The 61,400-nt window shown below is 47.3% G+C and overlaps 4 protein-coding genes, 1 long non-coding RNA gene and 1 pseudogene across 5 annotated transcripts; 1 reads left to right on the top strand and 5 right to left on the bottom strand.

The window, feature by feature from the left end:
• The first annotated feature begins 7,946 nt into the window (after positions 1 to 7,946).
• LOC100836873 lies at positions 7,947 to 11,281 on the top strand (annotated as a pseudogene).
• Positions 11,282 to 14,118: 2,837 nt separating this feature from the next.
• Positions 14,119 to 15,635, bottom strand: LOC112271415. The gene is made up of 3 exons (XR_002964332.1): positions 15,462 to 15,635; positions 14,638 to 15,366; positions 14,119 to 14,546 (listed from the first exon to the last, which is right to left on the bottom strand). It is a non-coding gene; the product is annotated as an uncharacterized LOC112271415 (long non-coding RNA).
• A 2,035-nt stretch (positions 15,636 to 17,670) lies between these two features.
• Positions 17,671 to 32,765, bottom strand: LOC100836562 (probable polygalacturonase). The gene is made up of 6 exons (XM_024461348.1): positions 32,706 to 32,765; positions 32,305 to 32,386; positions 21,457 to 21,566; positions 21,250 to 21,370; positions 20,261 to 20,435; positions 17,671 to 18,421 (listed from the first exon to the last, which is right to left on the bottom strand). The coding sequence occupies exons 1-6, from the start codon at positions 32,763 to 32,765 to the stop codon at positions 18,307 to 18,309; spliced, it is 663 nt and encodes a 220-aa protein (XP_024317116.1). The 3' UTR covers positions 17,671 to 18,306.
• Positions 32,766 to 38,686: 5,921 nt separating this feature from the next.
• Positions 38,687 to 40,665, bottom strand: LOC104583990 (neurofilament light polypeptide-like). The gene is made up of 5 exons (XM_010238050.1): positions 40,501 to 40,665; positions 39,888 to 39,990; positions 39,755 to 39,808; positions 39,395 to 39,682; positions 38,687 to 39,297 (listed from the first exon to the last, which is right to left on the bottom strand). The coding sequence occupies exons 1-5, from the start codon at positions 40,663 to 40,665 to the stop codon at positions 38,687 to 38,689; spliced, it is 1,221 nt and encodes a 406-aa protein (XP_010236352.1).
• Positions 40,666 to 40,797: 132 nt separating this feature from the next.
• LOC104583989 (predicted GPI-anchored protein 58) lies at positions 40,798 to 41,653 on the bottom strand. Its single transcript, XM_010238049.1, has 3 exons — positions 41,515 to 41,653; positions 41,263 to 41,425; positions 40,798 to 41,182 (listed from the first exon to the last, which is right to left on the bottom strand). The coding sequence occupies exons 1-3, from the start codon at positions 41,651 to 41,653 to the stop codon at positions 40,798 to 40,800; spliced, it is 687 nt and encodes a 228-aa protein (XP_010236351.1).
• Positions 41,654 to 46,973: 5,320 nt separating this feature from the next.
• Positions 46,974 to 50,688, bottom strand: LOC100842766 (abscisic acid receptor PYL8). Its single transcript, XM_003572060.4, has 3 exons — positions 50,232 to 50,688; positions 48,827 to 49,042; positions 46,974 to 47,655 (listed from the first exon to the last, which is right to left on the bottom strand). The coding sequence occupies exons 1-3, from the start codon at positions 50,430 to 50,432 to the stop codon at positions 47,440 to 47,442; spliced, it is 633 nt and encodes a 210-aa protein (XP_003572108.1). The 5' UTR covers positions 50,433 to 50,688; the 3' UTR covers positions 46,974 to 47,439.
• Between the last annotated feature and the right edge of the window lie 10,712 nt (positions 50,689 to 61,400).

Genomic DNA, 61,400 nt, shown 5'->3' with positions numbered 1-61,400 from the left:
CCCGAGCTTCCCCACCATGTCGGAGAAGAACGGGATCAGCGTGCTGACGTCCATGACGTCCACCTGCGCGGCCTGCAGCTCGAATCGCGGTAGCAGGTCGCGCACCGTCTGGGCGATCTCGAGCAGCTTTTGGGTCTCCCTCCGGTGCTGCTCCGCCAGCGTGGCGTGTTTGCCGTGCGCCAGTGCCACGACGTGCTTGGACTTGCGGAGGAGGTCCGCCTGCCGCGCGATCTCCGCGGCCTTGGCCACGTTGTCCTCGCCCGCCTTGACGAGCTCCTCCCAGACAGCGGCCAACTCGGACTCGAGTTGGGCGTTCTTCTCCTTGGCGGAGTTGAGCTCCTTCTCCCGCTGTACTGACGCCGCTGCCGCGTCCTCCGCAGCCTTGGCTTGCTCCTCCAGCTTGGTGCGCAGCCCCTGGAGATGGGAGAGGTAGCTACAGACCAGCTCGCTCTTCTTGTTGAGGCGAGCCTGGGCCGCAGTGAAAGGGCATTTCGATCCCTAAGTGTTTTGGTGTTAATGACAACATGACTCGTGGACTAACCGTGTGCTCGAGTGTTTCAGATTTGAGATCATATGGCACAAGACGGTTCGTTGCCCTCAAAAAGGAAAAAAGTGTAGTGGTGTTCAGCGGCTTTTTATTTATATTGATTCGTAGGAACTCCGTACTATTAAGAGGGAGTCCACATGGGAAGGTAATGGGTGAATCAACTTCACGTACACAAACTACCATATTTGCACCCACATAAAGCCTACCCGTGCGAGAAAGAGCCACCCAAAGTCTAACTGTGTTGCCAGGTCTGTTCCAGGCCCAGAACTTCCGGTCTACCTCCGGTAGGGCGGAACTTCCACCCGACGTCCGGCCTACCTCCGTGATGTTATTGGAATTCATTTGTGTTTGGCGGAGGTTGGACCGGAACAAGGGCGGAAGTTCTGGGGTATCAAAACTTCCGGTGTATGACCGGAACTTCTTCCCCTAGCTGATTTCGGGACCCCCATAAATAGTCATCCCCTACCTCGGGATGAACTTATCCGAAACCCAACTCTCTCCACACCATTTCTAAAGCTTCAAAGTGCTATATCTCCCTCTATAGAGCTCCCCCCTTGTTAATTCTTTGAGGATTGGAGGATGAGATCTAGATCTAGGATTTCACCAAAGTAAAAAGTTGATTCCACTTGTTCCTTTGTGGATTTTGTTACTCTTGGTATTTTGGGATCCCTAGCCGGAAGGTGTCTCCTCAAGGCCACTAATCTTGTGAGGTGGTGCTTGTGGATTCGGGAAGGAGCCTCCAATTAAGTTGTGGAGACGTGCCCTTCTCCTCGGATTGGGAGCTTCCAATTAAGTTATGGAGACATGCCATTCTCCTCGGGTTGGGAGCTACCAATTAAGTTGTGGAGAGATCCCCGGTCAAGTTTGTAAGGGTTGGCACTCGCCCTCAAGGAAGCCACTTAGTGAAACTCATCTCACCTTTGTGGTGTTGTGAGAGCTCATCCCACCTTTGTGGTGTGGTGAGTTGGAGAATAGAGTGAGCCTTTGTGGCACCTCTACCTTTGTGGTAGAGCACTCCTCCAAACGGAGACGTACACCGACCCCAATAGGTGGAACTCCGCTGAAATCTTCGTCTCCCCGTGTGGTATCATTCTTGCCCTTTACTTACTCGCAAAGCTTAATTGTTTATCTCGTACTTCGGCTATCAAGCAAGTTTCAATTGATTATCTATTGCTTGTGCTCGTGCTTCGGCTATTGCATCATACTAGGGGTGTTCATCATTTAGACGTTTTAGTGAACCCATGTATTGATGCTTGTATCCTTAAAAGTGAAAAGAAAAAGTGAAATTGTTAGTCGCCTATTCAACCCCCCCCCTCTAGTCGACCATACCGATCTTTTACGCAGCGGGCCGCAGCGAGCACCTCCTCGTGCTCCTTCCTGGCCTTCTCCTGCGCCGCGGCCAGCAAGTCTAAGGCTTGCTAGTGCTCGGCGCGCTGGGCCTCCAGTTGCCGGTGGAGCTCTGCCTCGGGAACGACTAGCGTTGCGGCTTCATCCCTGGCCTGCCGGGCCAAGCGCGCCTCCTCCCGCAACCGGGAGAGCTCCTGCCGCTCCCTCTCGACGGCCTGCCGTACCTCGCCAAGCTGGCCCTTCGTGAGCTCGTGGCGCTCTCTCACCTGGTTGAAGGAGGTGACGAAAGCCAACTGCTGCTCCTTGATCGCGTCAAGGAACCGGTGCCCCTGGTCGTAGATGCTTGGGTCCCAGGTGATTGGGTCCCAAGTCAGCCCGGCGAGGATGCCGAAGTCCGGGCCGGAGGTAGCAGCGGACGATGACGAGGCCCCCACCACCACTGTCTGGCCGGGAGGGGTGTCGTCCACTTGCGGCGGAGCCTCCTGTTGCTCCCCTGCCGCAGTCTCCCCCACGCCCGCGCCCATGGGCTGCGGGAGTGGTTGAGTTGCCACGCCCACGGCAGGAGGTGCCTCCTGCTGGGTGACCGCGGGATCCGCGTCCCCGGCCTGCTGAGCTCCGCCTCGGTGGCGACGGTGGGCACCGCCACCGTTGTGTCCGCCGCGGAGGAGCTAGGCGCGGGAGCCTCTTCCGGCTCCTCCCTCGTCCCCGCGTCCTCGACGTCGGAGCCGAGGTCGACCACCACGCCGCCCACTCCCGTTGTGCGCACAGTTGGGACTGCGATAAAGAATGAAATTAGAATCTAGGAATAAAATGAGTTGCTCGGCGATGAATGCTAGGAAGCTCTGAATGAGTACCTTACGGGGCCGCCGAGCTTGCGGGAGGAGCCTCCTCCTCCTCCGTCCTAACCTCCGTTGCCGGGCTGCCCGCCGCGGGCAGGGCTTCGCCTGCTAGTCAAGAAGGCAGCATGGTTGCGGATCAGCAGGCAGGAGAAGCATATGTGATGGGGTCAAGGGAGGGGTCAGTACTTGTTACCGGCTCCTCCTCCACTAGGACTGAGTCAGCGGCGCGCGCAGTGGCGGCGCAGCCGGCCCCCGCGCTGGCCGGGGTGGTGCTGGTGCTGGCCCGGGTGCGCGTGCTCTTGCTTGACGCGGCGGGCGACGAGTCGGCTCTCCCCCTCTTGCTGGCTCCCGACGGGGTGCCGTCCTTCGGGGGGTTGAGCTTGAACTCGAAGCCCCGAAAGAGCCCCCGCTTAGGCGGGGCCGTGGGTGCCCGTGGGGTGCCACGCCCCCGATTGCCGTGGAATTCGCCATGGTGCTGTCGGTCGCCGCGGAGGTGGCCGCCGCCGCGGGTGCCCTTGATCTTCGGACGATCAGGGGCGCGTCGTCCTCTTCCTCTGCTACGGGGAGGACCGCTTGGGTCCCGGCAACCTGGCCCGCCTCGTCGCCGAAGGACTCGAGGTCGGGCCAGCTAAGATCCGACTCTCCCCCACTCTCCACGAGCGCCTGCTTCCCACGAGTTGCGGGTGGAGGGGGACGCGGAGCCCGAGCAGGGGAGTCGGACATCAGCCCCCACTTGTCGCAGGGCGGGTAGGAGCTGATGATCTTGTGCAGCCACGGGACGCCGGCAGGGAGGGAGGGAGCCCCTGGCGGCAGCTCCGTGACGGGGGCGTCCTCGCCGGTGATCCCCTTCACCCATGCCTGGATGGCTTCCAGGGCCACGCCCCCGTGCTGGAGGCGGGTGGTGTCCCCGAACCCCGTGTACATCCACGCGGGGCGGGAGCGCTGCTGCAGCGGCGCTATGCGCCGGCCGATGTAGGTGCACGCCACGTCGAGGTCGGTGAGCCCAGCTAGCCGCAGGGCCTTGATCCGCTCGACGATGGGAAGGAGTTCGGCGTTGCGGCTGTAGCGGTTCCGCCAAGTGTCGTTGGGCACCGGCAGCTCGGTGGGCGTGAAGATGAACTCCTCTGGCTCCTCCACGCGGACCCAGCACCAGTCCGCGCGCCACTCCTTCTCGATCTTCTTCTCCGACTGGACGATGAACTCCGATTTCATCCGGTCGCGGGCACGGAACACCACCCCCGACGACATCGCCCCCGCCTGCTCGACGCGCGGGTAGAAGTAGTGCCGCAATAATGCCACTGACGGCATCACTCCGACGAATCCCTCGCATAGGAATTGGAAGACAGCGAGGAGGAAGAGGGAGGTGGGGTGGAGCTGCGCCACCCGGAGCTGGTACGCCTCCATGAGCGCGTGGAGGAACAGAGAGTATGGAGGCACCAACCCGGCGAGCATGAAACGCGCGAACACCCGGAAGTCGTTTTCCTGGTGGTCGGCGCCGGCGGGGAAGATGAGGGTCTCCCCGTACTCATTGAACCGCGAGGCGACGGCGTGCCGGACCTTGTCCAGCGCCTCGCCGTTGTAGCCGGGCCGGAAGAAGGCGCACGTGGCCCTCAGCTCTCTCCTCTTCTGGTCCTTCTCCGAGGCGGTCTTCTGGGGAGCCGCCTCGCTCTTGCTGGCCGCGGGCTTCTTGGAGCCTTTCCCTTTCTCGGGAGCGGGGGACGCCATGAGGAATGCGGGCGGAAGCTGGCCGGAGTCAGGGGTGCGAGGAAGATTGGAGATGAAGGGGAAAAGCTGAGGGGCTAAGTGTTTACTCCCCAACACAGCGGCGGGGTCTTATAGCACCCCGGCGCTAAGCAACGGTCGCATCCACACCCTACGGGTGCACTGGGATAACTAGACTTCAAGAGGGTAGTGCGGAGCATGGCCTTAACCACCCGCGTTTAAGGGGGAGGTTACGGCGAAAATCTCCCGCCCACCACTCCGCCTGTAACGGCAGAGTCCTTGAAGCGGTGGATAGACGGGGCCCCGAAACGGCTCGAGAGCCACGCGTCGGTTAAGGGCGTAGCCCAGCAACCGACCAGGGAATCCACCCGGGAGCAGGCGTTGCCGGTCCACGCCCGGGGGCTACTGTCGCACCAGTGGCACCCGGAGTACCACCGCTGCATGACGCGTGGGCCACCTCGCTTGCTTCCCCGAAGGACCGCACCCCGGGCAGCACTGCACAAGCTGCCCGTCAAGTCTCCAGCCCCGAAAGACTAGCGGGGCTGCGGGGATTGCCCTGGAGGGCAGTAAGGGAATTCCCGCCTGGGCGCTTCCCAGGAGGTTCCTTGCCAGGAGGGGGGTTCCCGGGCGCAGGCGCCCGTTACAGGAGCGGGACCGAGCGGGCAGGGCAGCGACGCCACGTGGCCGCTCGGCGGGCTCCGTGTGCGCAGGGTTCGTCAGGACGAAGAGTGGAGCACACGCGAGCATTTAATGCACCGACAGAAAGGGGATTCCCCGTCCAGTCAGGCTATAGTGACAGGCCGGGTGAAATTTTTAGGCGCCTAGGCCCCTAGTTGCAGGGCTACTCACCCTGCATGCAAGCCAGCGCACTGAGGGGGAGCTGCCCTGGCTCTCTGCTCGCCATTTGTCATCCATGCACCGTGGCACATGTGGTATCCCCTTCGGTAGAAAAGGAGGACCCCCGGCAACGGTCAAAGGGTTCGGATCCATACTAGCTCTAGCCAAGAATAGCAAGTAGCACTTAGCTAAAAAGAGAGCACCCGAGGACTCCCCCCGGCAACTTGCAAGCCCTTGTTCGCTGGTTAATAACAAACTCAGAAGCAGGACGTAGGGTTTTACACCTCAAGGTGGCCCGAACTTGGGTAAAAACGTTCCCGTGTTCATTGTGCTCCTACGCCTTGCATTGGCCTCGCCGGCGATCGCCGGAGCGATCGCCGTCGCCCACTGCCGAACCAAAAAGGGGGTGCCTGCGCATCCCCGGTGTCTGAGACCGTGCTACGACATCTAGTCTGCGCAGGCTTGTTGTTAACAACAAGGGACTTCTTCCCTTTGTTCTTTCCGTTGCCGCGAAAGTTCCTCTGTACCATATTGGCGTTAAACGGAAAATCAACAGTCTTCTCAGTGGTGTCCTTAGCCCGAGCTTTCTCTTCAACATCAAGGGACGCTATCAGTTGTTCAACTGATATCTCCTGTCTCTTGTGTTTCAGAGACGTGACGAAGCTCCTCCATGCAGGAGGTAACTTTGCAATAATGCACCCAGCCACGTACTTGTCGGGCAATTCACACTTGAGAAGCTTGAGCTCTCTCACAATGATCTGTATCTCATGCGCCTGTTCAACTACAGAACGGTTATCCACCATCTTGTAGTCGTTCAGCGACTCCATGGTATACAGTTCACTGCCTGCATCGGTTGCACCGAATTTAGCATCCAGTGCATCCCACAGCTCCTTCCCGTCTTCTATGTGCATATACACATCACAGAGACAATCAGAAAGAACACTCAGAATGCATCCTCTAAAAGCAACATTGGCATCCTGGAAATTTTTTTGATCTTCCTCAGATAAATCTCCCTCTGGTTTGCCGTCTGTCACCCAGAATACTTTCAGAGTCTGCAGCCAGAGCATGGCCTTTAACTGCCATCTCTTGAAGTACATCCCGGAAAATTTATCCGGCTTCAATGCATCAGCTAAACCCATAGTTAAAGCAGGAAATTGCCTACAATAAGGTTTTTGGATTGTTGGAAAATTAATCAATTTCGAGAATAATAATTTAATGAATAATTCTAGAATATAGATCATGACGACAGTAGCAACTAGCAGATGCATCTCGAAAATACTAGAAGTATTAAACAGCCCAACGAACAGCAATATGAACTCGCAGATCATAACTAAACAACAGATCGAATCACAATGTACGTACTGTTGCGGTGGAGAGGAAGCCGTTGCTGTTACGTTTGCTTGACGAAGTTGTTGACGAAGAAGACGGCGGCGCGTCGCGCACCTGTCGAACCGAGAAGGCAGACGACCCGTGGTTGCAGGGAAGCGAGCAGTCACACGGAGCTCTTCCCAAAAACCTTATTCGCCCTCTCCCGTACAGGATCGCAAAGGCGAAAGGTTCCGGAGACCTGCCCTCCCGATCGTTGGTGCACGCCAGCGCTCGGGATGGAGTAGACTACGACGACGGCGCAAAAGCGAGAGACAGGCGAAACCCTAGCGCGGTTGTGTTACGTACCGATCGGAGGGACGGGCTGCTGTTTATATAGTCACGCAGGTATAGGTCGGTTCGGTTTTAGGAAACCTGAACCGACTCCACAAAATCTGCACGCGTCCGTAACAGATTTAAGAGGCCCGGCACCGGCCCGGCACGGCTCGAACTCGAAATCGATCCACGAAACGCGGCGCGCGCACGCGTCGTGACGAGGCGAGAGGAGGAGGAGGAGGATGAGGAGCGCGCGTGGGGATTTCTCTTGCTCATTTGCTCAATATGTGAGAAATAACATCTCTTATACGTTGGTCTCACTCGCTCTAAATTAGTAAGGTGGAATTATTCTCTTTCCACTCCCCTCATCCCATTTCATGAATGGGTCTTTGAGATTTTTCAGAATTTATTAAAATGGGCTTGGGCTGATCAGGCCCACAACTCAAATTCTAATAACATATTTCAGCAAATTTGAGACAAGAATTTAAAATCGGAGGTAGTAGCTAGCTCACGTGCGGTGCAGAGGAGGAGGACGTGCTGGCCGCGGTCGCCGTGGACGCGCGCGCCCAGGGCGCTCAGGAGCTCTCGGATGATCTCGCCGTGCGCCGGCCGACCGTTTTGGCGAGGCAGAGGCTGACGGGGCCGGGATCGACCCGTGCACACGGGAAACGCCTACGAGATGGTGATTGACCGGATGAAAAAGGAGAGGAAAAACGACAGGGGATCGTCAAATAGACTAAACTACCGTTTATAATTGAAGGGGCAAGTCAAGTGTTAATCTCCACCGTCCAATTTCCTGGGGGGGTGTGCTGAAGCAAACCTCAAAGTCAAATCGCCAGAATGCACTAACCTGTCATGGACTCGTGGCCCCCAAAACGAAAAAGCTGTAACTTATCGTTGTAGCCGATGTAGACTAAACGTGCAATTTTCTCCTCTAATAGCGATAACATTGAATGACGATCCCTTTAAGTAGTTAAACACCCTTAAAAAAACATAAAGTAGTGAAACACAGTATGAAGACCACAATACACATCCCACAAACCCATCCATATCGATTGGTATGTTCACTAGAGTCATGAAAGTTTAAATTGTAACCCTGGCCTCAACTGAGCTTTGTAAATACTCTGTCTATAAAAATCAACGAGGCTTTTGCATTTTCTCAAGAAGAAAGAAAAGGTTGTCTCCAATAATTGGAGTTGGCTTTGAGATCAAAGTCCACCATGTTTGCACTTGCAGTCTTCCTTCTCCTGCTCACCAAAATCACAGCGTACAAACCTGATACATGGCGACATGAAGGAGGCTGCATCTCCAGGGAGAGGGAAGCCTTGCTGTCCATCAAAGCAGGCATCACGGACGATTTCGACAGTCTCCTCTCTTCATGGCAAGGGCAGGACTGCTGCCAATGGATCGGCATCAAGTGCAGCAACAGAACTGGCCATGTCATCAAGCTTGACCTCCATGCATGGCAGACTTCCCTAATAGGTGAGGTAAGTACTTCTGTGAAAGCCCTAGAGCATCTGCAACACCTAGATCTTAGTGGAAACGACTTTCTTGCGGGGCCTCGAGGCCGCCTACCAGAGTTCCTAGGGTCTTTTCATAACCTGCGTACCTCAACCTCTCTGGTCTCAACTGTTCTGGCCCAGTGCCCCATCAGCTTGGTAATCTATCGAGGTTACTATATCTCGGTCTGGGATCTGGTTATAATCAGTTGTACTTGGCAGATCTTTCATGGCTACGACGGCTCTCTTTGCTCAAACATCTTGATATGAGTAATGTGAACCTCAGCACCGTAACAGGTTGGGTGGGTACAGTAAACTTGCTTTCGACTATTGAAGTCCTTAGGCTATCTGCATGTTGGCTCCCTAGAGATGATAACACAGTCCACTCTGCCCCCTACTCCAACCTCACTAGGCTCAAGATCCTCGACCTCTCTTTCAATTCCCTTGAAACATCTGATGCTTTGAGCTTGGTTTCGGGTGTAACCAGCCTGAAGTATCTCAATCTTGATTTTAACTTTATCAGTGGTCCTCTTCCTGCTGAATTGGGAAACTTGAGTTCACTTGAAGTCCTTCAGCTGAGTAGCAACTCTGTAACAGGAATGGTACCAGGTGCACTGATGAATCTTTGCAATCTGAAAATATTTGAACTGGAATGGAATTTTGTCGAAGGGGACATGACTGAATTCCTTGAGAGATTACCAAAATGTGCATGGAGTAACTTTCAAGTACTGAACCTGGGTCATAATAACATAACTGGCTCCCTGCCAGACTGGGTGAGCCGCATGGTTAGCTTGAGCAGTCTCGATCTCAGTTTCAACAGGCTTACAGGAGCTCTGACCACTGGGATAGGTACTCTGTCTAATTTGACTTACCTAAACCTATGCTACAATCAGATGGATGGGCTCATCACTGAAGAACTCTTTTCCAAGCTTTCAGATTTACAGGAGTTGCACTTATCTGCAAATTCATTTACCATGAAGTGGAACTCTGACTGGGTTCCTCCATTCAGATTGCAGATATTAGGGTTGAAATCATGCCATCTTGGGCCAGGATTCCCTCAGTGGCTCAAATGGCAGAAGAATACTCCTCCCTTTTTATGTCCAATACCAGCATAGCTGATACCATGCCTGATTGGTTTTGGGATGTTTTCTCAAGGGCTGATCTTTTGGATATCTCAAGTAATAACATCAGTGGCACATTACCAGCTACTCTTGGACAAATAGAAGCATATTTCTTAGACTTAAGCTCAAATCAATTCACTGGCTCAGTACAGCAGATACCTTCGCAAATACAAACTCTGGATCTATCGAGGAACTCTCTGTCAGGGCCTTCACCATCATTGAATGTCAAATATCCAATGCTTGTAAATGGTCTGATTTTTTTTTACAACTATTTCACCGGTGTTATCCCACCATCAATATGCCAAATGAAGCTTTTGACATTATTTGATATCGCAAACAACTTGATAACAGGTGAGCTCCCACGATGTTCAGAATATATGGCATCAAGATCAACCATGGGCTCACCTGGTACGGCGTCTCCAGTTACTGATTCTAGCTCTGATACGCCAATGCCCATGTCAATTCGAACTCTGAGGCTCGACAATAATAGCCTCTCCAGCGAATTCCCTTCGTTCTTACAGAATTGCCCAGAACTAACTTTCATTGATCTTGGGCAGAATAAGTTTTTTGGAAGCATACCAGCATGGATTGGAGAGAAATTAGCACAACTGGCAATACTGCGGCTCAGGTCCAACATGTTTTCTGGATACATACCTATGCAGCTCAGAGGACTTGGTCATCTACAATATTTGGACCTAGCACGCAACAACTTCTCAGGAACAATACCTCATTCCCTGCTTAGAATGTATGGCGTGTACTATACCACAGAAACAGCATTTCAGTATTTACAAGACAGCCCTTACGGTGACCCTGAAGAAGTATCTGACAGCCTAGGGCCTAATTCATATGTGAGCATATCTGCAGTCACAAAAGGGCAAGCGTGATTACATTGGTCAATTCATCTACATGGTGAATCTAGATTTGTCCTGCAATCATTTAACTGGAGATATCCCCAACAACATAGGTCCTAAGACAGGTCCAGTGAACATGAATTTGTCGAGGAACCATTTGACTGGAAAAATCCCAGAGAAAATTGGTTCTATGCAATCATTGGAATCACTTGACCTCTCAGACAACAAGCTTTATGGTGAAATCCCTTCAAGTCTATCTAATCTAACATCACTAAGTTATCTGAACTTGTCATACAACAACTTATCAGGGAGAATACCATCTGGGCACCAGCTCGATACACTCAGCCCAACTGATCCAGCATCTATGTACATTGGCAACATTGGTCTCTGCGGCCCACCTCTTCAGAAGAACTGCTCAGGAATGGTACAGTACAAAGCCACTCTTCAGTAAGCAAGGAAGGGTCAGCGATAATGACATTCTATTTTGGACTAAGTATTGGTTTTGTGGTTGGCCTCTGGGTGGTGTTCTGCTCCCTTTTGTTCAAGAAAACATGGAGGACGTCTTATTTCCTACTCTTTGATGAGCTATATGATAAACTCTATGTGCTTGTGGTTGTAAATTGGACAACAACTATGACGAAGAAAACCACCACAGATTAAGCAAGTTTAGCTGCAACGGTGCTACTAGTAATTTATTAGAAGCAGGCAGTATTTGGGTTGTAATCTAAATATGTTAACACTGGACTGTATTAAGTTAAACCTGCGAATAATGCCTGTTCTCTAAACTAGTAATGTACTAGTCGTCAAGCCGTGTGCCTGCACAGGTTGCATGTCATTTGGAACATAGCCTAATTCAACAATATTTATTGTGCTTCAATACTTCTATGGATGAGACATACAGAATAATTTTAGCAAGTGCTGCTTAAAGAAACAATTGAGGATAACCATCAGTCTAAATATCATTGTTTTGAATATAAATAATTTGTGAAGACCATAACAGCACACGGGTCACTTAGCTAGTGTTGCATAAATTGGAGGACTAAGATAATTAAGATGGGTGGATTAGTGGTGGCTCGAACCGAGACTCAAATTAGTATTATCTATAAAGATTACAATTAATCTATCGGGAGAACGTTCCGTACTTGGGTTAACCCTGAACGCCGCATGACCATCGCTGTATCTACACAATTTCCCGATCCACGCACTTTCCCCTGCTCTCTTCCACCTCTGTCCCACACCGAGCTCTGTCTCCATCTTGCTCTCTCGTCCCCAGCCGGACTGAAGAACTGCCTCGTCCCTAGGCCCGGCGGAGGCTTCTACTCCGTGGTCACGCATGCAGATATTGAGGGCGGAGGCCGCCGCTGCAGGTAGTGGATGCAGTGCGGCTCGCCGGTGCAAGTACGGACGCCATGCGCATGGATAGATCGAGGGCGGAGGATGCTGCGTGGCTCGATGACGCCAGGACGTCCGCCTGCAGCAGCATCTCGCCGGCGTTAGGGAGGACGTTGTCCGCATGTCGAGGGCGGAGGCTGCTGTTGCAGACAGAGGACGACGCCAGGACAGACGCAATGATGGCAGAGCAGGCTCTGCTTCTCTTCTTCTTCAAGGGGCACGCGGACGGCAAAACCAATGGAATCGCAGGTAGGCTCCGTGGTTGTGCGTGTTAACGGCGGCAACCACCTCTGCCCGGATGTCTAGTGCCTCTACGGCGTTTATTGCTGCCTTCAATTCCTCCCCTCTGGAGCAAGGTCATCACCTGCTCCATCAAACACCACGAGAGCATCTTCATTGCCGAAGCTTCCTCTCTCTGCTGCTCCCCATGTTGGGCAGGTGGTGCGGTGCTTGGTGAGTTCTTAACTTTGATCCACACGGGTTAGCAAGGACTTTATCATCTTCGGCTGTTCATATTGATGCTACCATGGATATATGCAAATTGTTTTGCCAGAACTAGGTGTTGATAGTTATGCTACCTCAGAGGCATGCTAATTATTTTGCTAGATCCATAGGAATTGTACATACATGCTACCATGTTTGGATTAATTCTTGTAGTATTAATCCAACACAAGACCATGACCTACTTGACTATTTGTATTCGATGTTATGCTTGATACTATATACATGTTAATCTTGTAATCTTTTGTGTACTATAGAACAAATTTTAAACCTTATGCCATTTTCAGTTTTTTAGCATTGTTATTGCCAGTTAAATGCTTCTTATTTCTGTTGGTCATTGATGTAGTTACCCAACTATTTGTCTCAAAGGTAACCACCATGTCACTAATATAGTTAGTCAATTCCATTGGTTAGAGTCATGACACTTATGTAGTTATCTAGTTGTATCCTTAGAGTAACCATTATGTAGAGTGGATGGTAACTCAACAGGCAGTAGGGTGTAACTTAATAGACAGAAGGGCGGTGACTTTGTCCTATGTATATTGGTGACTTTATGCCATTTAGGGAGGTGGCTTTTATACTTTAGAGTGGATGGTAACTTAATACACAGAAGGGTGATAACCTTGCCCTCTGTATATTGGTGACTTTATGCCATTTAGGACGGTGACTTTTTATATTGTCGAGTGGGTGGTAACTTAATAGCTAGCAAAGTGGTAACTTAATATACAGAAGGATGTTAACTTTGCCCTCTGTATATTGGTGAATTTGTGCCATTTAGGGCGGTGACTTTTTATACTTTAGAGCGGATGATAACTCAATAGGTACCAGGGTGTTAACTTAATAGATAGAAGGGCGGTAATTTTGCTCTCAGTATGTTTGTGACTTTGTGCCATTTAGGGCAGTGAATTTTTATACTTTGGATTGGATGGTAACTCAACAGGTGACAGGGTGGTAACTTAATAGACAGAAAGGTGATAACTTTACCCTCTGTTTCTTGGTGATTTTGTGCCATTGAAGGTGGTGATTTTTTATACTGTAGTGGCTGGTAACTCAATAGACAGCAGGATGGTAACTTTTCCCTCGGTATCTTGGTGAATTTAATTTGCCCAATAAAGGATGAAGCAAGATGATGTTGAGTCTCACCGAAACATAGATGTAGTTACCCAGTTGTTGAGGCTATACTTATCATCGTGGCAACACTTTAGTTATCCAACTGTTTGGGTCCCGGCATCGATGCGCCGTGGCTTGGTAACTTTATGCGCCGTGGATTGGTAACTTTATGCGTCGTGGGTTGGTAAGTTCATACATTACATGTTGGTAGCTTTTGTGCCATGCAGGTTTGTACCTGTAGGGGTGATAGTTCTCTCTCCTCGCATTGAATGCAACTTTTGTGCACTATTTGGGGTTGCTAACAATACACGCCGTTTGCGTAAGTTCATTCGTTGTATGTTGATAGCTTATGTACCATACAGGTTTGTATCCTCTAGGGTGGTAATTTCTCACTTCTCATCGAATGCAACTTCTGTGCACTGTGTGCGTTGGTAACTATATGCATCATGTGTTGATAAGTTTATGCATTGTTTGCTTGTAATTTTTGTGGCCATGTAGCTTTGTACTCGGTATTAGTAGTAGTTCTTCCCTCCTCATCTCATTGAATGCAACTTCTTTGTTGTGCACGGGTTCGGTAACTTTATGCGGATCGGTAACTTTACGCTTCGTTTGCTGCCAACTATTTTGCACTACGTGTTGGTAAATCCATGCATTGTACGTTGGCTACTTTTGTATCATGTAGTTTTTCCCTGCATTGTGTGTTGGTAAGGGTGGAGTACATGAATTATGTGCAAAATATATGTTGACAGGAGAAAGAGGTACATGGATGACTATATATAAGCGTATTTTTCCCCTTAGAGCATACAGGGTGGTAACTTTTTGTGCTAGATACGAGGGTTTTTTTCTTGTCTAGCTAGGTAAATTCGGCCAGGTTTTTTGTTTTGGAAAGAGGTGGCTTCCATGGGGCATCGATGGTATCTTGAGAACGAGCCAACAAGTAGCAGTGGAGGTAGGAAGAAGCAGAGGTAAAAGCGTTTTGGGCTTGAGCCGAATCAAGCAGATCACGTGGGCCGACTCAAGCGGAGGGACGAAGTTCCAGGCCAGCTCCGCTGGCACGCTCGCTCGATCCCGCTCCGCTCCGTCTCGCGCTTCGCTCGCGTGCTCCCGCTCGCTAGGAGAACGTCCGGTACCTGAGTTAGCTGCATAACGGTTGCCAAATAGTCAAGTCCTAAAGATTAGAACTGCATATTTGCGATCTGCCAAGAAGAGTGCCACAAGCTGCCTACTTACTCCTGCGCCTGTAGAGAGAAGACTAGACGAGGATACGAAGGTAGCGTCGAGAACTCGGGATCACGAAATTGGCCGGAAAAGGAACAGCGGCAGACGGCAGATATCACGACACGCCAATGAAAGGAATAACGACACGTGGATGCAGGGATAGGGCTCCAATTCTCCCACCCTTAGTTTGTACTGGATAAGGGATAAAGTATTTATAAAGTATTATCCCATTTAAATTCAGAAATACTCTCTCAGTTCTTAAATTTAAAAGGCAGTAGCTCTGTTGTAAGTAACTTGTAAAAAATTGCAGTTTATAGCAAAGTCATTCAACATTTATGACTCTAGATTAGTTTAATAAACCTATCATGAAATTATTTTATAGATTGCTTGTTTGATATTTTAGATGTTGATACATTTTTATAAATCTGGTCAAACTTGACTTCTTATATTTTAATAACCGGAACCGAAACCGGATTAGCCAAAACTGAATTAACCATTACAAATTTTGATGGCTAAGCGTGATTAACGAATTTAATTTGGTGGATTCGGTTATTAATTTGGTGGATTTGTATAAGAATCTATACAAATTCACGTCACTTATTTTGAGACGGAGGGAGTAATAAAGTTCAGGTTTCGGCAAGAGATGTAACCGATGAGTCTGATTCAGATTAGGCACCAGATTTGGAGCATGACAGTTGACACCTCCATTTGAGCGAGCATCACGGAGAACCGAAGAAAATCCTGGGAGGGCAAAACATCAAACATGTTGTAGGCGAGAGAAACATAAGCTCGGGATAAGAAATGAAAGGGCAAAAGGAGCAAGAGAGGTCACCTACCAGAGAGAAGGCGGCCGGTGGTAGAGAGGGTGACTCGAGCAGGTGGTACAGACAGGGGTTTAAACGATGAAGAAGGTGACGGCTCAGTTCACCCGAGCAGTTTCTCGGTGCTACATTTACAGAGCAATCATGGTCGATAAATGCTTGGATACGTAGGACCGTTTCTGGAGCATTGGTGGCTGCATGTGTGACCGGGAGAGGATCGGTCGCGGTGGCGGAGTAGCTGTTGCGGACGAACAGGCAGAAGAAACGGCAAGCGCACCGTCGCTTAGGAAGGGCAGGCGGCGCGAGGCAGTTGCAGGGCCGCAGGGGGTGGCGCACAGGGTGGGGCAAAGTCCTGGGATCGAGTCATGCGTAGAGGACGGGAAGGATTGGCAATCACCCTGTGCGTTCGGTTTTCGGTTCGTTTCGTTTCGGTTTATACAGTTTTTCGGTTAATACGGTTTGTATATTCGGTTTAATACGGTTACGTATAAAAATACGGTTCGGTTTCGGTTATAACCCAATTAACCAAAGTTGACGCGATTTTTTGAGCGACACATAAATTTTTATACACATGTTTCCTTCCTAAACAAAAAAAATTGAACTGTCTCAGTGCCTAGCTGGCCCAATTTGCTTTTGATATTGCTCTAGACTAGAGAGGCTTGTTCAGAGGCCCATATTAGGTACAGACCACTGGGGTAATGCTTCAAATCTATTAGCTAGCGCACCGTATCATTATATGGATTCTGTTTTTTTCGTTTAACCAAAACCGTTCGGTTTCTAGCCGAAATAACCGAATCCGCTTTCTTGGAACCGGAACCAAAACTGAAAACCGGAATTTTTTTTCCGGTTTTCGATTTCCGGTTCGGTTTTGCACACCCTGAATTGGCAGCCAAGCAGGAAAGACGAAGCAGCGCAGGCCAGAAGGATCGGGATGAGATCGACCCATCGAGGCAGACTGCTCGTGGGCTTGCCCAACTATGGGCGGACTGCTCGTGGCCTGAAAACTCGGCCCAGTTATGGGCGCTGGTGAATGGGAATATCGTGGGAACAGGACGTCGGGGGAACGAACAATGCGCGTTGGTAAAAAAGAGGACGTGGCAGCGTGAGAATCCAGTAACATCAGGTCGTGAGGGCTGCTACTCAGTAAAATCAACGTGAGTATAGAAGATTAGGACCGGACTGCAAGGCGCACGTGAACATGGTAGCTTAACCGGTGGCGTGGTACATATCTTTCCTCTTCTAAAAAATCCAATTGGTGACGGCAGAGCATCCTTTTGTTGTAAAAAAAATCTTCTCACCTCTTTCTAATGTCAAAAGAAAACTTCTCTTTTTTCCAATGCAAACAGTGAAACCTATTTGTTCCGTTATCAGTCGACAACGGAACCCGGCCATATTTCGGTCGAACGGGGAAAAACAAAAATTAAACCTACTGCAAAAGGCTGGCATGTGGAGGATAATGTTTGTCACTAAAATTGGAATTAAATAGACAGCGCCACTAAAATGTAATAGTGATTTTAGTCTAACAGTGAGTAGTCTAATTTGTTTTATCCATAGTAACGCATGGGTATTTAGCTAGTGTATGGTAAATTCACGAGATTCTTTTGGTTTATTTTTTTTATTTTTTTATTGTCTAAACCATGCATGTAATTGGCGATTCATTTTCACCATTAGCTAATCGTGCCGTGATCTACAAAACTAGATCACATGTTGATATGTTTTGACGATTTTTTTGTCATATGTTACTAGGATACACTTGTGTACCATATTATGACCACGTAGTTACCATGTTAGTATCACTTGGTTACAAGGTTACTATGACTTGGTTATCATTTTGCTAAGCATCACATACGCCTATATAAAGACTTAGACCATTGCACTTAATTTCATTATCTGATGACATTTCTTACTTGTTTAAACACTTCAATACTCATTCTGAGCTTGCATAACAATGCAATATCTAAATTAGTACATTTTAATTGTTGGCCATATATTATCAATGGATCAATCATTAATGTGATAACCCTTCACAACTAATATAGCTACCATGATAGATAACTGGTGGCATTGAAAAAACCCGTCAAAACTTAGTAAAATGTGGTACTCGTCGAGACAAATTTAACCATGAAAACGGATCCTTAATCGGATTAATAATTTGAGAGAGAAATCATTTTGATATTTTCAAATTTGGCATATGCAAGCACGTGTGTTACATCTGAGGCACAAGTAGACAGTAATACGTATTCTCTCTGTTTCATAACTCTTGTCAAAATATACATATATTTAGACGCATTTTAAAAATAGATACATTTATTTTTGACAGTAATTCTTGTCGAAATGTTACTCACTTCCTTTCATTAGGAAAATGAAAAGGAGGGAGTAACATTTAATCTCGATTAACCTTGGCCGCCACCGCCACCGGAGCCGCCGCCCACAGCTCCACCACCCGATCCAACTCCACTGCCTCCTCCGCTTCCGGCACCGCCATTAGAGCCCCCAAACCCTCCTCCACCGCCCACTGCATTACCAGCACGTCCAACGCCACTGCCACCGCCTTCGCTGCTTCCCCCACTTCCCCCTCCTCCCCCACCCCCACCCCCAGTGCTCACGCTCACCCCACCACGACCAACATGAAACCCAACACCCCCTCCGCCGCCAGCCCCGGCACGCACACCGCCGGCGCCAGCCGCGCCACCCCCGCCGCCGCCGATCCCCACGTCCAGCCTGCCGCGGCCGACGTCGACGCCGACACCTGCGCCCGCTCCGCCGCCCGCGCTTGCGCCGCCGCCACGGGTCGTGCCAGCTCCGCCTCCTAACCCGCCGCCGATGCCGATGGACGTGTCGTGCCCGCCGTGGCCGATGCTCACGCCGAAGCCCCGGCCCCCGCCCTCGCCGCTGCCGCCTCGGATGGAGAAAGACTTGCTGTCGTTGAGTGCCGCGTTTTCGCCCTCCGGAAGGAGGAGCCTTGCATGGGCAAGCTGGAGAAGTGGTACACAGTAGAGGAGTAGAATTGAGATGGCCAGACGGCGAGAGGTAGAATTGGCCATCCAGAACTGCGAGGATGGATCGCCCGTGCAGTTTGCTTGTATGCTATTGCTGATGACACTGCTCTGCGGCGGCGCGCAGTGCGTGGATTTATAGGATCGGGATCAGAATAAATAAAGCGGATGTCTCAATAGGACTAAATAGCCGGCCGCGAGCCCGCAAGTAAAGTTGATCCGAGTGAGCTGTATAGCACACATAACCACGAAAATTTTCAGGTGTACATGTAAGGCTACTGGAAACAAAATCTATGTTTACAAGCCACATGCATCACCAGCTCGTTTCTAGCATTATTATTATTATTTTCTTTGCCACACACGAGGTGTGTTAAAACTTAAATTTTCATCTTGGGAAAAAAAATAGACTGCCATATATGATGTATGGGATTTTTATTTGCGTTTTACACATGGGAATTGTTGTATATATTGTGATCAGGTAAGCGGCACAGCAGAAATATACAGTTGGACAATTTCATTCTGAACCATAACAAGAACTCTACAGTTGGGCGAGCACACCGAACAATTTTATTCTGAACCATAACAGGAAATCTACCGTTGGGCATGCACCGAGCAATTTCATTGCCTGTCATGTTCAGGTATTTATATCTGGAATATGTTACTTTTGACTTTAGAAAATGCGAACACGATCGTTCACACGTACTTTGATCGTCTCCTATATGCAAAGTTTACCTTTGCATTGCAGCTCGTTCTCCTGCGTCCAGATTTGTTTTCCCATTTCAGTTGCTGTGCAGGCCAGTGTACTGACAGCCAGCCAATATGTTCTACTGGAAGGGGCTGCTTTTGGCGCCAGATCCGGCCATCTTCTATGTCTAAGTACACCCTCCGTGCAACAGATGTCTCAAGTTTGTTAAAATTTAAATGTATCTAGATATGACTTACTGTATAGATGCATTCAAATTTAGTCAAAGTTGAGATATCCTTTGTTGGACGGAGGGAATAGGAGAAACCAACTATTTGCTTTCTCTCAACATGTAAGCATGCCACATCATGTGATGTATTCACACATATTTAGTAAATACTCATATTTTTTCACATGCATGCAAGTTATTTCACAACAAGTTTCTACAATACAATTTCATCGTATGTTTTTAATTTTGGATAATCTTTCGTTGCTAAACAATTTGACTCAGGTATGTTAACTAAAAGTTTCCGCAACAACGTGCGGGACATCGTCTGGTTCATAAAACACTTCCGACCCCGTTTCCTATTTCAAGATATACATGTCTGGACTAATTTTTTTGCAATCATATTTCGCTTGCGTGGTCCTGGGCATCAATTGCGCTTGACCAGCTATATTCCTCCGGGGTGGCCGAAACAGTTTGAGTGTCCTTATACTTCTGGTTCTGGGCTTATGATCTCTTCGACCTTTTTTTTCTTCCTAGATGTGCTTCCGGAACCTTGACGCTGCCGCAGCTAGCAAACCTGAAACTCAGCATTGAGTTGAACACTGGTACACGACGATGATACAATCTACAGTACTAAAACAGTGGTTACCACACACCATTTCTAATCAAACGCTATCACAATCTCAGTCTAACGGCTGCAAGACCCCGAAACGAATCTGGCCGTGAGCTCGGCGCACGGCCACGGCAGCACGCCCAGCGCGGCGCCGCGGACGTCCCTGCACTTCCACTCCGCCGCTGCCGCATCCCTCATCCCGCCGGCCCCGAAGAGCTTGACATTATAAAGGATGTTTTGGATGTGTTTGTTGGTTCATGGCCTGAAGGATATATGGTGTCAAGTTTATGAGCTTACTCGGAATAAACAGGGTGGATGTTCCAGAAAAGTGAGTTCTTGAGAACAACGTTGGAGATGTGGATGCCACTGGAATGCACGAACTCCACAAGGTTGGGCCGGGTATGCTGCAGAGTCCTTCTCCTCCACATGTTCCACCACACATCACCTTGGCCGTCGATGACTCCCTTATCACCTAATTAAGGGAAAACAAATCAGTCCGTGCTGCATCAATTTCTTCAGCTCTTTCGCTGCAATGTACTACAACTAGTACAAAACCATGAGAGCTCGATGTGCAGAGCAGAGGTTTCCCAGGAATAGATTGTTTTCTAGACAAAATTGACAGAGTTGAGTTGCTTGGTTTTCTAAAAATAAAACTGAGCAACAATCTTGGTCTTGAACTGAACATTAAGTTGAGAAAGTTAATTGTAGAACAATACTGAATAACTTTATTCATGGATGCAGAACTAATAAATTCTAACTAGAACAAGGTTCCCCTATCAAGAAATAAAATTCCAACAAGATTTAACAGCTTGGACAGGACGAAGTCCAACATCACTTTGGTAAAAGGTGCGACCTACGATTTGCCCTGCAGCGGGAAGTAGTGGTCTGAAACTTAATTTAAGAACATTTAAGAAACCTTTTAACCAATCACTACTATGATCCAGTACGTATTTGAATTAAAAAGGGGTCAGATTCCCTATCTAAACTTTGTCAGACCAAGGCTTGGTAAATTTCAGCGCCGTCCCATTTCTTTTACCCTGTTGCTACGTAACAGGTTTTACTCTAGTCACTCCGCTCCATCTCCCGTGAAGGTCTCGTGAACCTTTTTCATCGAGTATGACAAACTACCCTTTAATAATTCGCAGGACGTCCCCTTGGACCTTGGTTCTTCTCCCGCGAACGCTTCGCAATCGCAAGAGACAAGACACAAACGATACAGCAGTAGCAGAACAACACCCAAAGCAGAGCAGAGCAGAGGAGCGGAGAGCTGAGCTGAGCATCAGTACCTGTAATGACAACGTCGCGGAGGCCGTTGCCGTGGATGAAGCTGGCGTACCTCGCGCCCGGCAGCTCCCTGCCCCTGCCATACGACGGCAGCGGCTCCATCAGCAGCCAGCTCCTCGTGTCCTGCTCACCGCACACTTTCATCAAGAACGCAAAACAAAGAGAAGCAGAGCAATTCCGGCGGCTAAGGTTCAGAGTTAGCTAGAGACCTGCGTGGCCTTGAGCACGGCTCCCCTGGCGAGGAAGAGCGTCATGTGGCTGGTGAGGTTGAAGCTGCCGCTGAGCCACGTCCCCACCGGCAACAGCAGCGTGGTGCCGCCTGCTGGATGTCAGAACTTGTGTCGTGAGCGGCCAAGCCAAATTTTAATAGATTTTGAAAATCTCAAAAGCCCATTCATGGAGTGGGGGACGAGAGAGCGGAAATGGAATAGTTCCACCTTGCTAGTTTACAGTGAGTGAGACCAACATATAAGAGATGTTACTTCTCACCTAACAGCAACGGCTTCCTTCCCGCCGCAATAGTACGTACATTGTGATTCGATCTACTGCTTAGTTATGATCTGCAAGTTCATATTGCTGTTCGTTGGACTGTTTCATACTTCTACTATTTTCGAGATGCGTCTGCTAGTTGCTACTATCGTCATGATCTATATTCTGGAATTATTCATTAAATTGTTATTCTCGAAATTGCTTAATTTCCCAACAATCCAAAACCTTATTGTAGGCAATTTCCTGATTTAACTATGGGTTTAGCCGATGCATTGAAGCCGGATAAATTTTCCGGGATGTACTTCAAGAGATGGCAATTAAAGGCCATGCTCTGGTTGCAGACTCTGAAAGTATTCTGGATGACAGACGGCAAACCAGAGGGGTATTTATCTGAGGAAGCTCAGAAAAATTTGCAGGATGCCAATGTTGCCTTTAGAAGATGCATTATGAGTGTTCTTTCTGACCGTCTTTGTGATGTGCATATGCACATAGAAGACGGGAAGGAGTTGTGGGATGCACTGGATGCTAAATTCGGTGCAACCGATGTAGGCAGTGAATTGTATACAATGGAGTCGCTGAACAACTACAAGATGGTGGATAACCGTTCTGTAGTTGAACAGGCGCATGAGATACAGATCATTATGAGAGAGCTCAAGCTTCTCAAGTGTGATTTACCCGACAAGTACGTGGCTGGGTGCATTATTGCAAAGTTACCTCCTGCGTGGAGGAACTTCGCTACGTCTCTAAAACACAAGAGACAAGAGATATCAGTTGAACAACTGATAGCGTCCCTTGATGTTGAAGAGAAAGCTCGGGCTAAGGACACCACTGAGAAGGCTGCTGATTTTCCGTCTAACGCCTATGGTACAGAGGAACTTTCGCGGCAACGGAAAGAACAAAGGGAAGAAGTCTGTTGTTGTTAACAACAACAAGCCTGCGCAGACTACTACCTTCAAGAAGAAGAAGAAAGTAAACAAAGGCGAGATGAATTGTTTCACCTGTGAAGAGCTCGGCCACTTTTCCAGAGACTGTCCTGATCGTGCAGATCGGAGAGGGAAAAAGGGTCAGAAGACTAACACGTACGGTATTTTTACCTAATGTACTTTCAGTGTTTCAATCTCCATGTTGGTGGATTGATACGAGTGCTAATGTTCATGTACGTTCTGACATCTCTTTGTTTACTTCTTACCGGCATGGAAGGGATTCAACCGTCTTGATGGGGAACGGGTCGCATGCAGTTGTTCGTGGTGTTGCTACGGTCGATCTGAAGTTTACTTCGGAGAAGATTGTGCGGCTAAAGAACGTGATGCATGTCCCCTCCATGAACAAGAATCTCGTTAGCGGTTCTCTTTTATGTAGAGATGGTTTTAAGATAGTTTTAGAGTCTCTACTGAAACACTAGTATATAAACAAGTAACGAGAACAGGTAAATCTCTAAATTGGTATTTGAGATCTGGTGGAGGATTGTTAAAATTTGTGTTGTGGGCCTGATCAGCCCAAGCCCAATTTTAATAAATTCTAAAAAATCTCAAAAGCCCATTTATGAAGTGGAATGAGGAAGTGGAAGGGAATAGTCCCACCTTGCTAATTTAGAGTGAGTGAGCCCAACATATAAGGGATGTTGCTTCTCACCTATTGAGCAAGTGAGCAAGGAAAATCCCCACGCGCGCTCCTCCTCCTCCGCTCGCCTAGCCTCGATGCACGAGCGCCGCGTTTCGTGGATCGAGCTCGAGCCGTGCGGGGCCGGGTCTCTTATCTTTTTTTCACGCGCGCGGGATATTTTTGAAATCAGTTACGGACGCTTGCAGATTTTGTGGAGTCGGTTCAGGTTTTCTAAACCGAACCGACCTATACCTGCGTGATTATATATACAGCCGCCCGTCCCTGCTATCAGTACGTAACACAACCGCGCTAGTGTTTCGCCTGTCTCTCGCTTTTGCGCTGTCGTCGTAGTCTACTCCATCCCGAGCGCCGGCGTGCACCAGCGATCGGGAGAGCAGGTCTCCAGAACCTTTCGTCTTTGTGATCCTGTACGGGAGAGGGCGAATAAGGTTTTTGGGAAGCGCTCCGCGCGAGTGCTCGCTTCCCTGTAACCACGGGTCGTCTGACTTCTCGATTTGGCAGGTGCGCGACGCGCCGCCGTCTTCTTCGTCAAGCGAACGTAATAACAACGACTTCCTCTCCACCGCAACAGCACGTACATTGTGATTCGATCTGTTGTTTAGTTATGATCTACGAGTTCATATTGCTGTTCGTTGGGCTGTTTCATACTTCTAGTATTTTCGAGATGCGTATGCTAGTTGCTACTGTCGTCATGATCTATATTCTGAAATTATTCATTGAACTGTAATTATCAAAATTGCTTAATTTTCTAACACTGGATGCGGTACACCGCCTTGCGGAGCGCCCACGTGTTGAGCGTCCGCCCGTCGCCCACGCCGCCGAACTCCGTGATGGACACCACCTCCGGCCGGGGCCTCTCCGGCACAGCGCCGGCGCACGCCACATTGCAGTAGGAGCGCGTGGAGCACGGCTAGCACTGCTACTGTCAGTAGCAACGCAGCCATAGTGATTGGTTTGCAGCCAGCGGACAGGAAATCCCTCCGGGGAAGGGCACAGAGGGCTCCAAGAAGAGCTTTTTCAGTACTTGAGTATGATTGTATGAATGTATGATCCTAAGAAATTAGGATGCCCATATTCTTGGGGTGGTGTCGGGATGTTGAAATTAGGGTACCTCCAAGTGCAAGAGGGTGGCGCACTGGGTGTGAGGAGAATTGAGAAGAGAGCGAGTTTTGGCCAGATGCAGTGCATCTTTACTCAGAGCTTGTTGCTAACGAGCTTCTCGTGCAGCCCTACGTGTGGGGGCGTTAGTTCAACACTCGCGCTGGACTAAGCGTCTTAACGAGCGAATTTTGTATGTTCGCTGTTAGTATTAACAAGCTAAAATTCGCTCAAACAAAAAACAAGATATAATGATTTATTGGCTCAGTTCTTAGCCAACGAGCGTGAGCTAAACGAGTCGATCTACTGAGTACCGAATGCTTATTAAGTTTGCCAGCTTCGAGCTTTTTGTCAGCCCTATGTGCCAGATGATGCTTCGCGCGCCATGAGGAGCCATCCATCATTGGTAAATTCATAGGTAGTGTGAGATCGAGATAGGCAATCAAAGGGGGGTGAATGGTTGCGCGGAAGCAAATTAAATTTTTTTCCGAAAGTTCACACCCTAAATCATCTTTCTGTCCGTGATAATAAAACAGCTGTGACTTTTGATTAGATGAAGCAAAAAATACGTATGAGTATGCAAAAGAAAGATATTGAAATTATCTAACCAACGCAACAAGAATCAGCTCAATTGGACTTACCAATCAAAAGATATGATCAAATGAGTAACAGCTGACAGAAAGTTACGAGAATTAATCTATAAATCGATTTCGAAATAACAAGAAAGATGAAGTAATCGCGAACTTTCTTGATCTCATGGTAAACCTGCAGAAAAGTATTATGAACTCGTGATAAACCTGCAGCAAAGTGTTAGAAAGATCTAGCACGAAGAATCCACGAAGATCCGAGAAGAACAGAAATGACAACGCCAACGAATTTTTTTATTGCAACGATGTCGATCGATTACAAAAGATGCAACCATGCATCTAAGAACTCTCCAAGAATTGATCTAGATCCAAAGCTCTGAGTTCCCTCACGTCCTTGCTGAAACCCTACCTACGACGCTCTCTATTTATAAGGGAAAATTCGCGACTCTAAACCGAGTCCGAATCCAACACGAACTCTTCTGTCCCGGTCGTTATTCTGCCCGTGGGGCTCACAGAAGACCTCGGATTGAGACGACTCCAAAAGCAAAGTTGTTCTTCTCGACGACGCGCACAACTTTCATGTGGACCACTTTTCCATCCGACGCCATCTTGATGACGCTATTGTTTAATCTTTAAACAGCTCTTATCCAGTCACGGCTGGACCTACATATCTTCACGTCGATGCCACTCCATGCCATCAACTCTTCTTGTGATGTCTTCAAAAACTCGACCATCACGTATCGAATATCTCCAATACCGTACATATCCGGTATAAACAACGTACGACAAACCGGTGCCCTCCCGGATCATCGTAGCCTTCACTTCCATTGTTTTTTCGCACAAACGTCCCGCATGACGTTGATCCTTGACCTCAGCTTCTCCCAGGCTTCGTCCCTCGATCCCGTCATCGACCGCATTCCTCTAGCTTCGGCAAGACCTGAAAGCGAACACACAAATAACCAGTATGAGCACAAGTCCACGACTTGATTCAGGGTAAGTTCCACACAACTCACGTCATGTTTTCACATAAGAAACTAATGGATCAGCACACCACTAGCGTGTAAATACTACTAGCAGGTTAGAAACCTGTGCGGTCCAAGTACATGCCTATTCTGGCCTATCCGGAAACTGTGGGCCGCGGATGTGGGATGCGTAAGCTAATTCGCTGCCTGGTTGGTGGTTGCAACTGCCCACCGACCTGCCCAGCGGTTTCTCTGGAGTATACCTAGGCAAACCCGGGCCGGGCCGGGCTTTATAAAAGCCCGACGGTTACACCTGAAGCCCGAGCCCGGCCCGGCCCGGCTCGAAACTCCAAAAATAGGTCATTTAAGCATTAAAATAATTATTTTCGGAATAAATAAATGATTTTTATATCTATTTTCCTAAAAAATACCCATTTTTAGTCATTTCGGGCTATTTTTGGGCTGACTGGAAAGTGAGGCCCGAACCCGGCCCGGGACGTCGGGCTTCGGGCCGGGCCAGGCCACCCATGCCCAGGTATACTCTCGAGACCGCACCCACCCTTCCATGCACTCGCCGTTCCTCCAGTTGTTTGTTCCCCCATTGCTTGGCTCCTCCCCCTCCACCGAACCCCAAATTCTCCCACACGAATTCACCCTCCACCTATGGCTTCCTCATTGAGCTCTACCACCTTGCGGTTCCCCTGCTCTAGTGTCTATCTATTCTCTCCCATCCTCGCTATCGGCTGCACGACAGTCCTGGTCGTCTTCCCAGAGGTCGGGCACCACTCTGTGTCACACACCGGCTGCGCCTTCATCCACCTCCGCTCCATGTCCCCCAGACTCCCCTCCACCTCCTTGACGTGCTCGTGCCATTGTTGCCTCTCCACCTTGCCACGAGTCTTCTCCTACTACTCCTCTTGCGATCTCGCAATCACCCGCCGTGGCCACCACACCTTGTGCCTCCACTTCTAGCAAGGAATTATTTGCTCTGCTACTAATGATGGGCTGATTGAGTTGAGTGTAACCTGAGATGATGTGCAGGTGGTTCCAGAGTTCGGGCTACTTCGGTATGTCATTCAGTGGCTTCCGTTCTAGAATTGAGAGGGATCATTGCTGCACTACAAATAGTTTTGGAGATAATGGGTCATCTTATTGGTGTAATGTTGTTCTTGTTTTTTTATTTGAATATCTCGTGGTCAGAATTGAAAAAAAATCATAGGAAACAGTGTTGCATAATGTCGTTCTGGTATGTATAAAATTGGGTCAATTGTTGTGTTTCTATATATACGGCGGTGTCCCTCGAAAAATACTACTCCTTCCGATCCATAATAAGTGTCTCAAACTTAAGTATAACTTTCTACTAAGTTTGTACTAAATTTGAGATACTTATTACGATCGGAGGAAATACTTGCTATGTTAGCTACTACATAGTTTCCATGTTATTGTTTTTTACCACTTCTCTATTACCATTTTTACCCATAGTGACCGGGTCATTTGATCATAATTGCCATGTTATTTTTACACTGACTATTCAATTTCATATTTTTATCCTTAGTGACAAGGTTATTTGATCTAATTGCTATGCTGACCACTTCTCAATTGACATATTTTTTACCCCTCCCCGTAAAAATAAGACATTTAAGCCTAGTGACCAGGTTATCTGATACTAATTTTCATTTTGTTTTACCAGTAATTAATTGTCAGATCTTCACCCCTAGCGTCAATTTCCAGATTCTTTACCCCTATCGACCACTTTATTTGATCTTGGTTGTCAAATTGTTTTTACCATGGGCATCAGTTGTCTTTGCAAGTTCTTAATCCCTAGCGACCGATTTATTTTATTGTAGTTGCCAAACAATTTTACAACTACTCAGTTGTCAGATATTTTTACCCCACTAACCAGTTTGTTGTACTTTTGTTAATGTTTCGCCATTTTTTCCATGGTTATGTACTGAATGGAATTGGGGGTGGGGGTGGGGGGATTGTTAGTGGGCAACGTATCCCGTGAATCCGCATGCCTCCGTGCATCTGTGTGTCCGCGGATTACCACCCTACCGATCCATGTCGAACAGCAAAGGTCGTTGTTAGCGCTGCAAACTTACAAAAACACGCCCGCTCGGATGATTAATCATGCTAAAACGGCTCTCCTTCGTTCCCCAGCCTCCACACCTTACTTCGTTCCCCAAATACACTACTCCTTCGTTCCCCAGCGTTCCCAACCCAGTAATGCCCTCGGCCGGCCGGGCAAACGGCCAACTAACCCAGGTGGCCAAATCGCAGTCTCCTCATCTCATCGAAACTGTTGTCGCCGTCGCGTTGTACTCGTACCCCGACCATCCATGGGAGATATGGGAGATGAAGACCTGTGCATGCTCAGCGACTAGATCCAGGTGTCCGCGTCTTTTTCTTGCAACGAGCTGCTTGCATTACACTTGCTGATTTCAATTGTTCAAGCTGAAGTGTGTTGATATAATTTGAGGTAGTAAATTATTATCCCTGTAGCCGGTGCTTGCAATAATAAATTACTGATTCATAAGCAAGTATCCAAGCCATCGGGATCAGGTTTTATCACGAACCGGTGCTTGCATCAGAGGAGACCAGACGATGCACTAGTACGCGCTCCGGGATCGACAGGACGCGCCGGCAGTCAAAAAAGCAAAGTATTGAGGCGTCTCCACTCACGGATTAAACAATTTCGGACGGAGGAAAAGCACCTGTTCGCGTGTGTCCTCCTCGCCGTAGATACTGAGAATTAATGGGGCACTGCTCCAAGTGAGATACCGGACAGCCAAGGACATCAGGCAACGTCAACGACGAAAGTTTGGATCACGGCAAACAAGTGGGGTGGGGAACGAAGGAAGGTGTGGGAGCTGTGGAACGAAGGAGACTGGTATTTGGGGGAGTTGTCCTCAGCCGTTTTAGTCTTCCCCGCGGGCGTGTTTTTGTAAGTTTGCAGCGCTAACAACCTTTGCTGTTGGCTATGGATCGGAAGGGTGGTAATCCGGGGACACACGGATGCACGGAGGCATGCGGATTCATAGGATACGTTGCCTTGTTGGTGCTGTATTGAATACATACATATTTTGTCTTCCTCGGTTAAAATTTCTCTCAAACAGACGTGTAGTATCTGGCAACGCAACAGGCGGGCTGCTGTGAGACGCGCGCCGGCGCGCGGTGCACGGGACGCGTGCGGGCCCTCCATCCGTGGGCCCACATGTCAGTAGCATCACATCATGCGATGCTACTGACATGTGGACCCACGGATGGAGGGCCCGAGCGTCAGCAATCAGTACGGGGCGATACGACTCGTTGTGCGCCGGTGCGCGACCATGCGGAAAATTGAGCGAGCTGAACTGCTTGCCTGGGGCTGCACTGCTGGACTCGGACGCTGCGCTGCTGGGCGGAGGCTGGGCGTTGGGTAGCTAGGCTAGGGCCTAGGGCGCTGCGCTGGGCTGCAGAGTGCGGGGTGACGCCACTATCCTAAAATAATTGCTGATTTCACCTTAAAAAAATACAGTCTGTTTGGCTCGTTTCATTTCATTTGATAAAAATAAAATAAAATTTAATTTTTAATAGGATTTCATTTGATGAATTTGAATTTTTTTTCAAAAATCATGTTTGTCTACCACATGAATTTGTAGAGTGAGAGACAATTCCAGAAAAATGATGTCTTTTGGAGGAAAATTGTGGTTAGTTATAATGTAATTTCATGTAATTTGAGATTGAATTCCAATGGCCAATTTCGTGCCAACCAAACAAATTCATTTCTGGCATTCAATTCTAGACCCAAATGATGTGTGTCAAACGAGCTGATAGAGTAATTGCTCATGAAATCTTTAACTTAAGAAATTATAACGCCCCCTTAAAAAAATTATAAAACGAATGCGGTATAGTGTTCATGCTGCATAGATAAATTTGGAGCTCCACATTGACAAACGACGTCGAAGAAGGCACCATCCATGATAGTGATTAGCGACCGCAAGCAAAGGGACGGCCAACCCAATGCCCAGGAGCTGAGGCAAACAAAACAAAAAAGTTGCTAAGGCCGCACTAAAAACAACACACCCACAAGTTGCATTATATTTAATTTGTTCGATCTTATCGGAAACGTGAACATTACTAGATTGGATGTAGTAAAACTATACGGGGCAAACTCTGGGCCGGGCTTCATGAAGCACGACGGGAAAACCTCGGGCCTGAGCCCGGCCCGAAGCTCGACAAAATGACCATTTTAGCATTAAAATAATTGTTTTCGAATAAATAAATGATTTTTTATACCTATTTTTAGTGTTTTTAGTGTTTTCGGGCTTTTTTCGGGCTTTCGGGCCGGGCTTGGGACTGGAAAATGAAGCCCACGCCTGGCTCGGGACGTCGGGCTTCGGGCCAGGCCACCCATGCCCAGGTATAAGTGAAAATAAGAGAACACCATCATCAGTTTTGTTCAAGTCATTTTTCAAGGGCTGCGGACCAATTCTCCATTGGTAGTTGGAACACAAAAATGTTGTAGTTGAAGTAAGAATTTTTGCAAAGTTAATCACCTCAATTTCGTTCTACCAAACATGTTGTACTGGCTCTGCAAGGGATTATTTTACTCCACTGGGAAAATTGCTGATCCCTTTAGTGCCACTGCAAATTAAATAGACGTGCTCCCTTTAGGGCGTCTCCTTCTGTGTCAGCGGGATGACCCCGGGTAGGGTCATGACGACGCGCTCTAGCCGAGATGACGATGGCAAAGCCGGCATGGTCAAGTATGCCGGCATCGTAAAGCCAAGTTAACACTAAGCCGGCATACGGGGTGTATGCCGACGTGACTATCTTATCTTATGAGTTTGCAGGATAAAGACGAGCCCCTCGATCTCGGCCCATGCCGAGATCCTTCAACGGTCTTATCCTGACCACCCGGCGCAAAGGAAAGCAGCATCATCATTATCGCGGGAAAAGCAGTCGCCGCTTACGTAGCGATGCCAAGCGACTGCACAAAAGAAGCACCGAAAGAGAATCTCTGACGAGAGCCGGCAGAGGTCAACAGTACTTGTTGCAGGGTGCCAGGTAAAGTAAAGTTGTCTTGTCCCCTGCGATGCCACCCGGAGGGAACCAAGCCGCGTGCCCGGCAGGGCCCAAGGAAGATGACATTAGAACTCGGCTCGCATGTCAGTGTGACATAAGCGGCCTACAAATAGAGCGCTACCCCTTCCTGGAGAAGAGAGATCACTTAGGCATCTAGGGTTTTTCCCCTTCTTCTTCTTCTTCTTCTTCTTCTTCTTCAAGAATACAGCTTAAGGAACGCCATTGTAAGATCTTGTCTATCTCGGCTAATACAACAAAGCAGGAGTAGGAGACTTACCTCAGCAAGAGGGCTCCGAACCTGGGTAAACCGCCGTGTGCTTGTGTGTTTGTGCGTGTTTCCCTTCACGTCCTCCCTCCTCCGGTTCCTCCTTCGTCCATCGGCACCAAGTTAAGCCATCCTATGCCATCTGCCGTGACACCACCACGATAATTGGCGCCCACCGTGGGGCCAGCAGCGGCGCTGGCTGGACTCTTCATCCGGATGGGAAGCTTTCTCGCCACCGGAGAGCGCGTGGTCTCTGGTTTGGTCTGGAGATTCGGATCTCTGGGCTTCATCGACAACAACACGGGCTGCTTCAACGACGCACCGCTTCCCTGTGCGGGCTGCTACATCAACTTCGGGATGCACGAGGTTTATGTTGCCACTGACAGCCCCTGCAGGTACCCAGAGCAGGTGGTGGTGGCCAAAGACACCCTAGCCGTCTGCACAGTTCGCAGTCAGTATGTCGACTGCCCCGCTGACCGTGGAGTTCATGGTGACGGCTCATGGTGCCGATGCTGGAAGGGACGCTGCGGGAAGCGGCGCGGTCCAAATCAAATCCGGCAGAACGGCGAAACTCCCCTTGGAGAAGCCGGAAAACATCGCTGCTCAAGCCGGCACGTCGGACCTGCTGCCGAAGCTGACCCAGCTCCAGGCCTCCATCGAACGGCTGACCGCGCCGGTGGCGTCGAACGCCAACCCGGCCCAGCTGCAGGCGGAGCTGGAGTTGGAGCGACAAAAACTGATGAAGGAAGCTGTTGACATTGCTCACGCTCGGCAAGAACTTGATATTTCGCTCCGTGAGTATAACAAAGCCCATGGTCTTAGTTCTACTGCGTTTACTAACCCTAGCCGAGTTGGGGAGGTGTGTAACCGTGGCAAGAACTTGAATGCCGGGATGACTAGAGATGGCAGGTGTGTGCCAGTAGTGTCGGCAAGTTTCGCCTCGGTGCTAAAGCCGAAATACAATACCCCTGTCAAGAATCTCAAAGCTGCTGAGGCTGCGGCCGAAGAGCTGCCGAATCTTACAGGAGAGGCACTCAGACAGCAGCAGCTGCATGTGAAAGAGTTGTCCGCACAGCTAATGAGCAGAATGAGGCATACATGAGAATGCACGGCAAGCCCGGTGCGTATCAGGTTATTCACTCGGTAGCAGATGTTGGTGGCTGAATTGACAGGCAAGCGTCTTCGCCTAGTGGCAAGCGAGACAAAAGTGTCAATTCTGGCCGGGATAAGCAGCTAGAACATTATGACCCGGCCCTGGCCGAGAAAAAGATGGTCAGAAGGGTTGACGACAGCCAGAGTGGCCTACGTCCCGGTGACAAATCGCCGAGACCAGCAAGAACGTTACTTGTTTGATCATGGACACCGACCTTGAGGTCCGGCACCCAATACTGCTGCAGGTTAGCAGAGTGTCGGGCGCAACCCCCCATATCGAGGCGAAGATCGCCGATATGACCGTTATGATGATGGATATTCGGCCATGGGTGATGAGGGTTATATCAGGCGAGAGCGTGATAATCTCGGCCCGCTCGGAGCCCGAGTTGGGAACAGGCAGGTGTCGCCCCTGGATGCCCGACATCAGCTTGACAGAATTTATCTGTCTGAGCTTCTGGAAGAGCAAGGCCCTCCGGGACCGCGTTGTTTTGCGCATCAGATCATGAGGGAGAGACCAGCCCCGGGTTTTCAGTTGCCCAGAGGTACTAGAACATATGACGGCAGTACTAAGCCGAAAGATTGGCTGGAAGACTATGTCACTGCAGTAAGCGTGGCAGGCGGCAACCGCAGATGGGCGGTACGTTATGTACCCCAGATGCTGGTAGGGCCGGCAAGGATATGGCTGAACAATTTGCCGGAAGGCAGCATCAATTGCTGGATAGATTTTGAAGAAGCTTTTGTCAGCAATTTCACTAGCACTTGTCCATGTGTAAGCAAAGAGACAACGAGACTGACCGAGATTACCTGACAAGATGGAACAATCTCCGCAATTCCTGCGATGGGATAGTGGAATCGCAAGCCATAGCGTGGTTTGCCCAAGGATGCCGGCACAACAGCATGTTGTGGCAGAAGCTGCAAAGAGAGATGCCGGCTACCCTGTCTGAGATGATTCGGATCGCTGACATCTATGCGCTTGGTGATCCGACTCAGCCATCGCTGATGCCGGCAGAACCACAAAGGGAGCAGCCGACATACAATCCTGTTGGGGCATTCCGGAGGAACAATTATCAAGACCACCGCAACAAGAGAAGGGATGGCAGGCTGGATTACCGATATGGGCAAGCCCATGTCGCCGCTATTTAGGATCAACCTGATGCCGGCTCCAGCCAACGTTAGAAAACAGAAAATCAGCAGTGGGTCAAGAAGGGAGAACAAAAGAAGTCCTGGCAAGATAAGCCGAAGTATATGTTTGAAGTAATGCTGGATTAGCCTTGTCGTTTCCACACGACTAACCCCAACAAGCCGGCGAATTACACAAAGCGGCAATGCAGCTGGATGCAGCGGGCCGAGAAGGGCGAGGCAAGTCATTTACCCCCTCCTCCCCCGCTCACAGGTGCTAACGCACAGATCCAGGGACCACCTCAGGCAAACAATGCCGTCAACCAGGTGGAAGACCAAGATATCCCGGGATATGCCGGAAGAAATGAGTACAAGGAGCATCACCAAAGCTACATGATCTTCATCACTGAGCCGACTGACAAGCAAAGTCAGCGTAGGCGAGAGATGGAGGTCAATGCTGTAATGCCGGCTGTTTCGAAGTTCATGTACGGGTCGGAGCAAGAGATTAACTAGAGCCGGGCAGACCATCCCAAGGTTATGCCCAACCCCGATGGATATGCTCTGGTGGTTGACCCGACACTCATCGGGCCCGACATTAACATCAAGTTCACTCAGGTTCTCATTAGTAATGGGAGCAGCATAAGTATCTTGTACCGGGACACGATGCTTAAACTCGGCATTACTGATAACATGCTTGAGCCTAGCCGGACTACCTTTCACGGTATTGTGCCGGGAGTGTCTTGTGCCCCGGTAGGCAAAATCCGAGTCGACGTATTATTCGGCACCAGGGAGAACTGTCGGACCGAGAACCTAGTGTTCAAGGTGCTGGACCTCAGCAGTCCGTACCACGCGCTGCTTGGCAGACCGGCACTCACCAAGTTCATGGCCAGTACTCACATTGGCTATCTGAAGATGAAGATGCCGGGACCAAATGGTACCATCGCTGGCAACTACAAACGCTCAATAGAGTGCGCAGCAGCCGGATCTGTTTTGGCCGAGTCACGGGTCATCGCTGGCGAGAAGAAGAAGTTACAAGAAGCTGTTGCGATGGCTCAGGCGACACAAATTGGCCTGCCGGCTATGACCAATCCCCATGGAAGTTTGGCTTTTCAGGCAGCCAAGGAGAGAAAGAAGGTACAGGTTGATAGCGAGTTCCCGGACCGCACCGTCATCATTGGTGCCGGCCTGGGTGAAAAATAGGAAGGTGAGCTCACCAGCTTCCTCCGTGAGAATCGGGACATCTTCACATGGTCAAATCAAGAGCTATCGGGTGTGCCGAGAGAGTTGGCTGAGCACTCATTACATGTCAGACCAGATGCAAGACCGGTGAAGCAGCCCCTTCGACGCTTCGCCGACGACAGAAGGAAAGTCATATCGGAAGAGATATCCCGGCTTCTAGCTGCCGGCTTTATCACGGAAGTGTTGCATCCCGACTGGCTGGCAAACCCGGTCATGGTTGAGAAGAAAAAAGACGACCCAACTGCTGCCAAGGTGTGGCACATGTGTATCGACTACACCAGCCTGAACAAGGCATGTCCCAAAGATCCATTTCCGTTACCTCGGATTGATCAAGTGATCGATTCTACAGCCGGGTGTGAGTTGCTGTCTTTTGTAGACGCGTTCTCTGGTTTTCACCAGATACCGCTGAACCCAATGATCAAATAAAGACATCATTTATCACCCTGTTCGGGGCTTATTGCTATCGCACTATGCCGTTTGGTTTGAGAAATGCGGGGGCTACTTATCTAAGATGCGTGCAGAAATGCTTGCATGACCAGCTCGGCAAAAATGTGCAGGTATATGTCGATGATGTCGTCATAAAAACCAAGAAAAGCGCCACGCTTTTGGATGATATCCAGGAAACATTCACAAATCTGAGGAGATTCCGGATGAAGCTGAACCCGGCCAAATGCACATTCAGTGTGCCGGCAGGGAAGTTGCTTGGATTCTTGGTATCAAGCCGAGGTATTGAAACAAATCACGTGAAAATTGCTGCCATAGAAAGAATGAAACTGCCGAAATGCCTCAAAGATGTGCAAAAATTCACTGGATGCTTAGCATCACGAAGTCGCTTCGTTAGTCGGCTGGGTGAAAAGGCAATGCCCTTATACCAGCTGATGAAGAAATCCGACAAATTTGTGTGGACGCAACAGGCAGAAGTAGCCTTTCAAGAACTGAAAAAAATGATTGCTACGACACCAATATTAACCTCGCCAATGGAGAAGGAGCCAATGCTATTATACATAGCAGCAATGAACCGAGTCGTTAGTGTCATCATCGTGGTGGAAAGAGATGAAAACGGCATATTACTTGAGCGAGGTGCTATTAGATAATGGCGTATGGCGTGTATATGGCGGCAAAGAAGCTGAAGCATTACTTTGAGGCACATCAGATACGAGTTATATGCGAGGCGCCTGTCTCGAAAATCATGAGTAATAAAGACGCGAGCGGCTGGGTCGCAAAGTGGGCTGTTGAGTTAGCACCCTATGCACTACAGTACGATAGATGGGATGCCGTGAAATCTCAGGCTCTGGCGGATTTCTTGGTGGATTGGGCCGAGATGGACTATGAACCACCGTCCCCGGAAACTAACTACTGGAAGATGCATTTTGACGGCTCTAAGATGAAAAGTGGGCTTGGTGCCGGCATAGTTCTGACCTCGCCAAAACACGACCAACTTTAGTACGTATTGCAAATTCACTTCGCAGCATCCAATAATGTTGCCGAGTATGAGGCACTTGTGCACGGACTGAAAATGGCAAAGGAAATTGGAGTCCGCCGGATTCAATGCTTTGGTGATTCCGATCTGGTAGTCCAGCAAGCCTCCGGTAATTGGGATGCATTGGATGCCAATATGGTGCTATACCATTTCCATGTTCAGAAGATCAGTGGCTACTTCGAAGGATGCGAGTTTCACCATCAAAACTCAGCTCAACACGACAGGCCATTCCAGCTGGTGTGGCATTGGAACATTTACGCAAACCATCCAGAGTCAGAGTCGATCTTTACCCTGGCGAGCTCTGAGGCTGACATCACCACCATGGACATTGATAGTGGCAGCGGTTCCGGTAACCCGGGGACTGAGCGCCTTAACTTGGCAGAAGCAATGGCGGTTGAGCCAATGGAGATAGACGTACCGAATGAGCCGATTTTTACCACTTGTCCCATGCCGGCTTGGGCACAACCGATAATGTCCTACCTAAAAGATGGGAGTCTCCCGGAAGAGGAAGTGTCAGGAAGGAAAATTCAGAGAAGGGCGAAGGCGTACACCATTATCAATGGCGAGCTATACAAGAGGAGTGTCACTAATGTACTACAGCGATGCGTTGAGCCGGAAGAAGGGCAAGAGATACTTCGGGATATTCATCAGGGAGAGTGTGGCCATCATGCATCTTCAAGAACGCTAGTGGGCAAGGCATTCCGGCATGGTTTCTACTAGCCAAGTGCACTACAGGAAGCAGAACACATAGTCAGGAAGTGCAACGGCTGCCAGAGGAATGCCAGCAAAATTCATATGCCGGCATCCGAACTCAAGACTATTCCAATCATTTGGCCGTTTGCGGTTCGGTGTTTGGATATGGTGGGACCTTTCAAGCGGGCGCGAGGAGGCATGACGCATATCTTGATCATGGTCAACAAGTTCACCAAATGGATAGAGGTAAAGCCGATCCGAAAGTGTGACGGCAAGACGGCGGTGTCATTCCTGAAGAACATCATCTTGAGATATGGGTACCCACACAGTGTTATCACGAATAATGGAACGAACTTCGCGGAGGGACCTTTCGCGCGGTTTTGTGCGAAAAAGAAGATCTGGCTGGATATCGCTTCTATGGCACACCCTCAGTCCAACGGACAAGTTGAAAGGGCAAACGGTATGGTTTTAGCTGGCATAAAACCTCGGCTGATTGAACCATTGGAACGTACTCCGGGATGCTGGCTGGACGAACTCCCGGATGTACTATGGAGTCTCAGGACGACTCCCGATCGCTCTACAGGCTATACGCCATTCTTCCTCGTATATGGGGCAGAAGCTGTCTTACCAGCCGACATTGAACATGACTACCCGTGAGTGACCATGTATACTGAAGCCGAGGTAAAAGAGGCCCGAGAAAATGATGTCGACCTGCTCGAAGAATCACGGGAGTTAGTTTTATTTCGGTCGGCCATCTATCAACAGCACCTAAGGCGTTATCACAGCCGAAAGGTCAGCCCACGAGTATTCCAGGAAGGAGACCTCGTCCTCCGACTTGTGCAGCGCACAGCCGGCATGCACAAACTGTCACCCTAATGGGAAGGACCCTTCATCGTGAGCAAAGCGCTTCACAACGATTCCTACTATCTTATAGATGCGCAAGATCCCAAGGCGAACAGGATGGACCGATCAGGCGAGGAGACCAAGAGGCCATGGAACGTGGATTTGCTTCATCCGTTCTATACTTGAGAGATGAGTATTTGTATCGTTTTCTCCTTATGTTGAATGTTTTGAGACAATGAAATTGTTCGCCGGGTTCTCAAAAGGAACTCGGGGACTTCCATGTTATTTAAATGATGTGTTGCAATTATCTTTTGCTTTTGTATGTCGGCATGGATTAATTGTTTAATCTTATGTCGGCTTAGTAGTGTGTCGGTATCGAAAATCCCCTCTATGACTTCCCTGCTATCCACAACCCGGCTTCATGGCAAGCTAGAGACGGGTGCGAGATAACCGAACACATGAAAAGCGATTGCGGAAACAAACAAAGAAGCGACCCGAGATGCGCATTGTCTTTTGACCCGGCATTTCTTTCTTAACTCGGGTATTGCCAAGCGAATTCGTCGAGTTTATTTTTTCGAAAAGGAGGTTCTGTGACTTCGCGATTCATACGTCGAACGCCGATAAGGCAAACAAAAGAACCGGGGTCATAAATTTCACTAAAAGGAAAAATGCACTCGGGGACTCGGTTGGGAATTTGATAAGCAAAAGACTTATATAAATTAAACATATGATGTCTTATAAATAAAAGTATGTTAACCCGGTTACATATGCACCCGACATTCCGGGGATCTGATAATTTTCAAGTTTTTTTTGCCGACATGCCTAAGAAGAGATGGAGGGATTGTTGGCGCCAGAACTCGGAGCATCCGTGGCGGTGGACGCCGACTCGACGACAATTTCCTCATCAACTGCTTCTTCTTCATCTTCATCGGCCATCTCGGCCTCTGCCTCGGATGTCGGGCCCTCTACAAACTTATGCACATCAGCATACTGAATGAAGGAGTAGGCCCGCTCTTTACGCTTGGCGATCAGCTCAGGATCCGAGAGATAGGGGGAGCCGGCTCGCATCGATTGCAGCACATCGAGGTTGATGCCATCGTACCAAGATAGTACGAACGACAACGCCTCGTCGGCGCCGACGCGTGCGGCTGACTCCCGCCAATCGTTGAGGCGATCCTTCACCTCGAGAAGCTGCGTCGCCAGTTCCGGGATGCCGGTCGGAGCTTCTTCTCCTGGCCATAGAGCTCGGAAGGCCCAGATGCCGGCATTCAGCATGTTAACCCCGAACGACTTCAAAGGCTTTACCCGACTAGCAATGCTGACCAGATAATCCACTAAATCGTATTCAAAGGGGGTCGTTCCTGCTGGATCCCTCTTCCTGCGCACCTTGGTCATGGCAGCTTGGGCGGTCTCGACCGATTGTGGGAAAAATTCTGACAAAAGCACAAAAAGTAGTAATGAGTCTCGGCATCCTGTTACTATTAGTCGGACAAGTGATCAGATGAAGAAATTTGTGTCAGGGCAGCTTACTGCTCAGCATATTGTCGATCTTGACGACCTCATGCCGGACAACCTTAAGCAGCCGGCTCTTCTCAGCATCCTCCCTCTCGACGGCAGTGGCGCGGGTCTCAATCTCGGCGACCAGACCCTTGCATTTCTGTACCTCGCTCTCCAGGCGGATCTTTTCATCGGCCTGGGTAGAGAGGGCCGAGGTGAGTTGACCCACCTCGGTCTTATGCGCCTCGGCCTGTGCCGCGACTTGTGCTTGCAACCGGGCCACTTCCTCCTGATGCTGCTCGGCTAGCTGAGTCTTCTCATCTGTGTAGCGGACATATATTACAGAAGCTGGAGTTTACAGTGGATGGAGCCCAAATAAGGATAGGATGATACCTTGGACTTTGGTGACGCGCTTCAGGAGCTCCGCCACTTGCGCATTATCCCCGGCTATGAACAAGAGCGCGTGTTAGCTTTCACAACGCATTGATACTCGGACAAAGGTTTTATGACAGTAAAATATACTTACTCTGGCTCTCGCGATCGGCTTTCAAGGCCTCGTGCTCCGCCTCCAGCTTCTTGTACTTTGCTAGCAAAGTCTTGAAAGTAGCGGTGCGCTTATTCATGCAGGACTGCAGAACGATGATTCACCCATAAGTTTGTGCCAGTAAGAAGTCAACAACTATTCACTTCAGGCCAACTATTCTAAACCTGGCCTAAATCTCAGGGAATAAGTGTTTGAAGTTTCTAAAACTTCAGGCCGACTATTCGAAACCCGGCCTGAATCTCGAGGAATAAGTGTTTGAAATTTCTAAAGCTTCAGGCCGACTATTCTAAACTCGGCCTGAATCTCGAGGAATAAGTGTTTGAAATTTCTAAAGCTTCAGGCCGACTATTCTAAACTCGGCCTGAATCTCAGAAAATAAGTGTTTGAAGTTTCTAAAGCTTCAGGCCGACTATTCTAAACCCGGCCTGAATCTCGGAGAATAAGTGTTTGAAGTTTCTAAACGTTGCAACGTGTTTAAAGTTTTATGAGATAAGCTTCAGGCCGACTAATTCTTACTCGCCCTAAACCTCGGGGACTAGGAGTATGGATACTATACCGGGATTAAAAGTAAACTCTTTTAAGGAATTCTTCATACCTCTGCAGATCGGCTGACCTCAAAAAAGGCCACCCTTGCTTGGTACATCTGGGCAGACACCGATTCTGGAGTCGCCGCAGGTGGAGGTCCCACCAGGGGGCTTTGCCGCGCTGACTGGAGGGTGCTGGAGGTCACCTCATAGTTATCGGCGATGTTCCAGTCCATTACGAATTGGACCAGCGACCCCCAGCTGGGCCCGCTGGTCATCCTGAGGGGAACTCCCTGGTGCCTCCGGGTAGGCTGCGGGTTGGAAGAATCAGGAGGCGCTGATCCCGCCGGGATAGCAGAGCCCTTGGCCTATTTGGCTTTTGCTGCAGCAAGCTGAGTAGCTTCCGGCTGCGGTGGTGACGATGGCGCCGTCGGAGTCGGCTGTGGTCCTTGGGGTTCTTGGGGCCCCATTGCCGGCTGCTGTGCAGTCTCCGTGGCCTGCGGCTCCGTCAATGTCTCGGTTGCCGCCGAGGAAGGAGCAGTCCCGGCAGCCAAGGTCCCGGTTGCGGATGTCCCGGCTGAAGCGACGTTCGAGGCATCGACGCTCGGGCCGACATCCCGGACGGAGGATGTCGGGTCCACGGCAATCTCGGTCTCACCGGTGGCTTGGGTCGCAGCCTCGGCATGGGGAGATGGAGCCGCCGGGATCTCAGACGTGATACACGTCTGAGATTGCGTGGCCGTCAGAGCCACCCTGCAGAAATAAAAGTTAGTCGTTATCATGACAATGAAGAAGAAAACCAGCGTCAAGGATTGAAATAGTGTTAGCCTTACCCGGCGATCAAGGGCTTCGGATTGGGTCCACGGCTGGCAGTCTTCTTCCGCTTAACAGTCTTCGGAAGATCCTTCTCGGCGGCGCGCTTCGGGACGGCGCGTCTCTCTCGGCCCGATGCTTCAGCAGCGGCCGGGCCCGACGTCTTGGCAGCAGCAGGCTCGTCTGATTCGATTGTTTTCGGGGTACAGCAGATGTAAGTATCTCGATGATGAATGTTCTAAAGACTATAAGAAGATGTCAGAGATCCTTACATTCGACGTGACGAGGGCCGGCATGGGCTATCGGCATGTGATCCTCAGAGTCCAGAACTTCATTGTCGATGGTCCTGCGCGGGGCCACGAAGCGTTTGTCTAGGGAATTTCCGTCCTCGTTGCGCTGAAGAGCGAACATCTGCACAAAGAAGTCAGGTGGTGCCGAGATAAGCCTTTGTCAGATAGATGACGGCATAACCGTGTGTCGGGTTTGAACAAGAGATAGATGAAAAACAAAAACTTATAGGAGGAGCACGGCGTTCCCGGCTGTATGCCGGCATGCCCCAGGTCCAGCGCTCTGGCATGCTCGTCTTGGCGATCGCCTTGACTTGGCGCCGGACTTCGGCCTGATTGAGCTTGAATGTCGACACTCTATCCGGGTTGAATTGGCCGCCATAAAAGCACATCTTGTGTACCCGGTGCTGGAGAGGGCACAGCCGCCGGTATACAAAAGTGGCCAACAAATCGTCAGCCGTCATCCCGTTCTCCTTGAGTTCGAGGATGCCGGCGTGGATTTCGTTGATCTCCGGGATGGTTTCCTTCGGATCATATGTCCAGTTCCTCTTCTCCTCCGGGGGGCCGACTTGCTGGACTCGAGACCTTGAATCCGAGGAAAGATGGAACCCCAGCGGGGTATGACGGTGGCGGCGCCGCACTGGGTCATTGGCTTAGCGGCGCCGGGATTTTCTTTGTCGGGGAGAACTTGGGGCCGGAACATGAAGTACCTGGCCCACAAGTCAATGAAAGGCCAGAGGCCGAGATAACCCTCGCAACAGGTGACAAATGCCGAGAGTGTGAGGATGGCATTCGCCAGAAGGTGGTGCGGCTGAAGGCCGAAGAAATCTAAGAAATTTCTAAGGAAATCGCTGGCCGGGAGAGGAAAGCCATGTTCAAAGTGAGCGAGAAACACTACATGCTCGTCGCCGGGGATCTGGCACTCCGCGTCCTCCGGAATCTGCCGGGAATGGCGGAGCCACGCAACGTCCACCGGGGAGATAGCGGAGCCCTCCCACCGGCTGGCTTCGAGCCCGTCCTCTCTTCTATCTGCTGAGCAGCAGAGTTGACGGCGGCGGGGTTTCGGGAAGAAGAAGCCATGGTTGGGAGCAGATCTAGGGTTTGCTGTTTTCGGTGAGAGGATGCTCGCGCGAGGCTCGGGCGGGCAAGGAAGTGCGGCGGAGGCTCAAGCGAGAGCGAGAGAGCTTGCGGCTGCGAGTTCGCTGGCGGAGAGCTAAAGACCGCGGCGGAGGAGGAGCTCCGGGCTGGCAGCATGGCGGAATGCGCGGAGAGCAAAGAGGCAGAGGAATCCGAGGAGGACGAGGAGTGTGAAGGGTTTTTTACCCTCGCCCTCCCCCTTTACTTATACCCGCGGCGCGGTAAGTGGGGCGTGTATCCCCCGCGCCCACGATCCCAGTCGCCAACGGGAAGAACGCGCACAACGTTGGGGCCGTTAACCCCATTAAAGCGCACGCTCTCAATTATCGCGCGGCGCGGGGCCGAGAATCCTGCAGGATCCGGGAGGATAAGTGTCCGCGTGGGAACCGAAATTCTCCTCTTAATGGCTCTGTCTGCTTTACTGCCGGATGGGACCACAAAAAGCGCACCGGCAGTAACTCGAGTCTTATCCTCCCGTTATTTTAGAGAAGCGCAGACTACAAGCAACAGATGGCATCAATGTCGGCAGAAGGAAGTTCTCTACTGTCGGCCACGGAGGAGAAAAGAATCTCGGTCAAGGGCTGATTAGGTAGGCCGACTCGTTATGTCGGATTAACTTGATCTCGGCTAAGAGAACTCGGGGTTGTCTCGGCATCCTCTTCGGCTGAACCCTTGTAGGCTTTGGTGGTTTGTCTATGGAAAACTGTCGTGGCTCGACATTCTTCCCTGCCGGACCGCAATAGCTTAGGGGACTAGTGTCGGGGGGATGACCCCAGATAGGGTCATGACGACACGCTCTAGCCGAGATGACGATGGCAAAGTCGGCATGGTCAAGTATGCCGGCATCGTAAAGCCAAGTTAACACTAAGCCGGCGTACCGGGTGTATGCCGGCGTGACTATCTTATCTTATGAGTTTGCAGGATAAAGACAAGCCCCTCGATCTCGGCCCGTGCCGAGATCCTTCAACGGTCTTATCCTGACCACCCGGCGCAAAGGAAAGCAGCAGCATCATTATCGCGGGAAAAGCAGTCGCCGCTTACGTAGCGATGCCAGGCGACTGCACAAAAGAAGCACCGAAAGAGAATCTCTGACGGGAGCCGGCAGAGGTCAACAGTACTTGTTGCAGGGTGCCAGGTAAAGTAAAGTTGTCTTGTCCCCTGCGGTGCCACCCGGAGGGAACCAAACCGTGTGCCCGGCGGGGCCCAAGGAAGATGACGTTACAACTCGGCTCGCATGTCAGTGTGACATAGGTGGCCTATAAATAGAGCGCTACCCCTTCCTGGAGAAGAGAGATCACTTAGGCATCTAGGGTTTTCCCCTTCTTCTTCTTCTTCTTCTTCCTCAAGAATACAGCTCAAGGAACGCCATCGTAAGATCTTGTCTATCTTGGCTAATACAACAAAGCAGGAGTAGGAGACTTACCTCGGCAAGAGGGCTCCAAACCTGGGTAAACCGCCGTGTGCGTGTGTGTTTGTGCGTGTTTCCCTTCACGTCCTCCCTCCTCCGGTTCCTCCTTCGTCCGTCGGCCCCAAGTTAAGCCATCTTATGGCATCTGTCGTGACACCACCACGACATTCTGTTTGAATTCTACCTATCCATACCATGACATTCTTGACCTGATGCCATATTTAGTCAGGACACCAAAAGTAATATTGCAAACAGAAAAAAAAATTCTTATCTCCATTCATATGTATTTGCAACCTACATTCTCTCACCTTTTGAACTACACATAGAGAAATTTATGGATTTGTTTCCTAGAAAATTCTTCAAAGACATCAAGAATTTGGTGGAAGAACATAATTCCATGCACGATACAGAAAAATGAAAAACAATTGTATCCAGATAGCATATTATTCCCTACTTAATATGTATCAAATACTTTTATTTATGAACATCTTTGAATAAAAAACCGCTAGTATAACTATAGTTTGAACCCAACCAAAATACCTTTGATGTTCTGCTCTATTATAAAATCAAGTATGCCATTTTTCTTCTCTCTTTTTTAATGAGAACTGACTAATTAACCTGTTTAACCTGTACTGGTCAAAATTTATGTTCTGCCACAATTTGATATTTTTTGGTAAACTAGCTGAAATGCCCGTGCGTTGCAACGGAACAACAAAATAAAATGATACATTCAAAAACATGCATCAAAACCTCTCTTTGCTCTTCTTTAACGATCACCAAATATCCCTTTAAAAAAGGTTTCTTCCGAATATTGTGTTTCCATACTCTAATCTCTCAAAATAGAACAATGCACTTCCTTCTGAAAATTATATAAGATCACCCGGTCAAAGAAGTTTTGAGTCGGAATCACTTAATTTTTTTAGTTCACTCCACTATCTCACTTCAGCCGTTAAAACAGAGAGTTAGAAGGGTCAACAAATTTATGTTTTGGCCGCTAGATGTCCGTTTATGAGTATAGACATTTGATTATTTTGTTGAGTATGCCTATTCTGATTTTCCTGGTTTTCTGAAAGAGCTTATCAATATTAGATTAAATCAAGCCTAATTGATAAACTGGCTGTACACGTGTAAATTTTTTCCAATTATTTGATCGAGTTGTTCGGCAGATCTGGCTTGTGGTCAATTCAAACGACTTGACGTCATTGGCCTCTCGGCTATCTGTATGCTCGTAGTCCTGTCTCTGCATGGCGGCTGGAGTCCGTCTTATATGGCCGGTGAGTATTAAATGTGGCAACTCGCCGCGGATATCCTACCCAAATGGGTAGGATATGGGTCGACGTTTACGCCCATGAGTATACCCGATGGCTCGTCCGATTAGTCATGGGTAGGGTATGTGTATAGATTTATACCCATCGAATATTATTTTTATTGTATAATATGTGGACTCTTTGAATTTCTTTTAGCAAAATGTGGACTCTTTGATGCAATAAGGATTAACGGATGAACCCTGCTGTAAAAAAATAAATAAAGACCAAGTGCAAAATTGGCCCAGTAGCGCTGACTCCATGACCCATCAACTTGGCATGTTTGGCCATCTCTCTCGCTTAGTCAGGCTCACAGAAGAAATGCATCGATGCGCCTTCTCCCATCTTCCATTCTAAACTCGTCCATCATCTCTCGTTCTCTCTACTATGCCCTAGGCGCCGTCACCATTCTCTCTCGCAGTTTGTCTCATCATCTTCTTCTAACAATTCGCCATCTCCTCGTGTAATTTAGCCTAGGAGGAGACGGTCGTGGCTGGGAAACAGAAGAGGGGACCAGCCGTGGCTGCGCCTGGGACACAGAGGGGACGGCCGGGGCTTGGATCCCTTGCCCGATGGGTGCCCGATCGGGTCTCATCTTCCGACTCCCGTAGTATTTTGGCGGAGCGATCTTTTTCTCGTCAGATTCGGAGTTGTTGCCCGACTCTCGTAATGATCCCGCTAGCGATGTATTTCGTCGCGGAGTTCCAGTCCAATTCGGTGAAGGTAACGGGCCAGCCGGCTTAGTAGGCCTAATATACGTGCAATTTTAGGGAGGGCACAATTTTTTGGGAAGTTTGACATACGACGGTGAAAGACACGGTCCGTATTTTTTAGATAGGTATAGAATCTGGTTGGAATTTCATACACCGAAGTCCGGAATAGTTTCTGAAATTTCGGTCATTGCGCTGGGTGCCGAAATTTGTCCAAAACAAAATTCTAAACCTTGGTCCAGGGTGCACATACTTGACTCAAACACTAACCTAACCGCACCGGTGTATTTAGTTTGCAAACACTAACTTTAAGTTTACGTGCAGCTTCAGACTCAGCGTGCCTAACTTTATCTCAACTAGGCCGGTGGATCATTTTTCTCAAGTTGTGGCGGACAAAATCTATGTACAACAAAGGTTAATTTATACAGATCATAGGCAATCAACCAGTGAATATTTATATTGTCAAAACACCTGATAATTTCTCATTAGGTCATTATTGTGTGAAACTTTGCTGCGCGTAGAGGCTTAAGGGAACACACTGAAATGCTCCCTGTTTATCCCTAAAAAAAACTCTCTGTTTATTTATTTTAGTGGTACGCTTGCTAGCTGGTGGTTGACCACAAAAAGTCAAGAAACATGCTTCCTTGCGCATTTTCCTTCATATGCACGAGATGACCAAGAAACTCTAAAAACAGAAGATAATTTTTCCATTGACTTTCATACTAAAAGATATGCAGTCTATGTTTTTACTCAAGATAAAAATTACATATTGAACCTAATTAACCTTTGAGAGCAACGTTTGGAACCTTTGAATCTCAAAGGAGTTATGCTAGAAATTCAAAGGAAACAATTCATTTTTTATAGGGAAGTACAGAAATTCTAAAATTAATGGAAATATAAGGGTTTAATTAAGACTAATGATGAAGTGCCAACAAAACTACAGAAGTCATTACCTAGAGATGTAAATTTACACAACACAGACGACAATACTCCCACATACACGCACACACCTCAACACAGCATCATTCATAGCAAGCTAAAGCGAAAATCTAATTACAAAGAGTCCTTGAGACCACAGAATCATAAGGCGTTCAGGACCTTGCAGTTCTAAACATTTTCTTGTTTTTCTTCATCGCTACAATAACACACAATTGTGCCGTTCTTTTTAATTTCCTCCAGGCAGGAAAAAGGACAGCTGACAAAATGAAGCTCAATGAGGAAAGGGAACATAGTTCTCTTGGACACAGGAGAACCTTTTCACGATCCAAGAACCTAGAGGTCTCCATTGGAGAAATATCTGTGCACATTCTAAGGATATGCAAATGTCAACCCAAAAACCAAGCGTTGATAATCACCGGTCGAGGGGCTCTGTTTGATCCTTGACGACGAGGCGCTCCGACACCTCTGCAAGCGACTTGAGGTTGCACTTGATGAGGGCCTCGACGAAGTAGCAAGTTTCATCTTTCGTGTTCCCCTCAGGGACGTCCACCACAAAAGACTCGATCACCAGCGTCCCGGGCCGCCCGTCGATCACCTCAGGGTGCACTGTAAGAATGGACGAATAGTTCTGCAAAAAGAACAAGCAATTCAGTTAAATTTCTCCCTCATATTCAGACAAGTGTATCTGCCATTATCCAGATACAATGCATGTGACCAAGGCCACTTGTGGGTAGTGGCTGTTGGATGGACCACGACAGATAGATCTTGATGCGCCAATTTGGCATGTAAGGTCCAAGGATGGCAAGTCAGGACCATACTGTAGTTAGCCCAGAGAATTAAAAACATAGAACTAAACACCTTATAACAACAACCATGAGTACGTTAAAGCTGTCTCCTGAAAGTGGCACGGGAAGGGGCGTCAGGAATCAGGATGGATTCAGGATGATGGGAAAATATCTCCTCAGATGAGATGTGCATTGTGTTGGAGCATTTGCGTGTTAACAAATGATGGGTTAGCAATACCAATTGTGTAAGGACATATTCTTGTCAACTGTTGATACAGCGGTGCAGAACAGATGCCAGGTGCGCCTTTCTACTGTTTCAACTGTACTCCGTTTACTGGTCCAGGAACAATGTATCCAAGAAAGAGACATTATTTTTAGATGAAGATGTTTTATTTTTTGAAATAAGGAAGAAAGCCTATGCTCATATTCTAATCATTGGAATCAATCCGTCATGTGCACTCAGTTCAGCCATCTAATGAATTAGAATTGGAAAGGGATTAACCTACCCACTACCATGTTTATCTTCGGTTATATTATTGTGATCATCGCATTAGATGACAGCTCACCCTGCAGCACTGCTCTCACAAATGAATGGCTAGAATGCATTTCTGTAATACAAAAAAGAAGCTTCCGGGGTGAGAAATGTTCTCCTAATAGAGTTAATAGTTCTACATGTAGCAAAACCATGCCTCAAGTTTGGTGTACTCTCTGTGTAAACCAAGTTATGAAATTTCTTTACTGAACCTTTGTATATTCTATACATTTGGTTTCTTCATGATTTATATGCGCTCAGATAATTTGTATTTCCACCTTGTACTTCCTCTTACTATTTCGCAATCCAAAATAGGAGTTTGCACTCCTGAAGAAAAGGATGCTGCAAAGTTCACAATACTCACTTGCAGCCTTTCAGACTATCAATTGTATAAATTCACATGCCTGATTCACAGAACCAGCATCATCAAACCAACAAGATCAACTGCATGAATAAATAGTCGACCAGAATCGAGACATTACCTTGAGTCTATGGTCACCTCCAACAAACTTGACGCTGAGTATGTGCTCAGTATCATCTAACAGCTCCAGCCTCTCGGTGCTTCTCGTGGCAGGAAGCCCGGACTTAACATTGACCTCCCTCACACTCCCAATCTCAATGTTCCCTTTCATTTCGCAACGGCTCACAAAGGGCTTAAACAGCTGTGGCTGATCAAACCGCCTAACCAGAGACCAAACCTGCAAGTGAACAAACACAGACAGACACATACTGAATTAGGAAATCCAAATTGGTTTAACAATACACATTTAAAATTTGAAATTAAGCTTTCTGAACACATAGTTTGATTGACACTAAACGTGCTACACAAAGGCATAACTGTACTGGATAACTCCGCCTGTTCTATCAACAAACAGTTGAAGAAAAAACTGCAAATTGTCAGTACGACAGGGATGGTGCCAATTTCTATTAAAGGTGATTCATAATAGGACAAGTCTGTTAACTGGAGACACACAATCCTAGATGAGATATAAGAGTCTGGAGTGCCGTGCGGTGCATAGACATGTTTAAAGAGAAGCATATGCTGAACGCTTAAGTGACCAAAACTGATTGCTTGCCCTTGAGCTAATTAACTGTATCACATGCATCGCCTGATTCAGGCATAAAAAAATGATCACCAGATTGCATCCAATCTTCTGACAAGTACTGAATACTTAACAAAAGGAGTGGAGTCCAAGTGAAGCATATCTCCACCAGCTCTTTTAGATTACTTGCGGAATAAAGGTGTACAAGCTCTGAAGGCTTAATTAATAAAGCACAGGCCGGTGCAAGAACAACTTGAAATCCACAAAAATAATCACGCAAAAAGTACATTTAGCCGGGATCTCGAGGTGGGCGAAGCATCTCTCCACGTGAGATGGAGAGTACGAAAAGGCGAATTAAAAATCCACACAGCTTTGTGGCTATCATTGCGATCAATCATCTAGCTTCTCCTGTTCTTCTGTAAAGCCAGCGAAACATGCACGCCAATTCAACGGCAGCTCAAGAAAACGCAGTTTTTTTTTTGTTGTTGTTGCGAGAAAATAGAAATATTTCCGCAATCACGATATTGAATTGTTTAGATGAAGTAAATTTACACTACAAATTAGCATGAAAGGGTGCGGAGAGACGATCAAAAACAGAGTCAGTTCAAGGAAGCCTCCAATTCAAGCTTCGATATGTCCGATTCCAGAAACGGACAGACCAAGTAATGGTTCGCAACCAAAGTTCGCACCATTCCTAATCAACAACATACGAATCAGCGCTCCAAAAAATAAAAAATTAAATAAGGAACAACACCGCTAGAAACGCCATAGCTCATCCAAGAAACAGAGCACATGAACAGGGAACCGGAGGGATCGAGCAAGGAGTAATCAGAGAGGCGCTTACGAGGTGCACGGGGGCTTTGATGTGCTTGGCGACGGCGGAGGAGCACTGGTGGTCGCGCGGCTCGTGCGGGTGGAACCGCCGCACGTAGTCCGATTCCGTGGCGCGCAGGTCGCACCGCTCGTCCGCTAGCCGCCACCGCCGGGCCCCTTCCACTCCTCCCGCTCCTCCTCCGACTCCCACGGCTCCGTCTATCTCCACCATCTCCTCCACTCCACAGCTCACAAACGCCTCAAGCAGCGATCAGAAATCCAGCTCCCGCGGCAGTAGTACCCTCCGCGCGCAGCCTGGTAACGGAGTCTCCCCGCCCCGTGCTTCGCCGCAAGAAGACGACGCGGTAAAAGCAGAGGAGGAAGAGGGGTGGGGGTGGGTTTTTTGCTTTGCTTGTTTTGTTTATGTCTCGTGCTCGGCGAGAGAGGGGAAGACGAGACGGCGACCCCTCGATAGCACTGAGGCCGCAGGCTCAGGTGTGGCTGTTATGCGATTGGCCGGTTGCAAGGAACACCCTGAACGTTCTGCGAACTGCAACTAGGCCCTTCCAATTATTTTCCCTTTCTCTCCCACCAATTTATTGTTGGCTTGTGAACTGATGGATGACCCCATGACACGAGAGATGATCACATTATCTTTTGCCTTTTTCTTGTTTTGTTTCCAAAGTTAAAGGTAGAGTGTTTTTTATCTCCAGAAAAAATATGTAACTTCTCCCGGAAAATAAGTCATCCGGGAAAAAGGTCAAATGAGAACAGCAATGCTAACTAAGCCATGCCAGACGGCGTGAGCATGCGTAGCGGTGCAAGCGCTATCCGCTTGCGTAACCATATAATGTAACGGATACGCACGTTCGTAATGTCAACAATAAATGTTTGATGGTATATGGTTGAGCCAAACGCTAAGATATCGTAGATCACCGCTCAATCTTATCTCGAGCGGCGAGCTATATCTTCCTATCTTCTCGTCATTACGTAACCATATAATGTAATGGATATGCACGTTCATAATGCCGACAATAAATGTTTGATGATATATGGTTGAGCCAAGCGCCAAGATATTGTAGATCACCTCTCAATCTTATCTCGAGCGGCGAGCTATATATTCCTATCTTCTCGTCATCTTTTTTGTACACATCTCACCTTTATAAATAAAGTTAATTAAGTTTTGCAGTTCCCCCAAGTCGAAATAAGGTCAAAAGCGGTCATTCAACCATCACTAATTCATTTTCAATAAAGTAGCCATGATAGCATTCCCTTAGAAAAAAAACTACCAATGATTCATTTTCAATTCCTATGATGCATATAAATGGATTACTATGCCCTCAGTATTAGTTGGTTAATCATAGAGAGTACATTAATGTGGCATTTCAGGACATACCATATGAGAATATCAAAGTCACGATCTCATGTGAGATATAGTAGGGTGGTATATAGCCCACCAGGGGTGAAAAAAACTCTCCACCCTAAATATATAGTATTTCTTAGTTAAATTTATGAAATGTAGCAAAGTGCAAAACCATTCTTTAATATTCTCCATGTTGACTTTACATGTTTAAATGAATTGTATGATTAAAAAGATAAATTGTAATGTTAGTCATAATATTGCAGTCTCGCAAAAATATAAACAATAACCTAGTAGCGTATCTGGTGAAAACCACTCTTATGGTGCCAACTCCATAAAAACCATGTTTAGAAGTTTCAAAAAATTGCTAAATAAAATACCATACGTTGAAGGTGTGAAGCTCTATAAACATGAAAATTTTAATTAACAAATCAAATGCATTTGGAAAGAATCAAAAGAAGAAATATACAAATGAACAGCACCAAACAGTGAAAAAACAATATTCATGCTGACTTTGTTTTCTCGTTGCTAGTAAACACTTCTGGACTCGAAATTGTACACATATATAAAACATCACTTCTCTAACATATGTAATTTTTTTGAATTTTTTACAATGGTTTCCATGGAGTTTTCACCATAAAGGTGGCTTTCAACAGATACACCGCCCATTAATTATTCGTCACAAAAATAATGCAATATAATAGATAGGACATTTCAAATATAACAACAGAATTAACTGGATTTCATTCTGACACATGAACTCTTCAGAAGACACATTATTGTAGGTATGCAATTTATTGTATTTCTTATCGAACGATTGGAAAATGCTAAATTTCACAAACATTTATGTCCAAATAAAAATAAGTTGGTTTCCCTCTTTTGTGAACTTGTCAAATTTTGAAATTGATATCTAAGTCCTTTCTTTTCTTTAGAGAACCTTCAGAATTTATGAATAAATCTGTGACACGAGGAATGACATTATTCCTTTGGGTTATGTTTCTTACTTTTTTATCTTAAGTTATAGGTAGATTCTTATGCTCTGGAGGTGGAGACCATATGAAACTTCTCATAACCTTATTCCCCCACACTCTAATTGTAAAGGAATCTCATCTCAAATGTGCAACGCAAATTTCAGTATTTTTCAATCCGAAAAACTAACATGTTTTAAAGCAAAACTAAATTATGGCCTAAGCTAGTCTTAATGTTTATGTATTTCCAAAGAAATGTGTTTGGAACATATGTCCTTGTATTTTTTTTAATATTCCATGAACTTTGAAATCAATATATGCATTTAAAAAATAATATGTCGTGCACGTATTTAAATAAATGTATGCATTTTAAAAAGTGAAAAGTATATATTTCGTCCGCCAACTTGTCAAAACCAGATATCAATGGTCCATCGCCCCATCTACAGCGGTATTAATGTCAACATATCATGTTTTTTCCTTCGGAATTGACATGTTAGCGTGCCAAATTGGCATCACTTTTATCTCCAAGTCAATTTTTTCTGCCCAAAAAAGGAAAAAAGAACACTATGTTAATGTGCAGATTTCAAGAGCAAAACTAGGACAAGCCAACACTAATACCGCTTATTACGGGGTGAGGGGCCATTGCTGTCCGGTTTTCATAGTTGAGGGATGAAAAATATACGAAAAAAGTTGACAACTAGTTTCATGCAGCTTTGAATCGTACAGTTTCATTCACCCCTGGGAAAGTAATTTTGACAACTAGTCCCATCGTGCACCGCCATTTGGTCCATTCCTATTTTTCTACATTCCTATTACTTTATCTGTTTTAAGTTACGGAGTATATGATATTCTAGCTTTGCTAGCAGCCAAACTTTAATTTATAGAACAATCTACTACATCTACAATTCTAAATTAATTTTGTTTAATCCGTCATGATATATCTTCATACTATACTTCTGTTTTAAATTTGATATTATAGATATTAATATGTATTTTTTTCATAACCTTTGATCGAACTTATAAAAAGTTGAACTTAAAACATTTTATATTTAAGAAAGAAAAGAGTATATGATATATTATTTTTATCTCCGTGGCAACTCGCGAATGATAGGTAGATGCAAGTTTGTAATGTAAAATCATTAGCGCACTAAGAGGTGAGTGAAAAAGGTGCTTCTTTTGACCCTGGGGCATGTTGAACGCTGCTGCATGTGAAGCCGGTTTTGCAACTTGCAACAACGCATGCATGTGAAGCGGTCCTCTCTCTCATGTGGTTTTGGGCACAGTGGCATGTGCTGCTTGGCCAATTTCAGCAACAACCACAACTTTGTCCGCTACATGCGTGGTGCGTGTTTGTGTGGACGTGGACGTGGATGTGGACGTGGATGTGGATGCATGATACAAAATATATAGTTCATTCGTCACATAATTTTTGTCGAAATATTACATGTATACACGTGTTTTTTAGAATATATAGATACATTCATTTTGGAGCAAATTTGAAACAAAAATTATATAGAGGAGGGAGTAGTGTTTTTGCCTATCTGATTGGATATAAATACAGCGCTGGGCCTCCGAGGTTGGTGTTTACATTGACCAGCCGTGCAGCTTTGCCTCCAGCTTCTTGGACTCACTGGATGGGGGATGCAGCTGAAGTCGATACTTGGTCTTGGTGTACGCATCGGTGTCTAAGGATTTGTGCATGTAGAGAAAACACTTGGGGGTGTAACATTCTAATTTTCAGAATATTTAAGAAAATATTAGAAATATGTTTCGATCTTTTATCGAGTTTTAATTGACTAAAGCTAGTTTTGAGTAGTTTTCTAACCAAAATGACTCAATCGGACTAATCTGGTTAAACTTTTTTTTTGCCAGACAATCTGGTTAAACTTTAACTTTGAGTTGCAGGTATATTCTATTTGGTGTTGCTCAAAGATCCGAGTTTCGTTGGATCGGTCTTCCGAATTATTTGAAATATTTGGCTTCTTCTAGAAAACCAAAATCAGTCCTTTCTTTCTTCTTTTGGTCCATCTTCGCTCCACCTCTTCGGTCCCTCCCAGGCAAAGATCCGCTCTGCCTCTCTTATTGGATCATCCTTCCACTTAATATTAGTAGTTGTACGTGTGGCCAACTTCGTTATACAAAGTTTACAAGGACAAGTATTTCGGAAGAAAAATAATACTCCACACCAAAATTGTTGTATTTGCTTGTCTTTTTCTCTTAAAAGAGCTAGATCTTGGAGTTTATGTTGCATATGCTAATTCCAGTAAAAACTGGTTGTTGCGTCTCTAAAACCCTGCCATAACTCAAAATCCAGTACTACCTAATTAGCTAGATACCTAAATCAACAGGCCTATCTAAAAGGCTAATTAAATTAAAATAAACCACCCAATGATTACTAGTCGATCCCAAACCATAGGTGCTTGCATGTGACACTCTCGACCAAAATAAACTGCGCCTAAGTTGAATATATAATCTAGAGCTTGCTATGCTCATAGTCCATATATCCCTCGATCCTTAGCTAGCGATTGAACAGTGTTAGCAACTGTTAAATATATTAAAAAGATTACATCAAATCACACGATGTCGACAACAAGAAATGCTGCGTCCAGCGAAGCAGACCGCAGAAAACAACACGACACTACAAAACTGGGCAGAACCATCTGGCGTTCTCCAGTAGATTCATGCGTGTAACCAGGGCAGCCAAGCAAAAGCAACCCGTTGTTAATTAATTAAGCACGTACTCCACTACTACGCTTCCACCTAATACTTGAGAAACGGACACGAATTGTATTTATTAGTTCGCTTTCGCTAATTCTCATGTATTTTGGAGATTCTCCGATCAGGAAAAATTGCTCATTATTAAGGATTATGATTACATCTTTGAAGTGTGCAGTTTCAGTGAAATGTTATTGTGATTTCTAGTTTTAGGTTATACAGGAGTGATTTAGAAATTGGTGAGGTTGGATGGCGATCCAAATGCTTAGAAATGTGTTGTGTTTTACCAAAATTAGAAACCATTTTTATTTATAATAGTGTCACGCCACGAAACAAGAGGGCCTAGAAAACATCACTCATGTATGCGTATTTTTTTTAGGAAAACACACTCTAAGGTGTGCCTATTTTTTATATAGAAGAAGGCCGAAGCCGGTCCACAAGTACAACAAACAAAAAGAAAAACCTAAAAAAAAATTATTCCCTCAAGCGACCCACAATCTTTCTCTGAGAAGCCTCATCTTCTATATCCTCTATCAACTTGAGAACCGAGGAACAAGAGTCACGGAAAATATGGCGGTTCCGCTCGAGCCAGATAAAACGCAAGGTAAGCAGCACGATACCGCACAGTTTCTTCCGGCCGGCTGGGTCCCAAGTGCAGAAGAGCGACTCCTCCCACCAAGGGCGCAGGGAGGCATTGGGGCTTGGCACGAAGGAGACCTTGTTCCTGCGACAGAGGATCGCAAACCAAACTTGACGTGAGAAAGAGCACTGGATTAGAAGGTGATCAATGGTTGCCATTTGCATACTGAAGATCTAGTACGTAGATGATTGCCATTTGCAATAATGTTATCAATTTTTATTTTAGATAGCTGAAAACGACAACGTGATTATTATTCCATACGATACTCATCATTGATCTCAAATACTCGTCATTGATCTAGCAAGCTAAGACAGGGATGCATATGCACAACACTTTAATTTTAGCGAAACAGCAAAACACTTTACAGCATCTACAACAGGGATGCATATTCCCGTGGCTCGTCCCGGTCGCTACAGCCGCCGCCTTTCCCATGTTGCGTTGCCGGCCGCGCGCTGGAGTCACTCGATCGAGACGCCGTTGCCTCACCGTGCAACCCGGCTAATTATTGTGTATGTTCAAATAAGAAGGAAAAAAAATGAAATAGAAGCAATTGCTGGAGATCAAAGGAGCCTTTGGGTCACTACAGATTGCGCATTTTCAGGGGGGGTGTTTAGTGGCTATTGCTGGAGATCCTCTTGATTTGTTAGTACTTGCTATCGGGAATATATTTATATTCCCTCCGTTCAACAAAGAATGACTCAAGTTTGACTAAATTTGAATGTATCTATACACTAAGTCATGTCTAGATACATTCAAATTTTGACAAACTTGAGACATCTTTTGTTGGACGGAGGGAGTAATACATCTTCATGCGTAGAAGCCCTGTTTTCTGCAGTAACTATACCTTTGCCACACCAATTAATTTGGCATGGTTAATACTATATGTAGACGAGAAAAGTCTATTTGAAACCTAGAATTATTGTGCACGGTCCAATTTGAACTCTCAAACTATAAAATAATTCGCGTGGTGGCGCTCGGCCACGTTGCCCTCTTCTGCTTCGCTTGTGGACAGATCCGAGGGTGGGGTGGCCAGGTCTGGTGCGAGGGTCGGTTGCGGCGCCCTGGCCGGTGCCCGATGGTGGTTTTGGCGCACGGCGCTCGACGAATTCGCAATGTTGCGGTGGCCCTTGGCCAGGACTTCTACCTGCTCCTGTCCGCGGTGGATGCGGCGGCTATGGGTGAATGCCCTGCATCGACGTCGTCGGTGCCGGCGACGACAGCGTTCGTGTTCGTCTTTTTTCTTCCTGAAGGCGTCATTGTGCAGCTTCGCCACATCCCACCCTTCGCAAGCGAGGTGCCTCCGAGCAAAAGCTCTGACTTGGTGTCCGGGTCGGACAACGGAGACGTCCTCGGACGACGTATCCTCCTTGGAGACGTTGCCTTTGAAGCCCTCGTTTTGCGGCGGAGTTTGCTCGCTGCGGTGGGCTTGTTTTGTGTCCTGGCCAGGGAAGGCGACTTCGTGCTACACGGGCTTGCCGATGCGCGAGACGCTCCCGTCGGGGCAACCTCTTCTGTCTCTGGTCGTCAAAGAAGTCCCGCTCTGCCTACATTCTTCTGGCGCAAGGAGCCGTTCCTTGTTCGGCGTCGTTGGAGCGGAGGAGGTCTTCGTCTTTGCGGTAGCGGCTTGTTTATTCGGTTCCTGTGTATGCTCTTTGTCAGGGTTTTTCGCACGGCTTTCCTAGAATAAGCTATGCATTTGTATCGGTTTTCGGGCCCGGTTTTCCTCATAAATGGACCAATTCTATTGTTCTAATCAAATCATGGGGATCGACCGTTGTGTCCTAAAAAAAATCATTTACATTGATTCCTTATCTTGTCTCAGTTTTAGATAGTGATTTTGCATATATCTTTTGCATTTTCAAAAAACAAAAAAAATGGGTGCAGGGAAAGATTTTGAAATGGTAACTTGCAAAAGATCATCAAAAACTATGAATACTTATGTCTTTCAAAAATGACATGATGAATTTATTTTTTTGTGGATAACACAAATGTTTGTATTGTTTGATAAAATTGTGTCATACTTATTTCATAGCAATTCTTTACACCCACAGTTATTTTAGATTTATATCTTGACCGGAGAAATAAATTAAACAGTTTTTGAAAGTTACCATTGGTTGGGCAACATATGTTTGATCTTGAACCGTGGTGATTCAAAATGATGTAAGCAACTTAATTAATTGGAGCCAAATGACATGAGCATGAGAGTGAAGCGAGAAGCAAGCATTTGGGGATTGGGATAATAGTAATGCGCATGCACGGAGGCACATCGTCTCTTTTGCTCGAACAACCTTATCCCTGTAACTAGGGTGTTATCGTCTTATCGAGAGATAAATCCAGCCGGCCGGTGACCCATACTGGATGCATGCATGATAAGGTGTTCTGGATAAGATATGAACAAAAGGCACCCTAAAGGGCGTAAAAAGAATCCAAACAGAGAAGTACGGAGTAGCCAGCAAATACAGTACTCCTTCTGTTCCACGAAAATTGGCACGGATTTGAACTAGAACTAATTCAAATGCGTGTCAATCTTTATGGAACGGAGAGAGTAGTACTTAGTATTACATAAAACACTGAAAAAGAAGATCTTATAGCATAACTGAGAATCATGATCTCACAACTCCACTGCCACACCAAGTGATGGTTCTCAAAATAAATGAATATCGTATTAGAAAAATAAAACATTGACAATATCAATTACATATTACGAGTGTATAATATGTATATATGTCATATCCTAAATTCTTTTTTTTTGTAATTAATCTGGCACACTACGGTCGGGTCCAAATCTACCCATGTGCCCATGTGTTTCGATCCCTTCAAGTTGTTTGATGCTAACAACAACAACAACCAAAAAAAAAAAAGATTCTTCCCTTGTTATAATCTCAGGCCATTCTTTTCTCACTTTATTCATCCCTTACATAGATCTGCTGGTCTTAATTTGGTTTGCTTACATGTCCCTGGCCCCTGTTCTCTGCTCACGGTATAGCTAGTCAAGTTTGCGCATCGATCCAATTAACTTTGGATATTGTTTTTATACTAGTAACTTAATTTCTCTATGCATCGATCCGGCCGTCCGGAAAAGAAAAACTTGGGACAACGAGCAACCATAACTTGTTGACGTCAGATTATTGTTATTAAGTTGTGTGTTGATGTAAATTTATCCTTAATTAGCTCGTACTGTTTTCGCTCGTGCCTTGATGTAACTAAATCTGTCGCGGCCCCAAGTGCACGTACGTACACACAAGCTAAGATATGCTAGTGTCCAAACAACACATGCAAACACGATCTTACCGGAGGGCGACCGATCCGGCACCAAGTCCTTTTGCCGCACATGCCAAGATACTTCGTACGGTCGTCGGTCGTCGTAGGCTTCTAGGCTAGTAGGCAGCGCGCCCGTCGCATCGCGTCTCTGGGAAGAATAATCCTCCAAGGTAGGTATCTTCCATCTCCTGAGTGTCGCGGCAATCTTCATCCTCGTCTATTGGCGCCGGCAGCCGGGCTGCCAAGCTACACCTATCATTTTATACTTTCTCGACAGGGAAATCGACCACAATGTACGTTAACGACCGAACCGTCAACACGGTCCTCAGAAATTCACCTGCTGCCTCTGTCAAACCACGTGTCGTTTTGGATACTCGACGTCTCGACGCAATGTTAGTAAATGCTCTCTTCGTTCCTTCAGACGTTCTAACGTTATCCTAAATCAATCCCCGTCAAAACAAACAAAAACGTCATCCTAAATCAAATTTCTTAAGATTTAACTAAATTAATAAAAACATATAAATATCTATGCAAGATGAAAGATCAATATGTCACGGGGGTCTCCGGTTAAGTAAGTGCTTCACAATTTTAACTTAGTCACACACAATGCAGCGGATTCAGAGTTTATAAAAGAAAAGTCAAGCAGTAAGTGAAATGAAGACCGAAGCAAATAAGTTGAAGACAAAGACATGGATGGGTTCAGAGGAACGAGTTCACACCAAAGACGAAGACACATGTATTTGTTTCCCGAAGTTTAGATCGTTGGCACGATACTAGGTCTCTATTGAAGGGGCCGAGTCACACAAGACTCGCGGACACACAAATCCATCCAATCATCTTGAGCTAAGACCAAAGTCTCGCGCAGTTACTCGTGGTAGATCTTGAGGCAATTTCCAAACCTTCACATACTGGTTGAGGCGAACCACAAGCTTCGATTGATTTTCAACACTGACTCCTAGGCGTCTAGGTGATGCCAATCACCAAGAGTAACAAAGTTTCAACTGCTCAGCTAGGACGGGGATTCCATCATTCTTCATGTTCAGTTCAGCGCTAAGATTTTGCTTCAACATACTCTCCAGGGAATCACCACCAAATCACGGCGGGGCTGGGTCGAATTATATAGTCTAGACCACGCGAGGCTAGCTGTTGCGAGCTGTTGAAAAAGCAACCTCTGACTCACCTTTACCTCAGGCTTTTCAAACGAGTCACAATGGACAGTCCAATGTGTTAAGACACAACGCGACAAACAAGTTTTCATATGCAACCAATGAGTCACCTTTACCTCAGGCTTTTCAAACGAGTCACAATGGACAGTCCAATGTGTTAAGACACAACGCGACAAACAAGTTTTCATATGCAGCCTCTGAGTCACCTTTACCTCAGGACTTTTCAAACGAGTCACAATGGATAGTCCAATGTGTTAAGACACAACGCGACAAACAAGTTTTCATATGCAACCTCTGAGTCACCTTTACAGGTTTTATTAAACTAATTTAAAGTTGTAGATGGTAGTGTATTTTTCTAAAAAGTTTGTCAAACTTTAAGTTTGACTTAAAAGAAAGCTATAACATCTTATAGAAAGGAAAGGGTAAGTCATAAATGTGTTAAACTATAATTACACACATATATTATTAATTTGAATGTGGATTACCCTCTAAATTTGATGCATAGTCACTTAAATATAATACAATCATTGGGTATGCATAGTCATAAGTAACTAAGATCCATGGTGGGCAATGATATGCTCATAGAGATAGGCATGGCGTAAAGTCAATCGATAACTGATGAAACCTGACCCAATTGTCACTGAAGAGAGACAGTGATTATTTTTAGAACACAACGGTCGGTTCTGGCGATTCGATTAGAAGAAAGAATTGGCCCCCTTTATACGAAAAACTAGGCCCCAAAACCATACAAAGTACAGCTTATTCAAGGAAAACCGTACGAAAACCTCAACGAACACCAAGCTACCTAAACAAGCAAGGTACAGGGCAAAGCCGACACACAAACCGCACCCGCAAAAGAAAAAACTCCTCCCGCTCCAACGACCCCGAACACGGAGCAGATCCTATTGCCAGAGGAGGTAGGCAAAACTGGGCTTCTTTGATGACCGGAGCAAGGAAGAGGCTTCCCCGACAGGTGCAGAGTGCACAATGGCGAGCCGGCGCTGCTTGAAGCCGTCACCCCTAGCCAAGTCAAGGCCAAACTTGCTGCAACAAGCATCATCTGGAGAAGGGCTCCACAGACATCGCCTCC

The sequence above is a fragment of the Brachypodium distachyon genome, chromosome 3 (genome assembly GCF_000005505.3).
Source record: "Brachypodium distachyon strain Bd21 chromosome 3, Brachypodium_distachyon_v3.0, whole genome shotgun sequence".
Classification (NCBI taxonomy): Eukaryota; Viridiplantae; Streptophyta; class Magnoliopsida; order Poales; family Poaceae; genus Brachypodium; species Brachypodium distachyon.
The sequence above is the reverse complement of the archived record's forward strand: the minus strand, read 5'-3'. Positions and strand labels throughout refer to the sequence as shown.

Coding starts and splice junctions, on each gene's coding strand:
- LOC100836562 (XM_024461348.1), bottom strand. CDS start 32,765: ATGGGGGGTTGCGCCCGACACTCTGCTAACCTGCAGCAGTATTGGGTG. Junction 21,371..21,456: donor CCGTGCTCAAGGCCACGCAG/GTCTCTAGCTAA, acceptor TGCGGTGAGCAG/GACACGAGGAGCTGGCTGCT. Junction 18,422..20,260: donor ATCCACCCTGTTTATTCCGA/GTAAGCTCATAA, acceptor CCACTTCTCCAG/CTTGCCCATGCAAGGCTCCT.
- LOC104583990 (XM_010238050.1), bottom strand. CDS start 40,665: ATGGACTGGAACATCGCCGATAACTATGAGGTGACCTCCAGCACCCTC. Junction 39,991..40,500: donor AGGTCAGCCGATCTGCAGAG/GTATGAAGAATT, acceptor ATCGTTCTGCAG/TCCTGCATGAATAAGCGCAC. Junction 39,809..39,887: donor AGCCGATCGCGAGAGCCAGA/GTAAGTATATTT, acceptor TCTTGTTCATAG/CCGGGGATAATGCGCAAGTG.
- LOC104583989 (XM_010238049.1), bottom strand. CDS start 41,653: ATGTTCGCTCTTCAGCGCAACGAGGACGGAAATTCCCTAGACAAACGC. Junction 41,426..41,514: donor CGGCCCTCGTCACGTCGAAT/GTAAGGATCTCT, acceptor CAATCGAATCAG/ACGAGCCTGCTGCTGCCAAG. Junction 41,183..41,262: donor CCGAAGCCCTTGATCGCCGG/GTAAGGCTAACA, acceptor TTATTTCTGCAG/GGTGGCTCTGACGGCCACGC.
- LOC100842766 (XM_003572060.4), bottom strand. CDS start 50,432: ATGGTGGAGATAGACGGAGCCGTGGGAGTCGGAGGAGGAGCGGGAGGA. Junction 49,043..50,231: donor TCAAAGCCCCCGTGCACCTC/GTAAGCGCCTCT, acceptor GTTCACTTGCAG/GTTTGGTCTCTGGTTAGGCG. Junction 47,656..48,826: donor GAGGTGACCATAGACTCAAG/GTAATGTCTCGA, acceptor TTCTTTTTGCAG/AACTATTCGTCCATTCTTAC.